Raw genomic sequence first — 72,089 nt, forward strand, 5'->3', positions numbered from 1 at the left:
TGTAAAACTCCCCAGGGAAACCATCAGGCCCTGGGGCCTTATTTTGTTTTAGTTCAAAAACCACTTTCTTGACCTCTTCAACAGTAAAGGGTAGTGTCAACATATGTCTATCTTTTTCAGTCAAAAAAAAAACATATGTCTATCTTCCTCTGTCACCTTTACAACACCATCCATATTCAGGGTTAGAGGATTCTCTTTAGAATGCCCGAACAGATCCTTATAAAAATCAGTAATGTACTTGATCAGGTTGTCCTGACCAACAACATTACCCACATCCTGATGCAGAACATGTATCTGTCCCTTCCTTCTTCTACCATTTGCCTTAGCATGGAAATACTTGGTGTTACAATCTCCCTCTAACGTTTCTAGCACTTTACTCCTCTAAAACCATTTCATTTTTTCTTCCCTGATAGTGAATTTCAATTGGTCCTCTAGTTCTTTTCTGAGATCCATATCAGCTTTATTCATCCCCATACTTTCAGCTTTGATGTCTATTGCATCAATTTTATCAAGAATGATTTTTTTCTCCCTCCTGTATCTCCCCTCCCAGTTTTTATTCCAACCATTGAGTTTTCTTCTCAACAATCTCAGTCTTTGTTCCATCTCTCAATGCTGGTACCAGTGAGAGGAATATCCGAAATACTTTTGACAATTTCTTCCAAGTCCTCTCTAAGAAACCATCCCAACTCAAATCTGAATATGGGAGTATTGATCTTCATGTCCACAGTGTCCAACAATAGAGGATTATGATATGAAATGACTCTCACCAGTCCTTTGACTGTTGTAAGAGGAAATTCAGCTTCCCACTCAGTGTTAATCAGTATTATGTCTAACTTCTCCAAAGTTGGATTTTCCTGACTATTACACCATGTGTATTGTCTTCCTGACATATATGCACCTCTCTAAGGTTGTTTTGTTCAATGATGGCATTAAAAATGAAACTCCATTTGTTATGGCCACCAGCCTTGTTTTTTCACTCTCTTTCCTTAAGATGTTAAAATCCCCTCCTACCACCATAGGCCTAGAATTGTTCTGTTTGTTTAACCAATTCCACAAGGAACTCCTCCTTATTCTCTTGTTGAGCAGCATCATAAACAACCAGTAAATCCTAGGTCAGTTTACTGCTAATAGTAAGCAGTTTTAATCTGACATTATATCTGTCAGTTGAGACCTCTAGGACTTCCAGTACATCATTATCAGTGCCCACCAGAATGCCCCTGACGTACCAGTAGCTGGAATCCAATTCCAACCCATAGATTTATTACCACCAATACTATTTAAAAAGTTGACAGGGAAATCCTGCCTAACAGTTTCAACAATACCAATGAAATCTACCCTGTTTTCTTTAATCATATCCTTTAAGTGACCCATTTTTTCTGGGTTGCCCATGCCTCTCATATTCCAGAAGATCCCTTTCATGTTTTCTTCTTATTATTTTTCCTTTTTCTGTTGTCAATTTTTGGAGTAACCTTGAAAATCTCAAGGTTTCCTCTTTTTTGTCTACTTTTCCTAATCGAAGCTTGAGCATTCTTCATCATAACTTCCAATTCATCCAATTCACCATCATTGTCAGATGAGTAAAGGTCAGCCAAATCAGAAACATTAAGGTCACCCTCCTCAACAACGTGATCCTCAATTTTCATATCAGTATGATCAAGATTTTTATCCTTCAGAAAGATATCTATTCTAGCTTTTTCAAGATCCCTAGTCAGATTAATATTAGAGTCAACATTATCCAAGGCACAACCCAAACTAACACCTAGAATACTAGCCATATTGACTAAAGAGACATTTGATTTATTTATAATAGAGGGAATATTATCCTGACCTTTGTTGATGAAAGCATTTAGAGCCTCTTTCCTCTAAATGGCCATCTTATGTGGCTTCTTGTCTTCTTTGTCTCTTAGCCTTTTACTCCTCCTCTTCTCATCCTCCTGGCTATCATTCTCTTCATCGGCAAAGTAATCCCCAGCTACTTGGCAAAGTTGTCTTTTGATTCTTGAGATTCCAGAAAATCTTCATTGTCACCCAAATTAACCCTCTCCCTATCCTCTCCAGCAAAATCTTGGATGCACTTGGGATGAAAACATCTTGGCTGGACTTAACAACATTCTCTACCTCCAGTGAGGGAACTGGGACCTCCTGTGTAGCATTTCCCAAACAAACTTGATCATCTTTGTCTCCTGCCATCTCTCTTGGCTTCCCAGCTTTTATAATCCCCAGCTCTTCCTCAGCTTGTAGTTGAATAGCCATTTCCCTATCCTTCAAAATCTGAGAGCATCTAATCTTGTCCACTTCTAGCATCATGTCTGGTATCAGAACCTCTGTGTGTTGTATAATCGATTTGTCTGCCCCTTTGCTGCATTCACCGACCCTGATAGCATTCTCTTCATTCATCAGCTGCTTCCCCTCTCTTTGATTCAACTTGTCACTTGAAACTTGATCTCCACTTACTTTAGCAGATTTTTCTTCCATCAAAGAGTCTCTAAACCATCTCAAAAGTATAAAGTATGAATTATATGTCAAAATTAATTAAACATAACATTACTAACTAGTAATTGCTAGTGCATTCTTTGATGACAAGAACTGCTCACGTTGTTAATCACTTAATCAATCGCCTTTTATTCCCCACTGGCAGAGAGGATGATTGAGTGTTCTTTATTCAAAATACACGGCTGACCTTTAGATTTGGACCACAGTATTATCTATTTGGGTCCGTCATTATGATTTACATGGTGTTTTTGGTTTAGTGAATGGATTTAGAATCCAGGATGAGATGGAACCGTTTAACAACAGGGATTAGTTATACAACTTTCGATAATGTTTTTAGAGTAAATTGCATCAACGGTACACGGTCAGATGGATCAGTGGACGCCCTCGGCTGCCGCTCGAACGTCGCCTTCCGCCGTCGGAGCCCACCTCCCGCCGTTCGCTAGTGGGAACCATCTCTCCTCTCTCCTTCGGCCAGCAATGTCCGCCGCTGTGCGCCCTCTTTCCCTCACTTATCCCTCTCCCCTACTTCCGTAGGTGCCGTCGTCGCTCGTCCACCCCTCCCTTCGCTGAACCGGTGCTGCCATCACCGTCGTTGTCATCATCTTCCCCGCGCTAGTCGCCACCATCCCTAGCATATTGTTTAATTTACTTCAATAGTTTTATTGTTTTCAACTACTGGTTTATAACCGCTTTATGCAAAAGAATCCCTAGCATCTCTTGGAAATACTTGCATCATACCTCCTTTTAGTATGACTTGCTGAGTACAGTGGGTAGTACTCAGCCTTGCTCTATCTTTCCCACCCCAGAGTTGGAGTACTTCTCGGATAGAGATTACTCGGAGGAGTAGGCTTCGTCGCTGCTGTCAATGATACATGTGGAGTGGAGTCGCCACGCTGTGAGCATCAAGTTATTAGTTTAGCTCCTTTAATTTTTGCGCTGTATTTGTAAAACTTTTATAATGTTTTCTAAGATGTGGATTTGTATGTCAACTTTGTCGTTTGTGTACCCTAGTCGGTCCTAGACAAGGGTTTAATGCACATTCTGCTTGGGAATTCTTTTTGGTGAATTTTTGGGCATGACAGACAATGTCCCTCAGAGGTAGTGTCGAAACAATATTTCAGCAATATAAAGGGGTAGCGCACGAGACCTAAAAATTTATGGATGCAGAGACAAGGATTTAGACAGGTTCAGACCCTCTCGATGAGAGGTAATACCCTACTCCTGTTTGAGGATTTGAATCCGCTAGGTGTGTTATTGATCTGACGATCAGGTTGTGTGTATGCCCCCTAGAGGGCCTCCTGCCCACCTTATATAGGATTGGGGGCAGGATTACAAGATAGAAACCATAACCAATACGGTATCAGTTTCCTAAATCTACTTTACAATATTATCAAACCAGGGCTTTAGACTGTTCCATAATATACAAGGAAACGTAATACCAAAGTCATGATCCGATACATATTCCATAGATATAAGTTATCCCCTATAACTAGTCGGATAACCATGTCGTGTGGATATGGCGTACCCATAATATCCACAGTAGCCCCTGAGACCTTCACAGTCGAAAAGATAATCTTCTCTCGAACTAGATTACTCTAAAGCCGAGAGCTTCAATCATCTTCACCATGACCTCCCGAGTACTATTACCAAATCTGAAGACTGTGGAAGGCTGAAAAATAATTAAATGTAAACTTAGATGCATTGACTAGATGCACCTAATAGGGACTATGTGGTTAGTTGAACAAACCAAGCATATAGTTTAAATTGAAGATATAATCCTCACGCTTGTGTTGATGAGCCCCTAAGCATGTAGCTTATCCTTCTGTTATAGTCACAATTATCCATTGATGGTAGCTTACGCAGTCGGCATGGAGACAAAGTGACCAACATGAAGATGATATTACCCATCAGAGCTGACAAAGATGTCGGTGGTGGTAAAGATAGTGACACCAATCAAAGGTAATGAAGTCGCATAGCCATGGAGGCAAATAAACCAGTCGGCAACAGACAAGTCAGCCAGCAGTGGAGACGAAGGCGCCCAGCAACAACGACAGAGTTGTGCAGCCATGGCAGCGAAATAATCAGTCGATAGCAGACGAGGCGACCGGTGAAGAAGGCGAAGACGCCCATTACTAGAGGCATAATAAGCCAGCCATGAAAGCGAAGACAACATGGGTGGTGGCGGAGGCAAGTCGGTGGTGATGACGAAGTTGCCCATCAACAGCAGCAGAGTAGGCATAGCCGAAGAGGAATGTTAGGATGTTGATGAAGATGATGATATCGTTGATCCAGTCAATAGCAGTGTAGCAGTCAATGATAACGATGAGGTCTCCTATCAGCAGTTGCGTAGTAGGCCAACCGTGCAGACGAAATAACAAGTCGGGAAGATGTCGAAGCTCGAATAGTTTTCTTGATGTTAGCGTGAGCATAACTGGGATAGATGTAGCGCCTCTTGATTTATGACGATAGCAATAGAACTTGGTCTTATAGCTATTGCAGATGCTTCATTTGGAGGAAAATAAATGATGTTGTCCAACTCGTTGAATCTGAGTTAATTGGTTGATAACTCGAAACTCCCGAACATGTAGATTACATCTTGAACTTGATACTTGAGAATTTTGGAGTAGATTATGACAGCGCTAAGAAGCCAAAATTGCCGGTGAAATAATTGGAGTCGCTGAAGTAAAATGTCGGCTCTGAAACGAAGACGAAGATAATAAGTCCCAGAGTTGACTTGTCGATTGATTGATTGCTTCATCTTGACATAAAACTTGTTGAATTTTGAGTCTTGTATTTATTAGCCCCCGACTCTTTAGTTAGTTGGAAAGCAACTGAACATAGAGTCGAGAACTGTAGCTTCTTGTCGTCGAGTAGCCATCACTTAAGTGAAGATATGTATTAAGGATGTCCGGGTAAAAATCTTGAATATTGGAACACCACTTGTTGTAGTAAAATAACACATCATATTTCGTAACGCATGCCGAGATGTCGAGGCTCTTGTAAACATCGCGGTTGGTAAAGTAGCAAATCTTGCAAAGTAGAGGCAATAGAGTTTGCCAATGCCAAAGATAATGAAGGTGAAGTCGCTCCACCATGGTGACAAAGGTGCATATCCGTGATGACGTGAACACGAGTCGGCGGCAACAGAAGAAAACCGGTGGCGAAGATGTGTAGTTGCGAAGATAAAAACTCCAGTCGGCAGTGGCATAACTAGTCAGCGACGAAAGAAGCAGAATGATGCGGAAAACGAAGACTTCTTTGAGCGGCGGCATAATAGGCCAGCCGTGAAAGCGAAGACACCATGAACGGTGGCGGTAGAGGCAAGCCAACGACGAAGACGTAGATGCCCATCGACGGTGGAGTAACCAACCAACTGTGAAGATGGAGACACCAGTCGGCGGTGATGACGGCAAGCCGGTGGTGAAGACGTGGACGCCCAACAACAGTGGTGTGACCAACCAACCGTGTAGGCGAGGATACCAGTCGGCGACAACGAGGCAGCCGGTAGGTGAAGACGTAGGTGCCCATCAACGGTGGCATAATAGGCCAACCGTGCAGGCGGGGATACCATGGACGACGGTGATGAAGGCAAGCCAACGGTAAACACGTAGAAGCCCATCGACGGTGGAGTAACCAACCAACCGTGAAGGCGGAGACACCAGTCGGCGGCGATGACGGCAAGCCGGTAGTGAACACGTGGACGCCCAACAACGGTGGTGTGACCAACCAACTGTGTAGGCGAGGACACCATTCGGCGGTGGTGAAGGTGAACTAGCGTTGAAGATAATGACGCCCATCAACGGTGGTGTGACCAACCGACCATGTAGGCGAGACACCAATCGGCGACAACGAGGCGGCCGGTCGGTGAAGACGTAGACACCCATCAACGGTGGCATAATAGGCCAGCCGTCGGAGACACCAGTTGGCGGCAGACGAGGTGGCTTGTCGGTGAAGACGTAGACGCCCAACAACGGCGCTGTGACCATCCAACCGTGTAGGAAGAGACACCATTTGGCGGCGGCGAAGGTAAGCTAGCGATGAAGACATAGACGCCCAACAACGATGGTGTGACTAACCAACCGTGTATGCGGAGACACCAGTCGGCGGCAGCGAAGGCAAGCTGGTGGTGAAGGCGGAGACGCCCAACAACGGTGGTGTGACCAACCAACCGTGTAGGCAGAGACACCAGTCGGCGGTGGCGAAGGCAAGCCGACGATGAAGTTCTGACTGATCCATTCCTGAAGCGTAGGAGATAAGCTTAAAGCCATGAATCCCTATTATGCATATCTGGATCTGGATCCTACAGAACAAACATATAGGATGAGTAGTATCTGATGTAAATACAGTACTAGAGGAAAATTCAAATATTTTAAAATGATTAGGAATATATATTTCTCCTCTAGTCAATATTGAATTCCTCGAGCAGATGACTCCTTACGTTTAAACACACTGCCCGACTAGTCATAGCCCCCAAGCACCGGGATTCGGCCAAGGCACTTCCCAATCATGCATATGAGTGGCTTGAGTTCGTCATTATTGGAACGAAGTTTCACGAATCAGAATTTACTCCTTGGGTACTTTTTCAATTGTTAAGAGCAGAAAATAAATTTATCTTATCTATATGCTTTTGATTTATTCCGACTAATACTTAGCACCTTGCGTTACTCGGTCCATCGAACGAGCCCCCGGGTGCTAGGAATCGGCCCAAAGGCAACTATCCATCGACAAACCAAACAGAAAGCATAGGAAGATAGAACTCCATAACTCGATAGGCACTCTATTTTTACTTGAATTATATCGCAACCAATCAAGATAGACATTGTGAAAAATGTTGAAAAAAAATATAATATAACATGATGAGGACACAACTAGCTCGGATATAACCATGACTACCTTATGTATTAATCAACCAAAGGTGCATATGTTCTACATTAGATTTACATGTTATATATTTGAACAAACTTTGCTATACAATGAGTTTCCTGTGTTTTTGTTCGCAGAGGTACTTGCTTGGGCGAAGGAAAAAAGACCGAGCATAACGAATTCATGGATGATCAAAGAAGTTGATTGGGGACCATATCAAGACCTTCTCCAAGTCCACTTCCATCTCATCACGTCACTTTTGGTCCATAGAAGACAGGAGATAAAGTTCTACACGTTTTGGATTCGGATTCGGGCCTCCTGACAGCATCAACATCAAACGGACCTAGCCGCTGATCTAGAAGGAATTTCGGGGCCCATGAGTACTTGTTGGAAAGCTTATGGAGTCTACTTTCAGATGGTTTTGGTCCCACATCAAAATTCCTACCGAGCTGCTGGGAATCTGCAAAACAAGCCACATATCTCATCCAGTCCGAATCTGACTCGGGTTTTGGGCCTTGTAATTGTGTCGTGTGCTTAGCCCAAGGGGGTGTGCACCCTAGGGCAACCCTAGGACGTCCCTAATCATATTAATTCAGTAGCCGTCATCGTTTAGAGTTGGGTTTTGCTTAGATTATTCTGTCAAGAACAGTTTCGTCGCTAGATCGGTTTGTGGAACCCCAAATTCGAGTGTTTAATTATTCATATGCAATTTGGTTGCAATCTATCTTGTTCTTGCTTGTGTTCTTCGATTCGCATACAGGGATTAGCCTTCTTGGCGAGGTCAACCGGGTTTCGGCACCGTTGATAACAAGAGGAGACGTGGTGCTGCGATTGCGGGGCTCAGTAGCGTGTTCGTTCGGAAGCCGGATCGAGTTGTGTCGTGACTCCGCCCAAATCAAATGTTTATCAATAACTATCGGAAGATCGGGACGTAACATCCCTCATCATAACATCTGTAGCCCCCGACTTACTAGTCAACGGCGAACCAGTTAATGTAGTGAGGCAGAGGAAAAGGAAAATATCATATAAAGAATGAAATAAATGATGACTTAGCTTTTTGGTATTCCAATTGGTGACGGCAGAGATGGCCAATGTGAGAACAAGCCCCATTAATAGTAACGAAAACACTAGCCGTGGAAGCAGCCGTGGCAGCCGGCGGTGAATATAAAAATGCCCATCAATGGCAGCGGAGTCCTCCAACCGTATAGGCGGAAACACCAGTTAGTCGGCGATGAAGGCGAGCCGGTGGTGGAGACGTAGATGCCCAATAACGGTGGTGTGATCATCCAACCGTATAGGCATGGACACCCATCGGCGGCAGTGAAGGCAAACCGGTCGGTGAAGATGTAAACGCCCATCTACGGTCGTGGGACCAACTAACCGTGTAGACGAGGACACCAGGCGGCGGCGGCGAAGGCAAGCCGGTGGTGAAGACGTAGACGTCTATCAGCGGCGGCATAATAGACCAGCCGTGCAGACGAAGATACCAGTCGGCAGCGTACATGCAAGACAAACGACAACAAAATAATTGTTGGTTAGCATCAACTAATAAACAGATTAACACTGTAGATGTGATGTGCATGTTTTTATTAATCTCCTGCACTCAGGGACGCCAGACCCATCAATGCATGCATGTGGAGATGGTTAGTGCAGATCATGCCGACATGCGTCCATCCGTGATTAGTATCAAAAATAGTGATAACCAATAGATCAGAAGGATTAAACCAGGGAACGGAGAAACTGCTCGGCACTCCCGTACGATTTGGTTGGTCAGACGAGCTCCCGTAGCAACACAGTGGCAATCAGGAGAAACTCACCGACAGTCGTACATGCAACACAAAAAAATCAGAATAGATAAATATGTGTTATTAATTAATCAAAATACAGAGGTTGCGAGGTAGAATGGCCGAAACCCATCTCCCAGCAGTGAAAGGTTGTTTGATCTCGATTGCTATCCTATGCATGCGAACAACCATCACGTCTGGGGGTGGCCGAACGGATAAGCAGCCGCTTGTGACTCCGATCATAGAAGCCGCCAGCGACATGGACGCAAAATCAGATTAACCCGAGATTAGCAACCAGCAAACAAAAAAATAAGATTAATCTAGATGGAACAAACATGCATATATATATATATGTATATATATATATATATATATGCATGCTGTATCGGTTATATATATGCATCCCCACAATAGATCAATCTCGTGCATGCTTGCCGACGGGCACATCATCTCGCAAAACAAACCATCCCTCAATCTGATAAATTAATATAATGACAAAATAGATTGGAGCGGCAAACCCCGTAACGTCGTTGAGGATTGGAGCTATCAAACTCGTCGAGATTGATCTCCCTGCCCCGTGAGGGAAAACGAATCTGGTAACTCCTAATATTTGTTCCATCACACTTGACGAGGAACTCGACGCTACTCCTACTGGCGCGCTGTCAAAACAATATTTCAGCAATATAAAGGGGGTAGCGCATGAGACCTAAAAATGGACGAATGTGGAGACAAGGATTTAGACAGGTTCAGACCCTCTCGATGAGAGGTAATACCTGCTCCTGTTTGGGGATTTAATCTGCCGGGTGTGTTATTGATCTGACGACAGGTTGTGTGTATGCCCTTTAGAGGGCCTCGTGCCCACTTTATATAGGATGGGGAGCAGGATTACAAGATAGAAACCATAACCAATACGGTATCGGTTTCCTGAATCTACTTTATAATATTTCGAACCAGGACTTTGGGCGGTTCCGTAATATACAAGGAAACGTAATACCCAAGTCATGATCCGTTACATATTCCATAGATATAAGTTATCCCCTATAACTAGCCGGATAACCATGTCGTGTGGGTATGGGGTACCCATAATCTCCACATGTAGGGCTATCAAGAAAAGCTCAAGTCTCGCAAGCTATTCGAACTTGGCTCATTGTAGACTCGACTCGAGGTCGGCTCGAGCTTAAAAAAAAATCGAGCTCAAGCCTGAACTGAAGCTCATGCACCATTTTGAGCCAAGCTCGAATAGCTCTCTAATGGCTCGAGCGTGTTTTTTCTATCGTAGTAACGAACTCCTCACTACCAAAGTTGTTCTCCCATGTCTCTTGAAGCAGCCTTGATATTTGTTGAAGTACTAATTTAAAATGGTGTCAAACACAAGGCTAGCTAGCTGTTATACCAGTACTACCTCCTAGCTACTGCCTGTGAAGTACTAGGAGTGTTATCGTTGACCTGATAACAATCCGGCCTAGGTGGGGTTGGCCAAGACCCAACAAATTAAGGTTGTCCGGACCCCAACAGTTCTTAAAAGACTAGTCCAATAGGGGAAGGGTGGCTCTCCCTTTTAAGGTGGCTTCCTCCTCCCAAGCTAAGCAAGGTGGGATTATTTAGAGGCTCACACGGTCGCAGGCCCGACTTTTGCGTCTTTGTCAGCGGGTAATAGTGGAGGATGTCCTCATCATTGTGTTAACAACCAAATTTGGTAATTTCAGTAATAGAGATGGAGATAAAACTGAGGCGGAATCCAAGATGGAAATTGTTCCAGAAACAGAGCGATGATCGGCTAAAGTCCGAATCGGCTGAGACCGGGATCGGCAGAATCCGAGTTGGACAAGGTTAGCCGATTAAGCCGAGTCCGACAATGTGACGTGGTACACATTGTCGGGTTGAGTTAATGTGCTTCATGAGGATTGCCATGCACGGATTGAGTCATGAGAAGGCAATTGTATCTATTAATTAGGATGTTTCATGTAATTTCCTTAGAGATATGTTTGGGCAAAAGTTTGCCGCAAAGACTTATGGTATCTTAGAGTTTGTTAGAGATAAGAGTCGTATCCGACACGGACATATTTTGTAATCTCGTGTATAAATAGACCCCGAACTCCAGTAATACAACAACACACGTTCAATACCATCTCGGAGCATCGCCACCATTTTACTTTCGTTTTGTTTCGACGAGTTCTTGCTTTCGGGTTGAGCTGCATCGGTTTCGATTTTCAACTAGAGGTAAAACTTGTTATTACGGCCTGCGTTCTCGGGATTAGTGCTTTCATCTTTATGATACTCTAATCTTGTATATGTAATTCGTCGAGTTATCATATATTCTGTATAATCTTCGACAATATTGTTATTTAACCTTCAATCGGCTAACATCTATTATCGGAAGGCAGCCGATTAGGTTAATTATCAACGTTGACTTAAATTATATAGGATATCTACCACTCTATGAAGCAACCAGCGGCTTGATTCTCTAGATATTGCTCTTCTTTTCATACTTATAGCTGCATCAGTTAAGTTTGATCTTATAAGTCGTGATTAGAATCTCAATCTCTAGCCTGCTTTCTGATTGCCGATTAGGGTAGTATCGGGGTTTCAGCCGATCTTACCTGATTTAGCCTTATATTTCATGTGCTTAATTGATATGCTAGATCTACCCTTTATGTTATGATTTTAGTACAACAAAGTATGTTAGGCTTCTGTTTGATATATTTTACTTACTTGAATATCTTAATATAGAGTGGTATCAGAGTATTAGCCCATACATGCTAGATCTATCTGATCGGCTATGCTATGAACATCTATAATCTCGTTGTTAATATATATTTCGATCTAAGTGATTTATACTATCTCGGCATGGCGACCGATCTATTCCAATCATTTGATTTAAGTATATATCGACATAAGGATTATATATTTTTGATATCTACAGCCGATCGAATAGATTTAGTCCTTTCTCTCTTATTTATATCTGCCGATCGATTCAAATATGACATCGGCTCAGAGATAAATGATATGTCATCGGCAATTAGCCGATCGGCTATCATTTATGGATTTAACCGCGGTTTTTTTGTCTTTATTTCTTGTTGATTGCAGGATCAAATCAACTAGCATGCTCACGAACCTAAAGGCTAGATTTTTGGACCTGCACTGAAGTTAAGCAGATCTTCCAGGCCTCGTGTTTTTCGCATCAACACATTCCCACCCACTTAACAAGGGGTCAACTCTGATACCAAATGATAACAATCTGGTCCAGGTGGGGTTGCCCGAGGCCCAACAAATTAAGGTTGCCCGGACACCAACAGTTCTTAGGCACACTCACTCAGGGAAAGGCTCAATCTCCCTAAAAGACTAGTCCAATAGGGGAAGGGTGGCTCTCCCTTTTAAGGTGGCTTCCTTCTCCCAAGCTAAGCAAGGTGGGATTCTTCAAAGGCTCATACAGTCGCCGCCCGACTTTTGCGTCTTTGTCAGCGGGTAATAGTGGAGGATGTCCTCATCAGTACCAATAGAGTGTACTACACTATCTGAGAAAAAACCAATTCTAGCTATGAATCTAGACACATGTGTGTCTAGGTTCATAGTCAGAATTAGTCTTTTTTTTTGGGACAGAGGGGGTATAGGTTGCAGCTTTATGTCATTGTCTTATCTTGGTAGAGTACTAGTAGTAGTAGTACTTCTCTAGGCACAAATGTTCTTTGGTTTTTCCGTTCCCTGAAAGCTCGAGTAGAGCTCGAGGCTCGTTCGAGCCGAGCTTGTAAACTCGAGGCCAGTTTAGACTCGGCTCGAGCTTGACTCGAGTTTATAACGAGCCCGAGCCTGAGCACATAAGATCGCTCGAGCTCTGCTCGTTGACACTTGACAGCCCTCCTCCGAGGGCGTTAGGGTTTTCATTTTCGTTTTTCGTTGAAATTCTAGAATTTTGGCATCACTGAAATTTCCAAAAATTTTGGAATTTTGAAACTTTTTTTTGCCTTATTGGAACATCAACAATGATTGAATTTGAATAATTTTGTTCCAAATTCACAGAAAAAAATTGAAAAAACCTGAAAAATTCAGGAGGGTAGTGAAATTACTGAAATTTCGAACCGAAATTGCATTCCTTGAGGACCGTACGAATTCCCTACTAAATTCTCTTCCTTTTGTTACCTCTTCGAGGGAGGTGGATTCCTGCAAAGGCACGATAGAGTTGAGCTGGCATTCTCGCTCCTACTTGGCGAGTTGAGACCACACATTACATAGGAGCACTGTGTATGGCTTGAAGCAGATCCATTCGGTGGACCAACCTGAGTAGCGACTCGGTCTACTTGCTAGACCTCTCCACCTGATCCCCTTCTCTCTCTCTCTTCTGATCTTGTAACACCACCGCTCTGATCCTCAAATGCCTCGCAGCTATCGCCTCTCCAATATATCGGTTCGATTGATACACATGTTGGCGGCAATTAAATGCCGATTCTATACCGCCAACATCTGCATAAAGTCCAGATAATAAAACATCCAACATAGTGATAGGTGTTAAACCTCACATATTCTACAAATGTTGGTGTATATTTATATGCAGGTGTTAAACCCCAAAGTTGGTAGGAAATCTAGACTAAAGTGAGGAGAAACATGCATCCATACAAGGATGGGTTGTGAACTTCATCAAAATACCACAGAATCATCCCAAAATTGCGAGAAATAGATAGATGAGGACCAGGAGAGGAGATGAGCCAAAAGCCAGGCCATGGGGGCCCAGCCCAGGTTCGGCTCTCCACCGTTGGATGTGGGGTTTGGCGTGGACGCTCCAGATCACTCCCTAATGACAGTTAAGGGGCACTTCGGACAATTCCCCTTCCCATAACCGTCATATCTGTCCTATAAATAGACCTCACTTCACTCACTTCAACACACACTTACAAGCTTGAGCTGAATTATAAGAGGCTCTATTGTACTATATTGTGTACTAGAAAAGGAAGAGAGTAAAGTAGAAGAAGTCGACTATGTCTCCAAGTGGGTTGAGGCTATGCCGTGCAGCGCCACGGATGCGAAGCATGCCAAGAAGATGTTCACACTTCTTCGACAAAACCTTCTGAGACCTCCTACGAGACATGGGAGCCAAACACAACGTGGCCACACCTTACTATCCACAGACCAGCGGTCAAGCAGAAACGTCAAACAAAAAAAATCAAGAATATTCTGCAAAAGACGGTTAACAAAATGGGAATAGGATGGAAGGAGAAATTGCCATACCGTACTGTGGGCATACCGGACAGCATACAAGACACCCATTGGAATGTTCCCCTATCAGATAGTGTACGGGAAGTCATGCCGACTCCCTGTAGAGCTCGAGCACAGAGCATACTAGGCCATCAGAAATTGGAATATGGATTTATTTGAAGGAGCAGGAGAATAGAGGAAAATGCAAATTGCTGAGCTTGAAGAATGGAGAGAGAAGGCATATCACAACACTAAGATATACAAAGAGAGGACGAAGCGCTGGCATGATAAGAGGATAAAAATCAAGAAATTCAAGCCAGGAGACAAAGTGCTGATGTTCAGCTCCAGGGTTAAACTTTTCGGCCATGTAAAATTGCGTAGTAAATGGGAATGACCGTTCAACGTCATCGACACCTCTTCGCATGGGGCAATCACACTCCGCGATGACTCAGGTAACATCTTTAAGGTAAACGGTCAATGCTTAAAGATTTTCCTTGAGCCGAATAAAACTTTAGATGAAGAAGTGGATATTATTGAATTAATCGATTATGAACCGTAATGATCTCATCTAAAGCATGCTTAAAATCCTGTAAAGTTGTCATTTTTGTGCTTAGTTTAGGATTTAGTGGGCCTAGGAAAAAAATTGGTGGCCAACCGGACCCACTAGGTTTCGACCGAACCTCTAGTTGGGCCGAACTAGGGTGATGCCCGATCGGCCCCATTTTTGAATAATGGACTCCCCCGCTCGTTTATAGTTCGTTGTGATGCGCATTCAGAGGTAGTTCGATCGGATCAGAATCAGAACCCCTGTTCTTCCTGCTCTCTTCCACCTTTGCAACCTCCCTCTCCATCTCATCTCAATTCCTTTGTTCCATCACCTTTAACCCACAAATGGCTGGCAAATCATTGATCCCATACATTGGCTCTTCCTCCAATTCCACCTGCTGCAACCTTGACGGAGAGCCAACACTGGCGAATCAATTGATTCCGGTGGAGAATTATACGATGGAAGGGGTGAACGCACTGTGGGCTCAACCTCGCGCGACAGTGCCAGCCTCCCCTGTGAATTTGGAGCCCGTCGGCGAGCTCCCTGGTTCGGCCGAACACCTCTCGGCCCCGTTAGGCCCCCTGTTCAGCAGTGTGATCCCTCTTCCCTCGCCATGTCACCAAGACCAAAATCCGGGGAGATTCGCCTATGGATGGCCGACAATGGGCAAGCTCGGTCTTTTGAAGGCGAGGCGCCTTTTCCAAGACAATGAGAAGGCCGCTCTGCCTCCCGCCGAGCGGTATGTTGGCACCCTATACACCAAGGCAGGGGATGAGGTGCTCCACAAATACATCACACCCACCGCTACTCCATCTACTCCCAAGGAGGACCAATTTTGCATTCGGGGAGTGCGAACTCCCGGCGGTGGGTATGGTAAAGGATTGCTCCGGCCTTTGACGGCTTCGGAGAAGGAGGGGGCAGCGTAATCCCGTAGCCCTCCACCTATGAAGGTGAAGCATCATTTGACGCCCCCTCCAATTGTAAGGGCACCCGGCCAGTTCCAACAAGATGAAGTTAAATCTTCGGAGCCCTCGGTTCATAAGATAGCATCGCAAGTAAAGAAACTCCAAAAGGAGAACATTGAGCTTAGGGGCCGAAATGCGGAACTAGGGGTAGAGCTTGCTGAGCTTAGGAATAATTTTGATACCCTTAGTCGTGGTTTGTGCGCTAAGATCAAGAGTGCATTCATAGAGATGGGGAAGGAGAATAAGTATTATGCTAATTAGATGTCTCCTTTATCATGAATAAAGTAGTAGGTGCTTGGTCTTTTATTTTCCAATCATGTAAGCACTTGCTATACATATTGTGGCTCATTGGTTTTAACCCCAATGTTTGCCAAGATTGTTTTTTGTTTTATGTTTATTAAAGTTCAGGTTTTGAATAAGTGTGGGGGAGATATCTCAGCCTCTGACGTGCACATACTCTAAAATTTGTTGAATATCTGAACATCCGAGGTACACTAAATTCTGCAGGAAATTGCAGAGGAATTGGGCACCAAGGTGGTTCGGCCGAACCCATGCTGGCCCCAATCCCTCTCAATTTCCACAGGTAAGCTGGTGGGCACGTCTATTATCTATATATCTCCACCATGGTATAGTACTAGAGCTGAAAATTCCGGAAACATTTGGTTCAAGCATAATTAAAAAGATAAAATTTCCAACTAATGAAATTCTTCCTATGATTAATCTTGTATATTCATTATTCTCAGATGAACTTGTATTTGTGAACAACCATCCATGTTTAGGGAACCTTATGCATCTAAGTAATTGCTATATGTGAGATAATTAAAGATGAAGGAAATTCTTGTGACAATTGTCATGACTTATGGGAATTTTTTTTTCAAAATAAAAATTTTGTTTTAAAGAGCTCATTCCTTCGATTTGTGTTTATTTTATATCGATCGGTTGAACTGCCGAGAACGCCTACCACGCCTGTTGCCGTTGCCAGTCTGACCGCCGTACTCCCGCCGGTCTGACCGCCGCTCTCCCGCCGGTCTGACCGCCGCTCTCCCGCCGGTCTGACCGCCGCTTGCCGCCGGTCTGACCGCCGGTTGATCGCCGGTCTGACCGCCGAAACCGGTAAACACAAATCGAATAACTCTTAAAGTGGACCTGCCGCGCCTGTTGCAGCTGCCGGTCTGACCGCCGTACTCCCGTCGGTCTGACCGCCGCTTGCCGCCGGTCTGACCGCCGGTTGATCGCCGGTTAGACCGCCGAAACCGGTAAACACAAATCAAAGAACTCTTAAAGTGGATGACGACTTTATTTATTCTCTCTGTGTTTACAAAGTGCACCAACAGCACTCCTTACAAAAATTTCGACTAAACTCGAAACCCTAACTCAAAACTCAACTCAATTGCTCTCTAAAGCAATACCGGGAAGCCTCACGCTCCCCCTCTATTTATGTCACGCCCGGAAATTCACTAGTAATTTCCGAACTTATTTGTGCATAAAATCCTCGTCCAGGAATCAGCCGAGGTACACAAACTGACAATTTAATATACAAATCCATCATAATAATAACGTTACATACTTACAAAAGAAAAGAAAATAGCAGCGGAATAACGGTCTAGCGATGGCTTCAGCTCCACTCCCATAGGCAGCTCAACTGGGGTATAAGCCAAACGTCTTCTCCTTCTGGATCCTTTTTCTTCAACTGAGGTTGATTGATTATTGCAAGAATGAGCATATGACATACTCAACAAGCCACACAGCAAATATGCAAGTGCACAAGGATACCAAAGGATGGCATAATATAGTCTCATTTGCGAAAGCAGCATTTAGTAAAGATTTAAGAGTAGTGAAACAGTAGAGTAATTAATCAGAAATTTTAATCAACACTGAACAGCACACCCATGCTGCTCAGGCCCAACCATCCTGAACAACCATACCCGGCTGTATAGACCTAACTCCAAACCAAGAGCTACACAAATTATTACCAGTTATAGCATCAATAATTATTGTGAGAGGTATGAGACTAATCACGAAAAACATTGCTCAACCCGCCCATGACCGCAGGCACGGCTATTCGAATAGTTTTACTCTGGCCAGAGGTGTACCACTGTACCCACAAGACACGATTCCACACATGTTGCCATGCCCCGAAGTACCACCATGGCACTACAAAGGGGGAAATCGTGACAATACCCTTCGCACAACACATCTCACAACAGTGCACCATTCCTGGATCATAATCACCCCCTCTATAAATATAACCAGAGGCATGGACTCCCCAGCGACCCCCACGGAGTTCTCGCCGCTTCTCAGTCTGGTGCCCCGTAATGAATCATGCTATACAAAAGGTAAAGCCGTTGCCCACGCTGGCTTATGGTTGGCACGGTTAATGTCTCACAACAGTAGCTCGCGAACCGGTCCTTAATTGCCATGAGAACGACCTTCAAAACCAAGTGCTCACAACCCACCATTAATCATATTTTAATTACCAATTAATTATCATAACACGATTAACCATCGTGAGCTACCATTAAATATAACCATAAATAATAATGTAGTATATATGATTCATCCCATTAGTGAGCTAATGTTTCTAAGCATGGCTAAGCAATTATATATATAACATTTAGCTGAACCAAACCAATACATAAGGTTCAAGCTAATCAATTTATTACCCAAGGTATCAAGGAATAGGGCATTCAATGCAAATTGTCCATAACAAAGGAATAGGTTCACACTACCCGGTGACATTCGAAAATAAATGCACAATTGAAATAAATAGAGAATTCAAATATAGGATCAACATGCTCAAAGGATTGTGTTTAGGATCTGTGTGACTTGCCTTGCAATAATCGGTCTTCCGACGCACTCACGAACCTTCGCAACGACGGAAACGACAAGCTAACACGTAAAACGAAGAAAAAGACTAATAAAAACCAAATAAACAGTACATATAAAGTAAACAAACATGTAGATTATGATTTTAGATGAATCTAGCAACTTGAACCACTCAAATCCGAGTTACGATGATTTAGATATGAATTTCCGAAGTTTAATCGATTTTCATCTAATAGAGAAAACTAAGAAAAAGGGATTAATGACGTCATCGCTGACATCATCGCCGGCCATGGCACGACTCCACGCGACCACCGGCAAAAGAGGGCTCGGTTGGGCTATCTAAGGGCACCTACGCGTAGAGGACGACGACGCGAACTCACCGGTGCAAAGAACAACGACGAACGACGACAAACGAAGGCCGGCGACGAGGTCCGACGGCAGCTCGGCTCGGGTCAACAACGACGACGGCGCTCCGGCGGTATTCGGCGGCTGCGAAGGGGCGGCCGGGGTTCCTCTCCTCCGTGCGCACCCGACGGCGGCGACGGACGGCAACAGCGACGGCTACCGCGGCGGCGCGACGTGGCTGGACGGTCGCCGGCAACGGCGGCGGCTAGGGCAACGTGGCGGCGGCGCTACGGGCGACGAGGGGGCTTGGGACTTGGGGCAAACGGAAGAGGACGACTAGGGGATGCTTTATATAGGCATGGATGAGATCGATCGGACTCCAAACGAGAGGAATCGAGCCGGGAACATCTTCGGGTTAGTTTGGAGAGATAAACTCAAAACGAATTTGATGCGGATAAAATACAAAGAATTAGGTTCCGATTCTTGGGGGAAACGAAAGAGGGAGATAAGGGAAATATTTCCCCTCAACTAATTTTGGGAAAACATGAGACAAAAGGCCGGATTTGGAAGGAGGAGGCGGCAGTAGTAGGACACGGCACGGCTGGCGCCTGAGCTGGAGATGAACAGTAACGAGGTAGGACAATTAGACTTTCGGATGGGCTGAGAACAGAACAAGGAAAGGAAAGAGAAGGAGAAGGGGCAGCTCGGCTTGGGCCAGCTTGGGCTGCACAGCCGCGCGCGAGGGAAGAGAGTTGGGCTGGAAACAGCCCAGCGGCTTAGGAGAGGATTTTAAAAACTTTTCCAATTAAATTAATCACCGAAATGATCTTTGAATTGTTAAAAATACTTCCGATGCTCAAATAATTTCAAGAAAAGTCCTGAAAATACTTGGACACTCAAAGTACTTAACAAAATTATAATCAGACCATTTAATGATTAATTTAATATATCGATAATTACTGAAATGTTCTTTGTATGATTAAAATTAAGAGTTGAGCTCCGAAAAATCCGAGAAAATTCCAGAGAGTATAATTAACCATGGAGAATTTAATAAAAATTAAATCCATCCATGATTTATATTTAGGAAATTTTATTTCCCACATTTAACTTCACTTGTAAATTAATGAACATTTAATATAAATTCTAATAATAATTTATTAAATAATTTATAAATCCTGAAACGAAAATCAGGATGTGACAATTTATACATGAGGTAGGCAAGCTAAAGCCACGAACCAAACTCATACTAAGAGTCCTAAACACCTTAGAAAACCCTCTAGTACAAGAAAGAAACTTTACATAACCAATCCTATCAAATTAGGACTCCTTCCAAATTCGACTCCGCATCCCATATGCACACAATACCTCCATCAACCATGTGCACATCAACTCTAGCCTAAGTATCCCGCATGATCTCTGACCACCACGAGCGTTGTCTTATCACCAAGCCGACTCCCGGTCATCACCGCAAACCAATAATCTCCGATGCCAATTGTTTATCACAGAATAATAATCAAAAACACCTTTGATTTTACATGATATCCTTCATATTCTCTTGTTCAAGGGGTCATTTCCACTTTCATTTCCACATATTTATTAAGCTAAGCTTCTACATTGGAAGTTGGCTTCCCACAAAAATTCCATTCGAATAAACTCCTACTTTAGACTATGCTTTCTTCTCCTAGAAAATCCTTGGAAAAAAGAAAGAAAATGAGAAAAGGAGGGAAAGGCATGGCTATGAAAAGAGAGAGAGAGAGAGAAATAAAGCTTGCTCTCAAAACATTGAGCATGATGAGAAAAAAACGCATATAGCCATGCCCCTTCCATATTCATGCAAGGAAAAAAAATGGAGAAGGTACATGAGAAAAGGAGAACCATTTATTTATTACATCGTTCCACAAAATATTTTAATTTTCCATTTTCCACCACAAATAAAAACCCTTGATCTAGGAGTATGACTGATGATCTTCTTGAGTCTATCTTTTTGGCTTTGCAATATATGATGCGGCTATGTCGCAATTTATCCCTACCGAGCTCCACATATCAGCCTTAGAATAGGGGTAAGTTCTGGCACAATTTGCCATGGTAAGGATCCACGAGAAAATCCTTGATAGATAAAAGAGAAAGTCAATATGAGGAAAAGAGCTAGATTGCAAAAATTCATGAAATCCCATGAGTGTGACAGGAGAAGCAAGAAGGACTGGAATCGAGATCGTTCCATTTATCAATTATCCAAGATGATAAGTAGCCACTGTTAAAGTTCACAGGTGCAGGTATGGTTTTGAATGATTTATATGCCCGATTTATATCTTAGAGAAATTCATTCTACACTAACCTTTACTCAGGGATGAATAAAGAGCTAAGTGTGGGGGGTTTTGTTGGCGGCTATTAAATGCCGATTCTATAACGCCAACATGTGCATAAAGTCCAAATAATAAAATATCCAACATAGTGATAGGTGTTAAACCTCACATATTCCACAAGTGTTGGTGTATATTTGTATGCATGTGTTAAACCCCAAAGTTGGGAGGAAATCTAGACTAAAATGAGGAGAAACATGTATCCATACAAGGATGGGTTGTGAACTTGATCAAAGTACCAGAGAATCATCCTAAAATTCTGAGAAATAGATAAAGGAGGACCAGGAGAGTTGATGGGCCAAAAGCCAGGCCTTGGGGGCCCAGCCCATGTTCGGCTCTCCACCGTTGGATGTGGGGTTTGGTGTGGACGCTCCAGATCACTTCCTGATGGCGGTTAAGGAGCACTTCGGACAATTCCCCTTCCCATAACCGTCATACCTGTCCTATAAATAGACCTCACTTCACTCACTTCAACACACACTTCCAAGCTTGAGCTGAATTTTAAGAGGCTCTATTGTACTACATTGTATACTATAATACAAATATAGTAGAGTAGAAGAAGTCGGAAGAATTCCGGGGTTGTCGGTAATCTTCTCTCATTTCTTTTATTCTATTTATTACTCTGATTTCAATATAATATTCTTCCTGAGTAATTTAGATTTATCTTGTGAGAATTATCTCTTGGTTAGTTCCTTAATAGCAGACGGGATTATTGTTCACTATAATCAACTAAAATATAGTGATTGATTTGGTGAGTTATAAACACTAAAGTAGATATTAATTGCTTAGACATGGTGTTTAGGTAATTGTTATCCAGTAATTATTGCGTATCCCACAGTACGTTTGAGGTAGGTGTAGAGGTGGTGACAGCCCTCGAGATCACTTAAGTCCTCCCTGTCCGGGTACGTAGTAGAGCGACATCTGGGAACAGCGGGTTGCCACTGCCTGAAGTATTGCGTTTGGATTAAACTTAAGCTTTCCCTAGATACTGTTTCTCACAAGTAAATCCTCTGTATCCTAGCCTATCCTTTGCTTGGTGTCCTTGGATGAACCGGAGAAAGATCTGACTACACACGCTCCCTTGGATTCGATACCCTTGGAATACTCCGTAGGGGAAGTGCTACATCGGTATATCTGTGCATTTGTGGATTTCTATCTGTGACCGTAAGAATTACCAACAACATATTTGATCACTACTTTGTACGTGCTGCTTACCAGAATTAACGTGTCGAGTTCCCTCAAGTTCGGCCTCTCTTTAATCTCCATTGCTCTCAGTAGCTGCTCTGGGTGGCAATAGGAGCTCGGGCCAGCGTATCTTGGTATGAAGGCGAGGGTTGTGAGGGGCGGCCATTGCACGCTGATGACTTGCTAGACCGAGAAATGGCGGCGCTAAGATCCAGAAGGCTCCAAAATACCCCGGCTGGTGGTCTCCTCTATTTCCCTAACGCTGTCTTATACCTTCCCATGGTTAGTGTCACTACCTCTTCCGCGGGCAACAAAGGGGCAGGAGGTGGAGGCAGGGAGGTGTAGCAGGAGAGAATAGGGTTGTGATGGAGAGGAGGTGCTGATGGAGAGGAGCGGGTGGCAATTAGTGAGTCGTTGTCGAAGATGATAAAGGTAGGTTCAATGGACAGTGCCAATGTAGCCGTTTGTAGTGTTGTTTCTTTTTTTTTCATTCTACTAGAAAAATATCCATGTGTTGCATTGGGTAATGACGAGAGGGATGGAGTTTGGTCTCAACGTTTGAAGCACCCACGCATGATCATAAGCACTTGCAACATGTACCGTTATACAAAGGCATAGTTGTGCTTGAAAAATTAGTCTGACCTACACGGGTAGGATGTGGATGATGCTCCTGATGCATGGGCCTGATGATTGTAGCATGGAGGAATGGACTACCAAACGATGCTCCTGTGCGAAGGAGGGCGATGGTGCAAATTTAAGAGGTCATTAACAGTGGTGGAGCCAGGATAAAATTATAGCGGGAGCTAAACCAAAATGACCAAGAGAATCTAAGAGAGATTTAGGGTTGGGTTAGGATTTTTTTGAGCCTTCTTAGCCTTTTGGGCCTTCTAACAACCTCAAACAAAATCTATATTAGCCCCTCATCTATAAATATATGGATTAGAATTTTACGGGGTATTATGGGGGCTCTAAATGTTTATTAGGGGGTAGGGGGTCTAAAGACCTGTGGACCCCCGTTTTTATAACAGGAATAAATCGTGTAAACAGTACCATTTCCCTGGATCAAGTAGTCTGGTACACACGAACTCATAGCTGAAATATCAAGTGCACATACACGAGAGTCTAGTACGAATTATTACATCATAAGCCCGCAGGCACAGTCTTAAATCATCGGACCCTCCTGGTAATAGGCATAGGGATCCTCCGAAGCTTCATCTCCGGCCTCTAATTAAGTTTGAATATTGCAAGGGTGAGTACCAACCGTACTCAGCAAGCCACCACAGCAATAATGCACATGACAGAGGAATTCAAAGGATGGCTATGGTTCTTTTGTGCAAAGCAAGTTTTGTAATTCTTTTCACAAGCCTAAGACCTAGCATAGACTGATCAAGTTTTAATACCAGTGTTCCCATTAAACAACGACGGTTCTGTCCACCATCCATTGTGATCCCAAGGATAGCTTCCCGCCATTGAGTCGTCATGGTTTTCTGAGGACATCCACATTCCAGCCTCTCAGGAAGTGGCTCCATCAGCATAAAAATCATCATGTAATATCCCATCCCACACAAGTTAAAGAATTTAGAGTCTAGCCAAGTGTAATACATGTCCCGGTGCTCAATAACCGCGAGCACGGCTATTCGAATAGATTTGGTTTACTCACACTGCAGTGGATGTACACATTACCCGTACTCCGCGACTGCCCAACACATGAGCCTCGTCCCAACACATGAGACGCGTCACGGCAAAGCTTTTCGATAACCTCGCATTGGCAGTACCCGCTCCATGAACTTAAATCCTCATGCACTCTAGGCGTCCATGTTTCTAGCAGTGAGAGGAGTTCTGGCGCTCCCGGGAAAGAGAAGTCTCACACACATATTAAATTATGGTTCAAGTTAAGTTCTCTCTCTCACACACTCATGGCAGTCCTACCAATGGCAACACCGATGTAGAGCATGCCTCTCGGCCTTACCTCAACGGCTGCCCCACCGTAGCGCGCCTGCCTCACTCAAGGGTGAACCATCTATGCAGGGATACTGCCTCCGCTCGGCTTATCTAATCCGCTAGGTCTATACCCATTCGAGAAGTACGGTTGTACGGGGGTCGTTTTATGCTTAACTTCATGGCTCGGTCCTTAATTGACCGGGGACGGTACTAGCCTTTTCCAGATACCACCCAAATCCTCTGTCCGCCCCAGTCGAAAACAGTTGTTTTCATTTTATTTTCCTTTCCCAAATCATGTCATCAATTTCATGGCAATGTGGTGCTCATGTCTCCACATGCCACATCTCAATCACCTTCCCAAAGGTAATTGCCCAAGCATTTAGCATTTGATAAATATGAGTATGCATGATTCTAGAATAGCATTTCTAAGCAATTGTCATAATTGACTAGGGACTCATACGTAAACATGGTTATGAAGGAATAAGGGGTAAACAATAATCAACGCATGGTATAAACACAAGTAGGATGTTCATCATTGCATGCAATTTTATTTATAAACGAAATAATTTCGCAATTGGGATCAACATGTTCAAGGGATAGTGATGACTTGCCTTGCTCAAAGTATTGCGGTTCTTGGTCCTCGCTTGGATCCGCAACTCCCTCGGGCTTTAAAATTACGTGCGAAGAAACGATTTGAATTCGGTTAAAATTCAAATAAAGATCCAAATAAATCCAAATGGAAGTCGAATGCGAAAGTTGATTCTTTTATATTAACTTTACTATTCGCGAACTAGGGCAAATCCAATTTCGATTTATACATCCTAAACTATTTTGAGGGTATAAATATTTTGTTAGCATAAGTTTTTAATTTAATCTACCCGAGCATTATATCCATATAATAGGTTAGAAATTTTCTATCGCGAGCTAAATATCGGACGGAATCCAAAAATTATCTTATAATATTATACGATTTAATTTAGCCTATGACTAACCGATTAAATATAATATACGTCTAAAATTCCTAGTGATTAAATCCGAACTTCTACCGTGAATCGATTACTTATAGAGATTATCCAAAACTAATCTGTAATAGTCTATAAAAATTCATCTAATTGTTTAGTCGTTAATTACATCTAAACTACTACCGCGAATTGATTTCTTTTAGAAATTACCAAGAATAATCTATAATTTATATTAAATTTTGCAATTCTATGACCATAATTAATCTATAATTAAATTCTAATTATTTAGATTTTCTTAAACTATTAACCTCCTTAATTTCTTCCTAATTTTCTATTTATTTTTCCTTTTCTTTTTCTCCATTCTCTCTTCTCTTTTTCTTTCTTTTTCTTTCTTTTCTCTCTCTCTTTTTCTTTCTTTTCTCTCTTTCTCTCTTTTTCTCTCTGCCGGCCTCTCTTTTCCTCTCCCTCTCTCTCTCGGCTCTCTCCCACCCGAGCGGCGGCGGCGGTGGACGCGAGGGGGAAGGAGGGCGGCTCACCGGCGGCGGCAGCGGCGACGACGGCGGTGGCGACGGTGGCGCACGGCGGCGCGGGAGCGGCGGCACGGCGGCACGGGAACGGCGGCGCGGGAACGGCGGCGCGGCGGCACGGGAACGGCGGCGCGGCGGCACGGGACCGGCGGCACGGCGGCACGGGAACGGCAGCGCGGCGGCACGGGAGCGGCGGCACGGCGGCACGGGAACGGCGGCGCGGTGGCACGGGAACGGCGACGCGGCGGCACGAGAGCGGCGGCGCAGCGGCACGGGAACGGCAGCGCGGTGGCACGAGAGCGGCGGCGCCGTGGAGAGGGAAGAGGGGAGGAAGGGTGAGATGGGGTGGGGGAAAATGGAGAGAGGGGGGGTATTTGTAGAGAGTGAAGAGGGGAGGAAGGGTGAGATGGGGTGGGGGAAAATGGAGAGAGGGGGGGTATTTGTAGAGAGGGGAGAAGGAGAGGGGGAGGGGCAGCGGCGTAATGGCGACGCGACGGCGGCGCTCGGGGTGGGACGACGGCGACGCGCGGGCGGCGACGCGATGGCGGCGTGGGGCTCGGAGCGGCGATGCGACGGGCAGCGGTGCGAGGCTCGAGACGGGCGACGCGACGGGTGGCGTGGGGCTCGATGCGGCGATGGTGACGGCGCGCGGCGATGGGACGACGACGCGGCGGGTGGCGAGCGAGCGGCGTGACAGGCGGGGCGACGCGACGCGCGCGGCGGCACGGGGCTCGGCGCGATGGAACGGGCGGCGCGGCAGCGGCGCAGGGCGACGGCGAGGGGACGGCCGCGCGGCGGGGCGCAGGCGCGAGGGGACGGGCGCGCGGCGGCTCAAGGCGCGAGGCCGACGGCGACGCGACGGTGACGGCGCGGCAGCGGCGGCGGCGCGCGCGACGGGCGGGCGACGCGGCGCACGCGGCAGGGGAGGGGGCGGGGCTAGGGGGACCACGATCGAACACCTATGCCGCAATGAACAGTAACTTTTCCTATTTATCCCGATTTTAGCCCATTTTCTATTTAAATATAGCCCTATAAATTCTAATTTTTGCATAAATAAAGTTTACTCCATATTTGTGTTATCCTAACTAAAAATTCACCCTAATTTAATATCACTCATATTTTGTTTATATAATTTATTTGAATTTTTAATTAGGGTTAATTCTCATTCCATTGTAGTAAAATTTAATTATTGCTAATATGGTCGCGATAATATTTTATTTATTTCCAATCCCACCTAATCTTTATTTTAATTTATATTTTAATTATTTATTTAGCCAACTTGATTTTTAGGGTTTATTCCTAGTTAGTTATTCATTGTTCGCGATTAATAAATTCCGAGATCAAAATCCAATGAAATAGGCGAATAAAATCGGCATGATGCAATTTATTACTTAAAAAGTTTTTGAAAATCCATATTTTTGGTGTTTTGATTTCGTTGGTCGAATTTTCAGGGTGTTACAAGACCCCCCTCCCCCCCACTCTATTCTGTCTCCGCCCCTGGTCATTAATTATTTTAAATGACAATTTTTTGTGAAACTTTTATAACCTTGTTTCACAATCATGATTTTTATGCCCGTGCAATGATTGTTTTCTTAGATAACTCCTTTGTGCATGAGGCGATGGTGCAAATTTAAGAGGTCATTAATTATTTTAAAGTACATTTTTTTTGAAAGGGGAACTAGGTTATCTTATCTAGCATAGAAATCTAACCTATCTTTTTGGTATTTTCTATTTTGTAAATTTTTATATTGTTTTCAATTTTATAAATGCATTGCAGAAAAGAAACATACAATGTGAAAGGGAAATATGCAATATGATACAAGTTACCTCAGTGGGGGAGAGGCAAATCCCCCCAAGCTTGCTTTTCGCTCAGGGCCCCTGGTAGGGGTTTAATCCCTGGAAGCGAAAATATGCCTGTAGGTCAGCTTGCTGTTGCTGCATCAGCTTGTTGATGTTGGCGAATTGAGCATCAGCATTTCGCCGCCATTCTTGCGTCGGGGCCATGTATCCTTCGAGGTTCTGCTGGATCTCTTCCGCTTGCAGCTCCAGTGTGTCCATTCTCCTAGTGAGCTCTCCCAAGTCCCCTCGAGAGGAACTGGAGCTCCACATCTTGGAGATTGGCGGCATGCCACTGGTGTTGGAGGAATGGGAATTCTCATGTGATGTGTCTTGAGGCACTTGCCACTGGTGTTCACCGGCACTCTGCCAGGTTGAACCTCCAGCGCTGTAGTGTGGCACTTGGGTCCATCCAGGGGCATCCCCAGTTGGTTCCCAGTCAGCCTCGTACATATGCGCTGGTGGTTAGGACGTTGATCCTTCATGCTCATCTCTTACCATGTTACGGGGCTCCCTATGCATTGTACCTGCACGAAATTCCTCTATCGTCTACAGGGGAATGGTTAGCTCAAGACAGTTGTACAAATGATACCCCAGATTAGGTAACGGGATTTCATTAGTACAACCTGGAAAGAAGAATATGAGAGAGCCGTGTACTCCATGCTTAAGTATGTGACCTTGCACTAAGTATGATTCATCAACATAGGTACGAGGGGTTAAAATGTAAGCTATCTGATCATGAGAAAGAACTCCTAACCCCTTCGCTATAAGAGTAATCAAAGAAGTGCATTCAATTGGAGTAGTGAACTTCACATTTTCTAACCATTGCCTAATCATGCATTACACAGGAGCAACCTTAATCTTTCTAACCATGGCATAAAGAATAATCAACTCATCCTCCCTAATAGGTCTAACATCTCCTCTAGGGAACAAAGTCATGGCAATCCATTTATGCATGAGCCTAAGTGTGGGATTATAAATGTCATTAGTTTTGGGTTTCTTGCAAATTGGTGCATCAGAAATGTCTTCTCAAAATCTGTCTTTCTCAAAACCGGAAGTTGCCTTCTGAAAATTAGATCTATAGATATCGTGAAAACCGAGAAGTGTACTTAAGCCTCTCCATGTAAGCTCAAGTTCATTACGGAAAAGACGAAAAGAAATTCCATCTTCTACTTCCCGCAAAGTGCAAAGAAATTGCAAAGTAAGCAAACGAGAGCCTAGCTCATCTACTTCAGCAAATTTCTGCCAACCAACAGCTTTCCACACAGTTCTAAAATCAGCATCCATACCTATCTTTAGCAGAAGTTGCGGATCATATGCTCGGGTGTGAGCAAATGTCCAGTCCTTGAGCATCCTATAGGCTTCCATCTCCCGGTCACCAATGCGGTCGTGGTCGGAGTCACTCAACAATCTTGGAGCAGCGTTTGCATCCTCCATTGCGATGTCCACGGTCGAGTGAGCACTCGACTCGTCTTGGTGATGGCTCGATTGAGAGCCTGATCCCTTCTTGAACAGATGGGAAAGCCGACTCTTGATTTCTGCACAAATAAGCAAAGCAGAAGAACGGACTCGGACGGGGGTTAAAGCTAGCAAGACTTCTACCCGCCGAATTTTCTCACCAAGAAAACTTGTATATGCAAGAGGGAAATCTAAATGCTAGAACTAAAATTTGAGACAAGCTCAAAATGAATTTGGGAGCAAAAAAGAGTTTGAGAGGAAGTGAAAATGAGTTGAATTGGTGATGAACTCCCTCTCCTAGACTAGCCACTTATATAGTGCACCCATAACGGCTATAAATGTGAATTGGGCCCCACTAGCTGTTGGCACACAAAAGGGGATAGGTAGCCGTTGCTTGGCCGGTTCGACCGAACTCCTATTGGGCCCAGCTGGCCCCACATTTGGCCGTTGGACTCCAATGGTCACATGTGTGGGGGCCACGCTGATGATGGCTGAAAACTTTATTTTATTTTGCTCAGAAATTTCATTTTGCCAATTTACCTCAAATTTTAAACCCTTACATAAAATTCCTTTGGAAATTCAAACATGATTTGGTGCAAAAAGCAAATTGATGGAAATAAATATGGGATATATACCAATTTACCTATCGGCAAGGGCGACGTCGTTTTGAGTCCAACGAGCAAGACCGTACCTCCATCAAATTAGATCGTTGATTTTCCACCTGTCTCCGAAGGTGGTGGAGCGGATGTCGTTTTTTTGATCTGCCACATCTTCTTGGTCTTGGGTGTGGGCGGCAGCTTCTTGCGAGTCGGATTCACAGGCTGCTTGGCCTGCGCACCAGTTTTAAGTGGTGCCTTCTTTGGACGGGGTCTACTCATTGACGCTTCCTTCTCTAATAAGTTCTTCATGAAGGCAATGAGGCTGTCCGTCTTTGGAAGCTTCACTTCGACCTCTCTGATGTTCTGCGGATTTGGTCCATACTTGATCTTGACCATCGAGCATTGCTCCATCCTCGGACTGAAGTCGAATTTCTCCTCCTTCCCATTGATCCGTCTGCATCAATGCTGGCCTCGACGGTGCTCAGGAATGGATGTCCAAGAATGATGCTGGCCTCGACGGTGCTCAGGAATGGACATCCAAGAATGAAAGGTGTTTCCTTGTCCGATTGCATGTCAAGCACCACAAAATCCACCGGGATGAAGAAATTTCAGATTTTTACTGGCACATCTTCGCCATTCCCGCTGGGTAGCGGACCGATGAGTCAGCCAGCTACAGCCGCATTGGTGTTGGTACTAACACTATGTAGTTCAGCTTGTCAAGGACGTCCTTAGGCATGATGTTGACACTGGCTCCAAGGTCGTAGAGGACCTGGTCGAAGTGTTGTGTCCCAATCGAGCATGTGATTGTGGGACATCCCAGATCTTTCTTCTTCTCCGGGAGTCGATGGAGTATAGCATTACTACACTCCTCCATGAGTTTTACCATCTCCGTGATAGGCAATGGCCTCTTGTTATTCAGGATGTCCTTCAAATAGCGAGCGTGCGTGGGTACTTGCATCACATCCATCAGTGGAATGTTGATATGGATCTTTTAGATGCCATCGATGAAACGAGCAAATTGCTCTTCCACGGAGGGCTTCCTCTGTCATTGAGGGAACGGCAGCAGCGTGGTGTCACAATATTCTAGTGGCGTAGACTTCTCGGTCTGTGCCTCCTCTTCTTCAATTTTAGAAGGACGTGCTTCCTTGCTAGCTTGCTTAACTCCTGCATTGTTAGGATATGGCAGATCCCAAGTGGATTTTTCCTCCCCTCGTGGTAATCGCCTTAACATTCTCAAAGGAATGTTCAGGTTGTCCCAGAATCCTTCCCTACTCCTTAGCAGGTATTAAGGCAACTAGTTGCGCCAGCTGGGTTTCTAGCATTTTGTTGAAGCTCAACTGGTTTTGGAATGCAGAAGCAAAGCCTTCTAGCTTAACACTAATATTTTCTAGGATCTTGTGATTGGTGGCTAGCTTCTTGCTAAGAGCATTAGTGGTATTAGCTTGCACAAAAACAAGATCCTTCAAGGAAGGTTGCTACTGAAGTTACCATTGTTGCTATTGTGGCCTCCTTGATAGAACGGGCGGAGTTGGTTCTATCCTTGACCTCCTTGTGAACAAAACCGGTTTTTATTCCCCATGAACATCGCGTCATCATAGAGTCTTGGGGCAATCATTCCCCAAGTGGCCTGTGCTGCCGTAGACCTCGCACATGATATGCGAGTCCAAGGCCTTGACGGCGCCTTGAGGTTTCTTCTCCTAGTCGTCCAGACGTTTCATGAGGAGATCTAGTTTTGCAGCGAGCATTTCCTATCCCTGACGGTGTACATGCCTCGCTGACGAGTCCGGAGTCTTTCTTCGCTCCAGCCCATGTTGGAGACCATCTTCTCAATCAGCTCGACTACTCCTCTGACCGTATTGGAGAAAAAGGCCCCTCCAGCAGCATTGTCCAAATGGTCGCGGGACGCAGGTGTGAGCCCATTGTAAAAGCTCTGTAGAATTTGCTAGTCATCCATCACAGGGTGCAGTCCCAATGGGCACGTTGTCAGCTGAGGGGACAAAGAACTCGATTAGTATCTTCTCGACCATACTCTTGAAGCTCGGTGCCGCGAGGATGGCTGGTTTCTTGGTCGGAAGAGTTTTCTGCGGAGCAACAACTCACGGCTTAACGCTCCGGAAGAAAGACTCTGGATTGTCTTTAAAGTTTTCCAGCAAGTTGAAACCAGACATACACTACCCTATTTTCACACGAAAAGTGAAAAAAACCAAGGTTAGCCTGCAAAGGACAATGATCTATACAGAGGTGGTGCGTATAAATTATTAGCTTATAGTAATTTCTTTATTAATCTTCCCCATCAACGGCACCATAAATGCTTGTTAGTATTTCTTAACGAAATTACTAGAAATATAAATTCCCAGCAATGGCTCTAGAAATAGTCTTGGTATATATATGGTTTATAGAAAGAATCCACAAGCGCACGGATATACCATTGTAGCATTTCACCCGGGAGTATTCCAAGGTATCGTATTGATTTAATCCCAAGGAAAGATTGTAAGAGAGAACTATGCTAATAATGTATACGTGCCACTTGTATAATCAAAGTCTAAGCAGGGGTTAAGATATTTATATGGGTAGAGTGACACGAAGAAAAGCACACATATATTTCATTTAATCATTCCTAAACTAAGTGGAAGAAGAAATAGAAGAACAATCAATTCCTATAATTCTAGTATACACTCAACTTTAGTTTACACTTGCTAGTATACAACCATATAGCTAATACCCCCTAACAGCGCCCTCCTGCTGCTTCGCGAGACCACCCCGGGTTGCCGAGTTTCTTACGACATCTATCATGGCCGTTCAACCGGGCTAAATACGAAGGAGTTCCCTCCCCAGGAAAGTTTCTTAGGAATATATACCATCATGGAGGAATACCCGTACTGAGCTGTCACCATCAGTGGCCCACCTCGACTGACCCGTAGCATATATGCCCAGATAATGATACTTAATAGTCTAGACATCACGTCTACATTATTAAATACTACTCTACATCCCTCGAGATGACATAGAGTAACCGAGTAATCAGGCGTTAAATCCACATCACTGCACCTCTTTGGTAGGCTAACTATACGACTGTATCGATACAGATATAAAGTAAAGGCAATACTTAGATAAACTAAAGTATCAAGAGCATATAGAGAATAGTATTTGATTAATTTCGAAAGTCTTACAAAAGAAAGAAGGAAAACTACTAAAGTCATACCGAAATTCCTCCGCGTGTAAGGCCAGCCTAAGCCGGCGCTGCCAGGGTTCGGCCGAGCCTGGGCCGGCCCAACAGGCCTCCAAACTCTCCTGGGTCACTGTCAGGTGGGTGCCTATGATGGTTGTGAGAGTTATGACGGTTTCCGGGACGGTTACACCTGACATGTGGGCCCATCTTATCCATAAGCTTGGTTAGGAGTGAGGTTTTCTCATTTTATCTTTATTTTATTTGCTCAATTCCTGCACTCAAATAAAGTCCAAGTACAAGTGGAAATAGATTATTCTAAAATAAATATGCATTGTAAGTGTTGACGGCTGTTAAGTACAAAATTCTCGCCGTCAATACTTGCATAAAACCATAAATGTAAAACATCCAACATAGTGGTAGGGTTTATTTCTAACAATTTCCACGGGTGTTGGTGTATATTTGTATGCAGGTGACAAGCTACCAAAGTTGAGGGAAAATATACATGAAGGATGAGAATATAACTTCCATCTCCATGCCCATGGAGTCTTGAGCCCACAAACCTAATAAGATACAATCATTTGAGCCAAACTTCAGAAGAATATACAATGGGGCCCACATATCATACTCTAGGAGAAAGGGTTGGGCTGGATGGGCTAGCCAGGGCGAACCAGCAGCTGGCCCAATCCAGCCCAACTTCAGTATGACAGTTGTGCTCCTCATCGTATGACGGTTACGAGCGTTAATACCGGTAGAAACCGTCATCAGAAGAGACACATGGCAAGAGGAGGATGAAGATGCTCTTTGGATTCTATGGAGAATATTCCTTAGCATCTCCACTCTCTCAAGTCACCTCCACACTATAAATACCCCTCTCCTCTCCCTCATTCACACACACTTGAAGCATGAGCTGAATTATAATAGGCTCTAGTCTACTTTATTGTATATTAGAATAGGAAGAGAGTAGAGTAGAAGAAGTCAAAGGAATTCCGAAGTTGTCGGTAATGCACTTCCTATTTCATTCTTCTCTGTTTATTACTCTAATTACTCTGATTATAATCGAAATATCTTTTGAGTAATTTAGTTTTGCTTGGTGAGAATTATCTCTTAGTTAGTTCCTATTCAGAGTATGGGATCATCGTTCACTATAATCAACTAAAATATAGTGATTGCTTTAGTGAGTTATAAACAATAGAGTAGTTATTAATTTCTTAGACGCGGTGTCTAGGTAGTTGATTTCCGGTGTTTGCTTCACATCCCACAGTAGGTGTGAGGTGGGTGTAGAGGTGGTGACAGCCCTCAAGACACTAAAGTCCTACCTGTCCGGGTGCTCAGTAGAGCGATATCTGGGAGTAGCGAGCTGGCCAATGCCTGAAGTACCTCATTAGGATTAAAATTAAGCTTTCCGTAGACATTGTTCTTCACCGGTGAAACCTCTCTATCCCTTGCCTATCTATAGCATCGTGTCCTTGGTTGAATCTGAACCGGAGTTGGCACACACGTTCCCTATGGAAATCGATACCTGAGCATACTCCCAGGTGAAGTGCTACATCAGTATATTCCGCGCACTTGCGGATTTATCTGTGGTCGTAAGAAATACCAACAGTAAGCATAGCTAGCTCTCATTTATCTTAGTTATATTGACGGTCGAAATTGGTCTATAACGACCGTCAGGATCCATGATCAGATTACTATCTCAGCTAGATGGAACACTGCTATTTGCCCTGGTATTCTTAAAATGTTGAATGCATATATCAGTGAGTCAGCCTTTTGCCATGCCATATGCAATGGTCCATCTAGCTATGAAGTTAAGCACCATGACAATAGGTTCACAGTGCAACTAGACAAAAGGGAGTGTTCTTGTAGATGTTGGCAGTTGTCATGACTCCCATGCCCTCATGCAATCTCATGTATCTTCTTCAAGACAAACTCACTAGATGGATACATTAGTAATTGGTACTCTGTGAATGAATTCAAGAAAACTTATAGCCACTGCCTGGAACCATTAGAGAGCATGAACAACTGGCCACATGATGATAGACAACCTCTGAATGCACCTGGGTATATCAAGATGCAGGTAGGCCAAGGACTGAGAGGAGAAGAGAACCCACTTAAGCCCCAAAGGCAACCAGAATGTCCAAGATGGGCACGAAAATCAGATGTAGGCGATGCAAACAGTTTGGCCATAATAATTCTACTTGTCACAAACATAGTAAAGGGGGGCCTATCACAGCTGCTTCTCACCCTACAGGCGGCCCAGAAGAGGGTTTAGTACTGTCAAACTGCACACAAGGTAGGAAAAGGAAGTCAATCACAAGTACCAGCACTAGTTTTGCAAATCAGTCAGGGAGAACTGCTCCTTCTAAGAGAAAGGTAGCGACACTACTACAAAATTAAACATGAAATAGGTGTCAGCACTATAGGTGCCGGTTGTGCTAAAACAGGCACCTATAGGCCTTCCCCATCGCCGTGGGTTAAAATCATAAAAAACAGGCACATTTAATATGTTATATGTGTCAGTTAATTAAAAACCGACATAGGTGTCGGTTTTTTAAAAAACCGACACCCCTTAATTTGAGCCGAGCCGAACCAGCCTCCACAGACCACATCTTATCCTCTCCTCCCATCCTATCCTTATCCATTCCCTTCCCCCTTTCTCTCTCTCAGCTCTCTCTCCCTCTCTCTTTCACTTGGCTCTCTCTCTCTCTCTCTCACGTGCGGTGACGGTGGTGTGGCAGTGGGAGGGGAAGCGGCGAGGTGGCGGGAGGGGAAGCGGCGTGGCAGCGGTGCCCTCCCCTCTGCCAGATCTGGCGGGAGGGGAGGTAGAGGCAACGGCCCGGCGGCAGCTCGGTAGCGGTGGTCTGACGGCCCGGGAGGTGGTGCCGTCCTCTCCATCTAATGATGGCGGCGGCGGTGGAGACGTCAGTGGCGGCAATGGCGCCCTCCTCCTTCATCTGATTCTTGTTCTGTTATTGATGAAGTGTTCTTGAATGTGTTCTTGATGATTGTGATGTTGATGTGTTGTTTTTTGAGGATTATTGACTAGTTTGTGTTCATGGATTTGAGGAAATTTTTGGGATATTTGGGTATTAGAGGGATCGGCTTGATGGATCAATGCATCAGCTCGATGCATCGAGCCGATTTTTTTTTTGGCTCATGGACGCCTCAAAGGTGCCGGTCTTGGAACCGGCACCTTTGACCCTGGGTAATCAGTGTCGTTTCCTGGGTACCGCCTTTGACCCTGGGTAATCAGTGTCGCTTCCTGGGTACCGGTTGGGAAAACCGGCACCGAAGAGGTTTCCCAACCGGCACCCTTAAGGGTTTCTGTAGTAGTGCAACATATTTTATAATGCATTCATTCAATCAAACTCACTTGCTGCTAACACTATTTTTATTAATGCAGGTACCAATGCAGTCAATCCAGATGGTAAAGTTGACTACCACAGCAAAAGTTTTCACAAATGAAGGTGGTTCAGCAACTGTAGACTTGCATGCAAATTGTGCCATACTCACAGGCTTCTTCCAGTGCTGGTTAAATTCTGGCAAAGCAGTTGTCAATGTTTCAGCTCAAGAACCAGGGAGGATGAAGCCAAAGAAAGCCACACCTGGGCCACTACTCCTTTCACCATGGGAGTTTGCAAAGCTTTGAATTTGTGATATCTAAATTTATCTAATATTAGAACACTGTTAATGTGTTGTAATGACTTTTATGTCTGAGAGCTATGATATCTGATGGTTTTGTAATGGACCAATCCCTGTGTGTAGGCCTATATTGCCACACACTCGGGCCATTTGCGGCAGTGTGTGAACCATTCCTGTGTGTGATGTCTGATGTGGACTATTTGTTATGTGTAGGTCTATATTGCTACACACTAAGGCCATTCATGTGAACTTATGTGACTTATTGAGCTATCTGAATGCAATATCATGTGAACTATTATGTGTGCTATGCCAACTTATATTTATGTCCTGTGTACTGGAGCAGTTTATGTGTGCTACGTTAGCAATTATGTGATCTATTTTGTGTGCTCAAATGACCCAATTATAGTTCATGGATTAATTCATGTTAATGTTTGACATTAATCCTTCACAGCATTGCCATATGACATTAAACCTTCATGTTAATGTCAGATAATATTATGTGATCTATTTTGTGTGCTCAAATTACCCAATTATAGTTCATGGGTTAATTCATGTTAATGTCAAATGTATCCAACGTTGGAAAATAAGCCATTTGTGCAACTAGCTACAGACTAAATTAGCCATGAAAAATAAGATGAGAAATAAGGAGATATAGGAACTAATGCACAATTTTAATGACAAAGCTTTGACTACCAAAATCATCTATAATAAAGCAAAGGCATCAGTGGATCTTAGCAAATCTAACCCAATATCTCTAGTCACTAGATCGGAAAGCCAATAACCCAATCTATAGCCACTACGGTGGGGAGCACGGATCTGAAGCCATGGAAGGATAACAAGAATGTGGAGAAAAAAAGCTTATCTTTCAAGATGAGGATGAGGCAGTGGACATCAAGGAGGGGGAAGGAGGCGTCGCGCGCTCTCCTCGGCCCTCGCAGACGGATCTGGCGCCGCCGGTGCCAGGGGCTGCCAGATCTGAAGTGTCCGAGCTGTGCCACATACTCGGTAGGTTCACGCCCGCCCTCCCGAACAGACGTAAGACGAAGGGAGAGGGGATCCGGCCAAAGCCGGACGATGAGGGGCGCGGGGGATGGTGCTCATCACCTGACAAGGGCAAGAGAGGTGGCGGTGCTTCTTCGTTACGTCGGGGCGAGGAGGCGTAGGGAGGTGGCCGACGCTGCTCCCCGGCGTTAGGGCGAGGAGGCGCGGCGGAGGTGGATGATCCCTTGAGTCAGCGAGCGGAGGCCGTCGTGGGCGAGATCCAGTGAGGGGGCGGAGGATGGGAGAGTGGCGGCGGTGGCGAAGAAAATGCCGAAGTCTTCTGGGGATGGGCGAATTTTAGGGTTACCTCTCTCTTATCCTTAGTCTCATTTACCTGTAGGGCCGCACCGCCAGAAAAATGAATTATTTTGTAGGTCTAAGTAGAACCATCACAAAAATACATATTCCTGTGAGTTGGTTGCGGAACCCACAGAAAATATATTAGCCCACAGGATAGCTCTCAAGTGTGGTAGTGAACACAGAAAATATGTATCCACCACTACCATGCAAAGATTTTAACATGAATATTTCTTTCATTAAGACAAGCTGCATTACATTACACCACAACACACATCTTGCTGGAAATACTTCACCCCACATTTCTCCTTGTCAACACCAGTGCAAACATGAGAAATACACAAGCCATAACAACAACTAACAAATAACATCTCTCCTTCTCTAGCCTACTAGTTCAGTCCTTCAGCACAACAATTCTTTCTGTATTGTCACATGACAGCTTTCCTGCTGCCTCCAACTCTTTCCGAGCAGCATCAACCTCTGTTCTCTTCTCCTCAACCTCTCTTCTTGGATAGCCAAAACAAGTTCTTCCTTCTCCCTCCTCACTGACCAAACTGCATCTCGCAAATCATTCAACACTTCTCTCAAAAAGGTGGTCGTCGGCCCATCATACCAAGCAAAAAAAACCACATCTACCATCCTACAATCCCTAGCCATAAATTTCAATCCCCAATCCAAAATCAACCCACCCTACCCAACCAAACAAAAATACTTACCCGGGCATTGCGACATTTCAAGTACCAACGGCTGGGGTGTCCGCACTCCACGAGATCCACCGTGCAGCCTTAACGCGGCAGTTGCACATCACGGCCAACTGGTAATCAAGAGGACCAACCCTAGATGGGATGGGAGTGCTCGATGAATGCTGGGAATAGGTCGATACGACCCGTCGCTCTGCAAACTAGCCATCGTCACGCCACCTTTGTTCGCGAATCCACTCCTACCTTCACCGTCTCCGTGGATTGTGCCCTCGCCATCGCCGCTGTTTATGGAGCTAGCGTTCCGTTGGGTAGTTGGGGATTTGGCTCGCCTGAACACACGAGTATTTATCTCCAACCACCACGCTAAGTTAGCTCGTCAACTAGGTCAACAATGCCACGTCGGACGAAACCGCCAGCCAAACCACCGAAGGTGGTCATTTGCTCTATTTTATAGAGATGAAGGATATGTTATACCCAGTTTTCGGGTTGAGGGATGTTATTCACGCGAGCACAAGAGATGAGGGAGGAAGAATAGACTTATTCCAAAAACAAAAAAAAGGCCCAAACGCCCAATCGTGGCACAGTCCAATTCATCACTTCAGTTCATGGCCCATCTCCTCCTCCATCTCCCTGACTCAATCACGCTAGCCACCAAACCTAGAGCGGCGCGACCGGCAGCGGCGTTGCGGTGGTGTTTGCGGCAGCGTGGTGCGGCGGTAACGGCGAGCAGACGAGCAGAAATGCGCAAGGCCGCAAGTGGCGGCGCGGTGTGGCGTGGGCCGGCGGCGACGCGCCGCGCGCGCAGGTAGCTGCTAGCAGATCGAGCAGCATCAACTAGCAGCGTAAGCGGCAAGTGCGAAGCAGTGAGTCCTCACTTCATGTTCCATTCTTTTTTTATTTCAGCAACAGTTAGCTAGATGATGGGATTTACAAGAATTGAGCTCATTTTTTGTAGTTTTGATTTACTCATAGATTAGCGATATGAAGAAGAGACAACATTGTTAAATTATCTTGCAAGTGATTTAAGTAACACCCTTCCAACTGATGAGAGCGTAAATCAACCAAAAGAATGATATATTTTCTTGATCTGCACAAAGAATACAAATAAATAGTTCTCAAATCATAGATGAAGGAGGGCATATTTGTTGAAGGCTCCAAATAGAGCGCTACTAGCTTGGCTATTCCAAAGACATTAGATGGCAAGGTCTGGTTGATACAAATATGCAATCACTTACTTTTTATTGGCAAGGTACTTCTTCTTTATGGTTTATTTTTTTAATCATGTACTGTATATGTTGAATAACTAGTTCAAAGATAGTTTTTATTAACTTATTAGTACTTTGAGGTTAAGCCTATCCTCTATTTCTATCCTGAATTTTACCACTGTCATCAGGTATGGGTAGCTTCCATTAAATTTCTCATGCATCCTAGTGATAGAGATCAACAAGTCGTTGGACAAGTGTTGCCAGGTATATATATATATATGCAAGCGCGACTGCCTTCTAGATACACGGCCACAGATATCTCTTTATACACTCTCCAGCTCATCCTCTTCAGGAAGGAGCTGAAAACGATTAATTTAATTTGCATCAAAACGACAAAAGATGGAAACTGCAGGCGGCCACTGCACCGGCCTCTGAAGTCTGAACTTGTACGTTTGTATGCATGCATGTGATATAAAGCCCAACACGTCCGCTGCGTCCATATGCATATCCGTCTTTCCCACACGCATATATAAATTGTGCAGGTTGCGAAGGATGCTTTCCTTCCTTCCCTCCCTGATGAGCGATACTTCGATATCGCTAGGAGATTTAAACACATCATGTATTACTCCGTACGTACGTGTGAAGATGGATAGCGACGATGCATTGGCTCGTGCATCAATTAGGCTCCATCGAGTTTGATCGTTAAGTAAGTTCAATTTATTGTTTCATTTGCACGGCACATGCTTGTTTGTTAGATGTGTGATACGTCTGATCATATATATTTCATATGTTTCTTAATTTTTTTACGACGTTGATGAGTTATGAATTATAACAATAGATCATATAGAAAGTATGTATGTGTGTGCACTTTTATATGAACCACGTGTAGTTAATTATATATAGCTTTGTTTTGGGGTGCGAAAAATCGAGATATACTGCGGATTTAGCAGCCAGCTAGGAGCTAGGGGAGAAATTGTCGTGATGAAGTATTTGTTTTTCACCTGGGGTATGTTTTATTTGCTCTTAATTTGTCAGGAAATCTAAATTACTTGTCATTTACGCCGGTGTGAAGGGTTCTAATTTGCATGTTTGTCAAGCTGGTGGAAATTTAAACTTAGTAGTAGTATAATTTATGCCGCTATATACCATGGAAGGTTCTTGTGATGTACATGCTTGTCAAGCTGTCAATGATACTGCCATTTTTTTTTCCTGATTTGCATGTTGTATTGTTTTGATGTTCTTCTTTTCCTTGATTTTCAGCGCGGCACGGCGCCTTGTATATATGTATGTGCTAAGTGTTAACACTCGATCTGATTTTTTTTTTTGCAGGATAAATGTCATATTAACCAGCTGTATGCACTTCACAGTGCAGAGAAAGCGACATGCATGCAAGATCTTCTCATTGTCTCAAAGCATATTCGATCGTACACTACTTCTTCACTTACTTTTTAATATATAGTAACAAATTAACTAACAATCGACTATCCTCTTTATTTTTTTCAGACATGTATCCGCACGCATTATTAACGTGGGATGTGGTTCAAAACCGGATGCCGCCGCTACACAAGACGGTCGACCATATATATCATCTTTAGGCCAAACATATATTATATGTGTCCTAGCAAAAACACATTTTTCTTTTTTGCAAATTACAAGCTAGCATGCATATGTAACAAATTCGTTTTCTTAATAGATAAAATTCATTCGCATTTGTTTTTCCCATGTCATCGTCATTAAGATTACAAAACATTTTAGTGAATAAAAAAAGGAACCGCTCCTGCCTGCATGTATCGTGTATTCGTGTTGTTAATTTGTAGTACTGTACTATATAATGCTCTGAAGATCTCTTGGCTAATATTCGTACAGACCAGGTTCAGAAAGAAAGAAAGAAAGAAAGAAACCATCGGCAGCAAATAATACACCCCGCGCGCCAGGGAAGACGACGATGATGTGAGTGCTGCTTGCATTGCGTGCAAGTGGCCTCGATCGGCGCCGCAGGCGGCCGCTTGCTACATCAAATCAAATACTATCCCTTGTCTATTTCAGGTCGTACGTGACACACGTCGAAGCGCATGCGTGCCCTGTACGTGCCGTCTGTCTGTGTCGCAGCTGTCTCCACCACACACACATGTACTCCACACATCGATGGCCTGATCTGACACGCATCGTCGTCGTTGCCGTACCTGTCAACTCCTAGCGTGGACGCGCGCTCTCTCTCTCTCTCTATCTGTGGCAGCGCATATATCTGCAAAATCATCATTGTCAAGAGCAAACGCGTTCCTATCTGCAAATTGCTACTAGTACAGTTTAATTAACTCCCAACGTAATTAGGTCCCGTTTGATTTAGCTTAGGATTATTATAATCTAGATTATTAGCAGTAAGTTAAAACAAACAAGTAGATTATTATGCTAGATTATTATAATCTATAAGCTAGATTAGTATAATCCAATAATTTTCTCTGGATGAGCTTTTTTTAAATTATTGAGTGGTTAAAGATCCACCACCCTTAGATGCCTCTTATAATCCAAGAAACAAACAACTCGCAGCTTATTATATATCAGCTTATTATAATTTAGATTATAGTAATCTGATTTAATAATCTAGATTATAATAATATTAAGCTGAAGCAAACCTGAACTAAATATCGGTGCTATGCAGAGATCGATCACGTATGCCTTCTATACATATGTCTTCCTCTTTTTTCTGATAACTCCGTCTCCGTCTATACATTTATATCGGCGCAAAATATTTGACGTGCGTGGACAAGTTTACAGGTGCACGCAAAATGGGCAAATCTATTAATCTACTACTCATATACCTAAAGCTAGCACTCATATACGGCGCAATGCAAACAATTATATATATAATAATATATACAGGGCCGATGTGTGGATCTGATCATATTGCAGTAGTACAATTAATCTAATATCGAAGCAAATCGCCCGGTGATAGTTATATATCCCAAATCAGCACTGAATTATTCCTTTTTGCTGGTTGCACGGATCATAATTTTGGAAAATCATTTTTTTGCTGTGGAAAGGAAATTAAGATAGTATATAATAATTAACTATAAACTTAATTTGTTTTTTCTGATTAATGGATATTAACAGGTGCATGCACTTCGCCCTTAATTTGCCATGCATGCAGTTGATGAGTTGAATGACTTGAATCAAATAGTGCGCTAGCAAGCTAGCTGCAGTTTCATATATATGTGATGCAAACGATCGTTTTTTGTTAGCAAAATGCTTATGTTCCGATGCTCGAGGTTACTCACACTACTGCTCCATGATACGATGATGAACATATTCAACATTTTTTTTGTTGTTGATATATATATTTTCGTCAAAATTATTTCAAGGCAAAACCATTGAAATTCCCTCGGTACGCTATGAGGATCTTGCAGCTGGAAACAACACTGAAATTACAATATGGAGTAGCACGAATGAAGAAAAGTTTCTCTAAAGGAAAAGTTGAGCATGCATATTCTTCTCAGATCGAGATCGAGACGAGAGAGAGAGAGAGAGTAGCAGTAGTACGTTCTACGTACGTGAATCCTAAACGAGAAATCTTAAAAACCCAAAACTATTAGCCATAAGATGATAAACCCTGCACCGATCACTTCGATCGGATAACATTGATATTGATATTTATGAAAAGATGATACGTAGTAGTTATTTATCATCATTAAGAAATATATGGTTGCCTATATATATAAGAGCAATATGTACAGCCAAACTTCCATATTTTGCTTTTAGCAAATGCGTCACACCTTTTGTACTGCTAATGCATATTATATAGATTTGCCATTGTGAAAGTAACATAATTATATTAGTCATGCGAATTAGCTTAATTTATTAATCGTTTAAATTAATTTCATTATTATACAACATTTTTAAGTCCTTATATTGATTGCATGTAGAGATTTAAATCAAGCATTTAATCCTAGTTATGTAGTAGTCTCTAGTTAGATCGATCAGGGAGATCGCTGGGACCTACATAGAATATTTTTTGAGTAGAAGACCTAGACGGAGACAAATAACTGCAGACTTACATAGTACTAGCAGTCAACTACATGTGCAGACTTGCAGATCCTAGCTAAGTGGTACATAAAAGGAACTTACTGCAGATACTCTAATTTAAGTACTAGTATATGCTCGAAGCTATATAGGAAAAACATAATCTGAAAAATCGCCCGAGCTACGTAATAAGCACAAGTATCATTTTGAGAACCAGAGCAATGTAAAACAAGATTATACATAGTATATTTCCCATTTTCATTTTTAAGAAAAAAGACTACAATACTACTGCGCCCCAGACCGGCCCAAATATATACCAACAAACATATCCAGGCCTGGCCCACAACTGGGTTGGCAACTTGGCATATACTAGGATATATTTCCTCCATATATCATATGTGTATAGTACGTATATAAGAGCATGAAAAAAAAACTGATCAGAAAAAAAAACATACTTTTGTAGTCTTATTCAATGGAATTGATCGATCGATGGATCGATCACAGCTTGAAGATCCCCTGACTAGCCTCACAATTAATGGAAGTACGTCTCGATTTGAAAGGGGTATTTGCCGACGAGAGAAAGCTCCATCAAAACCAACATGCATGCGTACGTAGAGAAAATCTTCCAGAGATCGATATGTGGTAATTTTTGATGAGTTTATTCATGATCAGGAAATATATTCCAATATGTGCATATGCAACCTAGCTATAACTATAACTTCTGTGCATGATGTAAACTGAAGGACAATTAATTGTATCCAATATAGATTAGTATGAAAATATATGGCAGAGGTCGATTGAAACCGACAATAGTTAGCTAACTATGCACACACCCTAAGAAATGATATATATAGCTAGCAAATCATCATCTGTCAACTTAATTTACCTTGGTGCCTGCTGCCTTGCTTGCGTCGTTGCCATACTTGATCTCTCTACCTAAGCTAGTGTCCATAATTAATCTTTCTATCTATAGCTCGATCGTCGGAAGCTTGAATTGTCACCGATCGATAGATCGTATATTCGTATACTCTCCAATTGGAAATACTCGGTCTCCAAACTGCAGCGGGTTGGAATCTGCATGCGATATATGTATTCAGAAGCTATAGGAAGCAGCGACAAAATTCTTATGCACAGATAAAAAACTGACGATATCTAGAGATCGAGATGACCTGTGATTTACTGATTAGATATGGTGTGTGCACATGAGCTATATTAATTATACCTTCGTTGATTCCTTGCCAGGAGAAACATAAAGCAAATCATGCATGCTTGCATGCTCATATCACTCATGCGAAAAGCTATAGCTATAGAGAGGGTGCATCGAACGCACACAGCGTGGCACGACCAATCTCTCTCTTCGTCCGTGTGTAGTATATGCATGTACCCCACACTCATACAGATCGACACAGAGAGAGCTCGCACAGGTTGTGCCACGGCGTGTGCGTCCGACATCACCCCTCTCTGATGAACCAATCCGCCATGAAAGGAAGGAAGCAAGCATGCATGATCGATCTGAGCCTGTGGAATTAAACAACACAAAATATCCAAAGAAGAGACAGAGATCATGAGCCCCTACATACATAACCTTAGTAGCTAATAATAAGGTTTAATTAGCTATACCTACGTGCGTGCTTTGTAGAGAGCAACAGATCTAGCTAAGCTCGCACGCAGCGATGCCGCTGCCATGGACGGAGAAGGTACGGTCCCATTAAATAGCAGAAACCCTAGAAGTGCAAATTTACCTTCCTGTCCCTCTCTTCTGTGGGTCTGAAAAGCCGGCTATTTGGAGACCAACAAAAAGAAGATGAGATAGAGATGCGTGGTGGGCTCGGTAGCCAGCTGCGCCCATTGGGCCCGACCGCTTCTCCAGTCACTGACACCTTCTGGACCGGGATACCAACGTCAATGTGCCGCCCACGTGACTTGCTGTACGCACTGTTTTGCAAAAAAAAAAAAAAAAGCACCGTGCAAAACCTTTTTCGCTTACATCATCATGCTTTAAAAGAAGACCAATATGTAAAAAGATTTTTGAGGTGCACACAGTAAATCTTTCTTCTCTCCTCTCTTAAAAAACCTCTTCCTCACGCCCATCTTCCACCAGCTGATGATAGGAGTGGCCGTGGTGATGGCGGTGACTTGAACGCCCGCGATGACCAGAGGGGCAGCGATGGGAACGGCTGCTCAGGCTTAAGCCGACGTTGCGGGCATCGCTGCGGGTGGATCCGGCGCTGCTGTTGACGGTCGATAAATACGAAATTTAACTATCAACTCCTGCATATATATAAGAACTAAAATATTATATCAAAACTTAGCGGTACAGGTTTACTACTAATCATTTCCACTAGCTTTGGTAGAAATATGTATGCAGGTCATTTAAGGAGAAAATGCACCTGCCATGTGACAAAATGAATCTCTAACCAATCAAGTGCGACTACAAAATTGGAGGGCCCACTTGACAGTCAAAACTGACCTAAACTGGGGCCAAACCATCCTCAACCGCCATAGGGGCCCACCTGTCAGAGACCGAAGAAAGTCGGTGGCCAGAGGCGGTGGAGGTTGTTTGGCCGAACCACTCCTGGCGCCTCTAACCACCATCTTCCATGTAGCAGCTCCCAATTTGTTCTCAATGACGGTTAAAGGGTATTACCTACAATTCCAACTGCTACAATTGTCAATACTGTTGGTATTTGTTGCACACACAGATAAATCCGCAAGCGCACGGATACCGCTGTAGCACTTTTCTTTAGAGTATTCCAAGGGCATCGAACACAAGGAACGTGTGTGTATATCTAGGAACAGGATTCAACCAAGGACAACAACTAAATGGTAGGCTTAGGATAGATAGGATTGCTATGGATTCAACTAGCAAATTTAAGTTAAAGGTAAAACTCTATCGAATGCTTCGGGCACCGACCCTTCCTTGGTCTGCCAGGCTAAGTCCGTCTTTGAGCTCTATGATGTACCCGAACGTGAAGGGACCCAAAGGATGGACAGGGTTGTCACCACCGGTCTCCAACCTCACTTTCTGTGGAACACACAACAAACAAACGTAACCCCTAACCTGGACACCACGTATATGTTATCGATTACTACTCTAGCCTCGGCCAAGAACTTCATTATTTATCCACAGTCTTTGATGTGTGGATGAGGGTGCCCGATCTTTCGATGAGAGGATAAGTCTATTGGATGGATCAACATTGGTGATCCGACTACAACTATCCAGGGATGTTGCGCCTTAGCAATCGTTACACCAACTCCAGAAACGGTCGTCAATCTCGACGGATGCACGATCAGCCCAACCACGAGGGTATTTGTTCCTGCAAGCAATTGAGAACTAGCAAGAACAAGATGAACAAGCAACTCAATTTGCAAATCAAAGATGATGGATTGAATCAACAAAAGTATCACAAGTGGGGTTCCATAACAAGCAAACCGGCGATCAAACCGATCACGGGATTACTCGGCAAAGTAGCGATGCTTGACTTTGATCTAAACAAAACCCCATTGTTCTTGGCGGCGGATGAAGGTATAAGAAGAGGGGGAGAATGACCACAGGGGTGCTAGCGTCGTGCTGTTACTATAGGACACGCCCCTAATGGGCCCAACTTGATACACAACCCATTGGGCCCAAATGAGGTGACACGGCACAATGGACAAAAGTACTTGGTAGTAAAACCATGATTGTGGCCATTCCAAAACAGATATGGACATGGGGCTGGATCCATTTGAAAGTAGACTTGATAAAATTTCCATGAAGTACTTGCACGCCCAAATCAGACTTCGCATGAAATCGTGGCGGTCGTCAGAAGTTGGCACAGTCCTGCAGTCCGAATCCACCCCGCGCAAATCCTCTCCCCATTGGATCCTCTCCATCGTTCCGGAGTAAAACAAGAGTGCACGCGTCTCCGGGGTATAAACAAGCGGAATATGAACTCAAGAATGAACTCACTTGATAATTGAGTTGACGTGCACGAGCGTGAGTAATAGGACCATGAAATTGTACTTGTCGAGACGTGGATGTATCGATGGTGTTGATGTCCTCATTAGTCTTAGTACCAGAGCACTCAGTATAAATACTAAGCAACGAACCCGCACCGATGAAAATATATCTCACTTAAGTAAACTAATTAAATAACATAAAAAAAAATCTCGAATACTTACTTTATATAAAAAGCATCCACCGAGGTACAAGATCGGATATAGTGCCGACACTCCAGCACTCCTCCGGGACTCCAATGGAGGGAGTGCCACCAACTCCGGCACTCCTCCAGGACATCCTCGAAGAGAACTCCGAACTTTGGGGCACTCCTTTCGGAGCTTCCCCTCACTCTCTTCCCATTTCTAACTCTACTAGAGAGTTGCCTAAATATCAAAGTGAGTCGTACTCCACTTGAGTTGTGTGTTTTGAAAGTGAAGTGAGCTCCTCCTTTTATAGCCATCGTATGGCGGTTGTGACAGTTATCTAGGCCAGGAATCACGCATAGCTGCCAATGGGAGTTCATGAGGAGCATACACGTGTCAACAGATGGCGAGGGGCGCCAGAGTCGGTTTGGCCAAACTCCCAGTTCAACCGAACTTCTGTGCCAGCTCCCGACCACTACTTTGGCTGGGAGGCTGCCTGGTGGGTCCCCAACATGTTGTACTTTGGTTGAGCTCAATTCTAGATGGTTTTGATTAACGTGTGGGGCCTCCAATCCGTATAAACGTGTCTAATGTCCGGAGGTGTATTTTATCGTATGGTAGGTGATTTTCGTCCATAATTCACCTGCATACAACTATTCACCACAACCTCTAAGTTTGGTATTCCATTTTATATTCTTTCATTTGCTTTTATGCAGGAATTGACGTTCGGATTTGGTACATAAGTAACGTCAACAATTACCACACTATAAAAGGAGGAGGCCTTCACACTTGCAACACACACAACTTGAGCTCAAGTAGAGTATTCCTTCACATTCAAGTACATCGTAGAGCTACAAGCGAGACTCAACTTGGCAGACCAGGGGGAGAGCCAATGTCCGAAGCAATTGATAGAGTTTTACCTTAACTTAAAGAAAAGATTATTAACCCATATGAATCATCTCTATCCTAAGCCTACCATTTAGTTGTTGTCCTCGGATGAATCATGTTATTAGATTATACACACGTTTCTTGTGATTTGTTACCCTTGGAATACACTGAGGTGAAGTGTTGCATCAGTATTCGTGCACTTGCGAGGTTATCTTGGTGCGTAACAAATGCCAACGAGTATTTCACCTAGTTCACAACATTATTACATGCATCATCCAAAGAAAAGCAGAACAAACCTCCGTTGTCATAACTTTTACCAACAAATGTTCCATATTTGGATACGACATACTTATTGGACTTAAACACAAGTTTAAAACCATCTATACAAAATAGAGAGCCGCTAACAAGATTCTTTTTTATTGAGGGGACATGCTGCTCGTTTTTCAGCTGCACAGTCTTTTTTCCGAAATAAACTTCAGATCGACCGTACCAACACTATGAACAACTGCATGCGAATCATTCTCTATCAGCAAGGAGAAACCTCTTCTAACCTGATAAGAAGAAAACAGGGAAATATCAACACACACATGAATATTAGAATATGTATCAACCACTACTCATGTGAATGAAAAACAAAAAGAATTGTAGGTAAAAATTTACCATACCTCGATGTTCCTCCTCCATCGCTAATAACCATGTTTGCAGACTTTTTATCCTTGTAATTAGGGTATTCTTTGGCCCAATGACTAGGCTCGCTGCACACAAAGTAGTTGTCATTTGTCTTTCCCTTGCCTTTTTTTTTCCTTGATTTCTAGTAACCTTGGGTTTGACATCAGGTTTGACCTTCTTCTTGTTGTGGGAGACTTGAGGGTTCTTCTTCTACACCAGATTGGTGCTAGAACCTCCCTCAATCTTTTTGCTACGGTTGACCTTTGCCCTCGCCTTCTCTGCAACACCCAAAGAGTCACTAAGATTAGTAACATTGAACTCTTTCATGTTGTGTTTTAGAGAAGTGGTAAAGTCTAACCAAGAATGATGCGGACATCACTCCTTCGGATACACACAACAATCCTCCACTGGTCATTCAAGGACTGATAACAAGAGCTCGCGCGCGACAATTGAATTTAGATGTGAGCTCGTTCTTATGTTCTTCTTTGTACGAATTTGAGAATAGATTGCTACCTAATGATTATATTGTGATTAGGAACAATGGAGAGGACAAGGAGACACTTGGAGAAGGAATTAGAGTCATCAAGGATCATCGAGGACGTCCAAGTTAAGGTGGAGGCCCAAACCAACTCAACTTCGAGCGCAATTCGGAGTCCAGTACCAGTCTGCACTAAAATGGGCGCCCAGGTCGCATACGTGCTCGGATTGGGGAGTTCTTTATATGGATGGAAAGCTAAGAAGATAACATTTCCAATGGTTTGGTCCCACGTCCAAATTCTTTCCGCGTCAATGGGAATCAACCGAACAAGTTGACGTCCAGAATCTGTTTTAGTGCTGCGTCACCGTATTTGGGCCTTTAGGCCGTGTATTGTGTTGGAACCCATTAGGGTTGCGTCAAGGGTTGGTTGCACTACCCTAAACTCTATATATCAGTACCCGCCGTCACCTTTAGGGTTTGGGTTTTGCTTAGATTATTCTGTCAAGAACAGTTTCGCCACTAGATCGGTTTGTAAAACCCCAACTTGTGAGCTTAATCATTCATCTGCAATTTTGGTTGTATCCCTCTTTGTTCTTGTTTGTGTTCATCGATTCGCAAACAGGGATTAGTCTTCTCGGCGAGGTCATCCGCGTTCCAACACGGGTGATAACTAAAGAGACGTGGTTCTGCGATTGCGGGGCTCAAGAGCATGTTTATTCAAGAAGCCGGATCGATTTGTGTCGCGACTCCGCCTAAATCGTTGATTATCAGAACCTTTCGGAAGATCGGGAACCCTAGTCCACATCAAAGAAGGTGGCAATTTGAAAATAATGCCACCCACCACAAACTGGCCCGGTAACTTGCAGCTTTGTTCTCAAGTTCCTTTGCTAGTGCCTAAATCTCATGAGCTTGCTCTACTACCGAACGGTCATCGACCATCTTATAGTCATAGAACTGTTCCATGACATACAACTCATTGGCAGCATCGGAAACTCTGAACTTGGCTTCAAGTGCATCCCACATATCCTTACCTGAAGGCATGTGCGTGCACACGTCCAATATGTTTTCATCCAATACACTTATAAATGCTCCATGGAACAAGCAATCTGCATACTCGAACTTAGCCTCCTCCTCAGGAGAGAGAAGTCATTCAGTTGGCGTGCCCCTGAAACAATGAAACATTGTGTTCATATTTCTTACGATCACAGATACATCCGTAAGCGCACGAATACCGGTGTAGCATTTCACCCATGAGTATTCCCAAGGGTATCATATTTATATTTCCGCAAGGAAGGCGATGATTGTTGATGGTTGTTAGCGATCAGTTTCGCCCGTCAATACTACCAAAATAAAGAAGAACTAGTTATGCTTGCAATGCATATTTGTGTTCAAATAATAAATATTACACTAGCACTAGAATTACTAACCTCTTGCAGAGAATAAACACAAAATGAAGGAGAATCGACATCAAAACAAGCAATCAATCAATCGAACGATGTCGAGAATCAGACTTATCAATGAATGGGCCAAGAATGCAGAAATGACACGACCAATTGGGCCAAAATTCACAAGTCTGCATATGAGAGCAAAAGAGGAGGCCACCTGCTGAAATTTTGCCAGGCCGGCTATTGACGGTCGTTAGCGATCAGTTTCGACCATCAATATTACCAAAATAAAGGAGAACTAGTTATGCTTGCAATGCATATTCATGTTAGAATAATAATATTCCACTAGTGTTTGGTTCACTAATCTTTTGCAGAGAATAACCATAAAGTGGAGGAGAATCGACATCAAATCAAACAATAAATCAATCGGACGATGTCGAGAATCAGACTTATGTATGAATGGGCCAAGAACTCAGAATTGACACGATAAATTGGGCCAAAATTCACAGGTCTGCGAAGAGAAGCAACACAGGATGCCGCCAGCCAAAACCTGGGCTGGTTGGGCCGACCCCTGGTTCGGCCGAACCCCCCCCCCCCCCCCCCGGCATCGTTGGATGTAGGGTTTCTTCTGGACGGCGTGGATCACTCCCTAATGACGGTTGGGGTTGGAGGGCAATTCCAACCATTCCAACTGCTACAACCGTCATTTAAGGAGCTCCTCTTCTCACTTCACTCACACACTCCAAGCAAAGCACTCTCATATTCTCTCAAATTTAGTTTCATGTTCTTAAGCTAGTGGAGTAGGAATAGAAAAGAAATCGGAGTCCGAAAGCCTTCGGAAGAGTTCGGGTATGGCTCTACTAGCTTTCCTTTCGTCTTTTATAAACTTTGTACTTTTATTAGAATACTCTTCTTTATACATTTATGGTATTGAAATACTTTCTGAGTATATGAATGCCAACTTTACATTATGTTCATATTATACTGATTATACTGCTAGCTTATCTGGGAGATGCATAGGTACAGGTATAATGTTTGCTTATGCAATTACTCTATCTCATGATGATGATATTAGAGTAGTATCTGGTAGTTTAGGCGTGGTGTCTAGATTACGGGATATCATTATTTGAGGTTATATGCTGCGGATGAGAGGTGGGCCGCTGATGGTGACAGATCAGTTCGGGTATTCCTCCGCGCGTGTATATAGTCCTAAGTTAATTTTCTGGGGAGGGTACTCCTCCGTATTTAGCCTCGGTTGTATAATCATGACGGGCTGTTGTAAGGAACTCGGCAGTCAGGGGTGGCTTCTTGAAGTACCAGGAGGGCATCGGAAAGAGAGTATTAGTTAGTTAATAGTATAACTAGAATGTATGTATACTATGTATATTAGAAGTATAGGAATAGATTCTCTTTCTATTTTCTTTCCACTTAGCTTAGATATTTTAGTATGAGAATGAGTAGCTTCCAACTTGTGTGTCAATCTACCTTTTGATTTATCTTAACCCCTGCTTAGACTATGATTATTACAAGTAACATATAAATTATTAGTCCGGTTCTCTCTACTATGATCTTCCCACGGGATTAAATAAATATGATACCCTTGGAATACTCTCGGGTGAAATGCTACAATGGTACATCCATGCGCTTGCGGATGAACTCTGTAACCATAATATACCAGGAGTATTTCTGGCGCCATTGCTAGTAATTATATTTCTAGTAATCTCGTTAAGAAATACCAACAAACATTTCTGGCGCCGTTGCCGGGGAATATTTATAATAGAGATTACCAAAACTAATACTTTATATTTACCTCTGTATAATCACTGTCCTCTGTAGGCTAACCTTGGTCGTTTTCACTTTTGTGTGGAAATAGGGTAGTGCACGACTGGTTTCAACTTGCCGGAAAACATTAAAGAAAATCCAGAAGCTTTCGTTCGGAGCGTCAAGCCGCGAGTCGTCGCTCCGCAGAAAACTCTACCGACAAAGAAACCAGCCATACCAGCGCCACCGAGTTTCAAGACTATGGCTAACAAGACCGTCCGTGAATTCGTTGCTCTCTCCGCTGACAATGTGGCCATTGGGCCGCAGATCAACATGGGAGACGTGGATTTCGATCCGAAGTCCAGCCTCATCATGATGGCGCAGGCTAGCCCGTTCTGCAGCAAGCCTAATGAGGATGCCAATGCTTATCTGCAACAGTTCCTGGAGATCTGCAACACGTACACCATGAAGGGAGTCAGTCCATATGCCGTCAGGCTGCGGCTGTTTCCGTTTTCTCTCCTTGGGGAAGCGAAACTGTGGTTCTATGCCAACCGTCCTACAATCAACACCTGGGACAAGTGTTCTACGGCATTCCTATCGAAGTTTTTCCTGATGGGCAAAACCAACGCCCTTCGCGGAAGGATTTCGAGTTTCCAGCATACAAGGGATGAGTCCATTCCTGAGGCGTGGGAACAACTTCAGGAATATGTGGCCGCCTGTCCTCATCATGGGATGGACGACTGGCTTATCTTGCAGAACTTCTACAATGGACTCACTCCCATGTCTCGTGACCACCTGGACGCGGCAGCTGGAGGAGCCTTCTTCTCAAAGACGGTTCGAGGAACCGTTGATTTCATAGAGAAGATGGTCTCCAATATGAGTTGGAGCGAGGAATGACTCCAAACTCGTCAGCGAGGTATACACACCGTCAAGGAAACGGAAATACTTGTTGCCAAGCTGGACCTCTTCATGAAGCGGTTGGACGACCACGAAAAAAGGCCACAAGGTACCATCAAAGCCTTGGACTCACACATCACGTGTGAAGACTGCGGCAGCATGGGTCACTCTGGGAATGATTGTCCGGAAACCCGTGAAGAGGTGATGTATATGGGCAACAACAATAACAACGAGTATCGTCCACAAGGAGGTCAGGGGTGGAACCAGCCACTCCCATACTATCAAGGAGGTAACAACAACGGTAACTTCTCTAACCATCCCTCCTTGAAAGATCTCGTCTTTGTGCAAGCTAAAACCACATATGCTCTTAGCAAAAGACTAGCTGCTGATGACAAGATCTAAGAAAACATAAATATCAAGTTAGATGGCTTCGCTTCTGCATTTCAAAACCAGCTGAGCTTTAATAAGATGATTGAAACACAGCTGGCTCAATTAGCTACATTAGTACCTACAAATGAATCTGGGAGGATCCCAGGGCAGCCCGAATCCTCCGTTGAAAATGTAAAGGTAATCACAATGAGGGGACGTAAGTCCACTCGGGATCCGCCATATCCTAACCCTGCAGGGACTAGCAGTATCACCAAGGAAGCGCCATATAGTAATTCGGCTGATGAAAAGGTTCAGCCAGAGAAGACTATGCCGCAGGAGTACCGCGACACCCGTTTGCTGCCGTTTCCTCAAAGGAACAAGAAACCGTCAGTGGACGAGCAGTTTGCTCGTTTTGTTGAAGTAATCCAGAAAATCCACATCAACGTGCCATTGTTGGACGCTATGCAAGTGCCAACATACGCACGTTATCTCAATGATATCCTCAACAACAAGAGACCGTTCCCGACAACGGAGGTGGTCAAGCTGACGGAGCATTGCAGCAACGTCATACTTCACAAGTTCCTAGAAAAGAAGAAGGATCCGGGGTGTCCTACGATCACCTGCTCGATCGGGACACAGCAATTCGACCAAGCCCTTTGTGATCTTGGAGCGAGTGTCAGCGTCATGCCAAAGGACGTCTTTGACAAGCTCAACTTCACGGTGTTGGCAGCAACACCGATGCGCCTGCAACTAGCCGACTCGTCAGTCCGTTACCCAGCCGGGATAGCGGAGGATGTGCCGGTCAAGATTCGGGATTTCTTCTTCCTGGTCGATTTCGTAGTGCTGGACATGGACACGGAGAAGGAAACACCGCTCATCTTGGGGCGTCCGTTCCTTAGCACTGCAGAAGACAACAATGACATGGGAATGGGGAGTATCCGTTTCCGTATCAACGGGAAGCAAGAGAAGTTTGAGTTTCAGCCAAGGACCAAACAATGCTCGATGGTCAGGATCAACTACGGGCCAAACCAACAGAATATTCAAATGGTCGAAGTGGAGCCACCCAAGACGGACAGCCTGGTGAAGTTCATGCGGAATTTCCTGGAAAAGGAAACAACGTTTCCCAGGAACCGTTATTGGAAGACGCCAGTAAAATCTAGTACACCGGCCAAGAAGCTAGAGCAGCTGGCTCAGAGGAAGCCATCTCCCTCACCGAAACCAAAGAGGGTGTGGAAGGAAAAACCAAAGACGCCCACTCCATCACCTCCGGAGACAGGTGGAAAATCTGCAAACTGAACTGGAAGGAAGTACGGTCTTGCATGTCGGACCCAAAATGACGCGACCTTCGCCAACAGGTAAATTGGTATGTATCCACATATTTATTTTCATCAATTTCAATTTTTGCATCAACACACGTTTGAATTTCAAAATTTGCATTTAGGATTTTGAATTTTGAGGAAATTCTTTCAAATGAATTTTTCAGAGCAAACTAAAATAAAATTGTTAATATAAATTTATTGTACCACGACCACACTGGCCGTTGGAACCCAACGGCCAAAAGTGGGGCCAGTTGGGCCTACCAGGGGTTCAGCCGAGCCAGGCCAACGATCAGGCCTCTTTCTTTGAGGCAAAAGCTAGTGGGCCCCACAGGTCAGTTTTGACCGTTGTGGGTGCACTATATAAGCCAACCGGCCGAGAGAGGGACATCCACCCCATTTTAACACATTTTCATTCCCTCTCTAAACTTTGCCCTCAAATTCATTCAAGCTTTGATAGTCTCCAAACTTTGGTGAAGCTAACTGGCGGGTGAAACTCTTGTTATTCTAACCCCCGCCGAGTTAGTCCGTTATTGCTCATTTGTTCAGAACGAAGAGACGTCTGTCCCATTTGTTCAAGAAGGGACCCGGCTCTCCATCAAGTCGTCATGACGAGTCTAGCACTCGTTCATCCGCTGACGTCCTAATGGAGGATGCTAACATTCCGCAACGTCTCTAGAACGACGCCGACCTCGACTTTGTCGGTGATCGGGAAAGGCAAGCCTACTTAATGCTGAAAGACCGGGTATTTGCTCACACACGGGCATACGATCTGGAGCTGCTGAAAAAGATAGGTATGGACACTGACTTTCGTGCTATTTGGAAAGCTGTTGGATGGCATTGATTTGTTGTAGTGGATAAGCCTGGTTCTCATTTGCTTACTTTGCAATTCCTGTGCACTTTGAAAGAAATACAAGATGGAATTTCCTTTCGCTTTTTTCATAATGAATACACACTTACATGGAAAGGATTAAGTACACTTCTTGGTTTTCACGATTCCTATAAAATCAATCTTCGAAATGGAATTTCCTGGTTTGAGAAAAAACATATTTTGGGAAGATATTTACATCCATAATCCTACATTTAGGCTTATGCACAAATGGATTGCTATGAATCTTTTTCCTAGAGGTGATCTTAGACCTATAAGAGAGGATGAATTGATTATCATGTTTGCCACGGTTAGTAAGATTAAAGTTTCTCCTGTGAAATGCATGATAAGGCAATGGTTAGAGAGTATAAGATTTACTGCTCCTGTTGAGTGCACTTCTCTGATTACTTGCATAGCAAGAGGACTAGGGGTTATTACTAATGATCAAATTGCTTATATTTCAACCCCTCGTCCCTGTGTTGATGAGAATTATCTAGCAAGGGCATATTCTTAAACATGGAGTAGATGGATCTTTGATATACTTTTTCCCGGTTGTACAAATGAAATTCCGTTACTAACGCGGGATATAATTTGTACAACTGTCATGAGCTAACCATTCCCCTGTAGACCATAGAAGAATCTCGTGTAGGTGGAACATACAGGGAGGCATGCAACATGGCAAGAAATGAACGCGACGGTTCAACATCCTCAACACCCGTGCAGAAGTATGAGGCCGGTTGAGAGCCAACTGGGGATGCGCCCGGATGTACCCAAGCTCCACGCCATAGCATTGGAGGTTCGGGCTGGGAATGTGCCAGTGAGAGCCGATGGCGAGCGCCTCATGACATACAATGGGGAGGCTTGAACAATCAGTCCCCCAGATCAAGCGGTATGCCTCCATCTCCCGGTGAATGGCACTCAAGTTCCTCTCGTTGGGACTTGGGTGAAATCACCAAGAGAATGGATACCCTTGATATGCAGACGGGAGAGATCCAATACAACCTCGAGGAACACATAGCACAGACGCAAGAATGACAACAAAATGCTGATGCTCAGTTCACCAACATCAACAATTTGATGCAGCAACAGCACGATGACCTTCAAGCGTACTTCTGCTTCTAGGGATTCAATCCTTATCAAGGATCTTGAGTGAAAGCCTAGCTTGGGGGGAGACGTCTCTCCCCCCCCACCCCCCACACTAACGTAACTTGTATCATTGCATATTTCCCTTTTCAAATGCATGTTTGTTTTTCCAATTGCATTTCATAAACCTAAAAACAACATAAAGATTTACAAAATAGAAAATACCAAAAAGATAGGTTAGATTTTATTATGCTAGATAAGACAACTTAGTTCTCTTTGGTGAAATGATGAATAGTTGCTCTGTTTTATATCTCTCATTCATGGTTAAGTGCTCTCTCAAAAATTGAATATGAGTAGCCAACAATTATCCGGGAACCTAAGGTAAATAAACTGCATTTGCTAATCTGAGTCTAAGTTGTTGCGAGATATGTGATAGTAAATAAGAGTTGCTATAATCCTAGTCTAAGTTTGACTTGAATTCCGGATGTTTTATTTATGACAAACTTATGAAGTTCCTCATTTGATATAAATTCCTACCAAAGCCAAAAATGTCCATATTGATTAAGCCATATATATTTTGGTTACTTGCAGTTCCATTGAACTTTGTCAAATCTTTGTGACTTGTATAGATACTTTTCATGCTCTATGATCAAGATCATATACCCACATATATGCACATGCTAAACTCCTACACTGGAAGCTAGCATATATCCATTCTATTTCCATACCACCATCAAAATAAATTCTCCATGCTTTTATGGGCTTCCTTCTCCTAAAAACAAAATCCTTTCTGAAAAAAAAAAGAGAGAAAAAAAATCCTTTCTGAAAAAAAAGAGAGAAAAGAGGGAGGGAAATGATGGTAATGAAAGTAATAAAGTTATGCTCTCTCAATCTTGAGCATGATGTTGAAATAATAATAAAAAATATATATATAATATGTATAGCCATGCCCTCTCCTTATTTATAAAAGAAGGATTTTGGAGAAGGAAGTAAACACAAAGGAGAAGCATTTTCTTTATTTTTCCACATTTCATTTCCACCATATACCACACACACACTTTGCACGATCTTGATCTTGAGTATGTTTAGTCATCTATTTTAGTCTAAGTTTTTGACTTAGTAATAAATGTGAATGCAAGTATGCCATGTTTGATCCCTACCAAGCTCCACATATCAAACCTTAGAGTAGGAATCAAAAGGGCAAAATGGTGAGGAATTCTTTTTGATACACTTGGAGAGATCAAGTGAATAATTTGAGGAACTTGGATTTCTTTTGCAAAATCATTTGAAAACTTCCAGAGTAAAAGTTGAATAAAGAGTGGGTGATTAGTGCTCTAATTACTGTTCAGTCTCTCAACCGCTCAAGACAAGGAAAGGCAGTGTCTCATGGGAATCAGGGGTAAGGGTAAGCCACTGTGCCAAAGGTTATTTGATTTGAGAGAGAGTACACATACCTTGCACCTGTACATTTGAGATATACAGCATAGTAGCAACTCCTGGTCAACAACCAAGTCTTTGTTTCCTTTCGTCCTTTACTCGGGACAAGCAAAGGTTCAAGCTTGGGGGGTTTTGTTGTCGGTCGTTAGCGATCAGTTTCGCCCGTCAATACTACCAAAATAAAGGAGAACTAGTTATGCTTGCAATGCATATTTGTGTTCAAATAATAAATATTCCACTAGCACTAGGATTACTAACCTCTTGCAGAGAATAAACACAAAATGGAGAAGAATCGACATCAAAACAAATGATCAATCAATCGAACGATGTTGAGAATTAGACTTATCAACGAATGGGCCAAGAATGCAAAAATGACACGACCAATTGGGCCAAAGTTCACAAGTCTGCATATGGGAGTAAAAGAGGAAGCCACCTGCCGAAATTGGTCTAGGCCGGCCCTGCCCATGGTTCGGCCGAACCCACTGCGGCTCCGTTCAATGCAGGGTTCTGATGGACAGCTGGGATTGATCCCCAATGACGGTTGGAGGGTATTACCAACCTTTCCAACCGTCATAACCGTCATACTCAAGCTATAAAAGGCTCTCACTCTCTCCATTTCAAGACGCACCTCAAGCAAGAAGTTCATTTCATCTCTCAAGTTTAGTATAGTCTCTAGAGTATAGTGGAATAGAAAAAGAATAGAATCTTCAGTTCTCGGAGTCTTCGGAAGAATTCGGGTATGGCTCTAGTAGCTTTTCCTTCTTTTGTGAGACTTGTACTTTTATTAGAATATTCTTCTTTATACTACTTTGGTATTGTATTACTTTCCGAGTATATGAATACCAACTTTATTATATGTCCAGGTTACATTTATTATAATGCTAGCTTATCAGGGAGATGCAATGGTGTGGGTATAATGATCGTGTATACGATGACTCTATGTCATGATGATGATGTTAGAGTAGTATTTGGTAATTAAGCGTGGTGTTTAGATTATGGGATAACATTATTTGGGGTTATATGCTGCGGAAGCGAGGTGGGCCGTTGATGGTGATAGCTCAGTACGGGTATTCCTCCGCGCGTGTATATAGTCCTAAGTTAATTTCCTAGGGAGGGTACTCCTCCGTATTTAGCCCCGATTAAATGGTCATGACAGATTGTCGTAAGGAACTCGTCAATCTGGGGTGGCTTCTCGAAGCACCAGGAAGGCATCGGAAAGAGGGTATTAGCTAAGTAATGATATAACTAGGATGCATGTATAATATGTACGTATACTAGAGGTATAGGAATAGATCTTTCTATATTCTTTCCACTTAGCTTAGATAATTATGAATGAGAGTACAAATGCTTCTGCTTAGTGTCACTCTACCCTTGCATTATATTAACCCCTGCTTAGACTTTGGTTATTACAAGTAATATATAAATTATTAGTACGGTTCTCTTTATTATAATCTTTCCACGGGATTAAATAAATACAATACCCTTAGAATACTCTCGGGTGAAATGCTACAATGGTATATCCATGTGCTTGCGGATGAACTCTGTAACCATAATATACTAGAAGTATTTCTGCGCCATTGCTGGGAATTATATTTCTAGTAATGTCGTTAAGAAATACCACCAATGATATAAGAGATATTCTTTCTTTTATATCTCTTAATCAATCTATAATTAATTCACCATAGTCTAAACAGGGGTTAGGAGAATAATTAATTCACCATAGTCTCAACCGCCGTTAAATGCCATTTTTATGCCGCCAATACTTGCATAAATCAGAAATTACAAAACATCCAACGTACTGGTAGGGCTTAATTATAATGATTTCCACACGTGTTGGTGTATATTTAGATGCAGGTAATAAACCACCAAAGTTGATGATGTTTTCCCGCAGGTGGAACATAAAGTTGCACGCGAGAGGAACATTCAAGGATTGATGGTGCATTATGGTCTCGTCCGTTACCGGAGCAACGTCACCATTGATTCCCATCGGTTACGCTTTTGCTCATAAAAACAAATCGGCCCGAAAACAAGCACCCAGCCCGACCCCGTCGCCATGGCCTGATCCGGTTAGCTCAATGCGTGTGCATTGGGCACTCCCACCACCGGCTTCTCACGAACACTTTCTGATGCATAACGACAAGATGTTAGGGTTTGGGTTAGGGTTAAGGGGTGGAAGGGGGGAGGGCCAGAGGGGGTAGCTGGGGAGGTGGTAGTGGCATATTGGGCTTAGAGTGATGGCCTGCGAGGTGGCGGACAAGGGCGGGAAGCAACGCAGCGGTGCTGCTGCCGGAGCCTCGGGGTCGATTGCTAGCGGGGGTAAAGGTCAGCGAAGGAGATGGGACGGATGCCAGCTAGGCGAGGCCCGGCTAACACGTTGACTCCTTTTTTATGCTGGCACAGTTTGGTGGTGGCGGTGGAGAAGGTGGGAAATTGAATCTAACCTGTGTTTGGATTTTGCGGGAGGAGGAGCAGGGGGAGTTCGCCGGAGAGGCTGGTCATTGCTCCCATCACCAGCATGTCAAACTCCCCCTCCCATCGCCCGGCCACCGATGTGGGCACATAAAACGAGGTGTGGAGAAGAGGATAAGGTTAGTAGGAGTAGGGGGCTCACCCGTTGGAACCACCCAGCGATTTGGGTTCGAAACCCATCAATTGCAACTTTTTATTACCTTTCTATTTTTATTCACCCTAGAAAAAAATTGTTCCTATTTTTTTATTCGACCTCACCCAAAAAAAATTATTTGCCCCAAAAAAAATGGCTAAGGGAAAAAATCGTGCCTTTCTAATTTTTTATTCGCTACGACATGAAAAGGAAAAAAAATTAAATGATGAAAGGGGGAGGGAGTGGAAAACAGAATCACCAAGTCTCAAGGGAAGTCAATTTACCACTAGGCCACGCAATACTTATGGAAAAGAAGAGCTCTGAACATTTTTAAAGAGCATATAACTCAGCGCCATGCGCATTGGTGATGAGGGTGGGAGTCAGCGCCAAGGCGATGTTGGGCCTCAGCATCAGAGCCCATGGCGTTGAGGTTTTGGTTCATTTTTATAATAAGTTTTTGGCGTGGTCTATTCTTTAAATAAGTTTTTTCAAAAGGCTCAAATTATCAAAATTTTGGTAGTTTTTGGGCAAAGATATTTTTGAAAAGAAAAACATCTCCAATCAGCTTGAATACACACCAAAATTCACATTCAAAAAATTTTCCCAACAAAGCCCGATTCATCGGCCCTAGATGCCATCATCGGGAAGGGGAAGGAAAACTAACCCATCGTTGATGAAGGGGGAATGGGCCACGTGCAGCACCGACCTCCATGTCTGATGATGGGGACTGGTCCGGCCTCCCTAGCTCCACCACCAAAGTTGAGGCCGATGAAAACGTGCTTCGATATTATTGCTGCATTAAGGCTCTCCCTGCTGCACCATTGCCGTTGCCGAATCCAAGGCCGTGGACATCCTTGGCTTGCCTAGATCCACATGTCGGCACGTGGACGACCTCCGTTCTGCACATCAGTGCCGCGGATGACCTTGCCTCACTTCGCCTAGATCTGCCCGTTGCCGTTGTGGTCGTTGAGCGCCTTGTCACCAACCTTGTACACAACCTACAACAGCCAGATCCGGTGCTCCCGAGCCGTGAATCTTCCAGATTTGGTGCTCCCGCAAGGCCCGACCATCGTCACCGTGCCACAGCACTGGGGAGGGAGGGTTGAAGGCAGTGGCAGGCAGGGGGCAAGGAGTTAGGGCAGCTACGATAGGAGAGGGATCGGAGGGGGGCGCTTGGTGAGGGAGAGCCAGAAGAGTGGAGACTATGGAGTAGTGCTTGCTGCTTCTCTCTACTGATTTTTTTTATCATACCAAAGGCAGTCACCACTAGGAGAACTCTGTGTAAAACATGGGTATTTTTATAGACTGGTCTTCACAGGTATTTACTAGTAAAAATCATTGTATTCACCGACGGACCCATAAGAAGACCGTCTATGAAAAAACCTGTATTTTTATTGACGGGCCTTATAAGGTCAGGCCTTAAATGGGGAATTATGTACTGGAAGACCTTATTTTAGGCCGCTTATAAAAAAGAAGGGACCACGGGTGTATGCGAAAATGGTATAGTAGTAGTGTAATATTGTTTAATGTAATAGTTGTTAATATATTACACCATCTGTCCCAAAATAATTCATTTGTGGGTTTCTGTCTCCAACGTTTGCCCGTTTGCCTTATTTGAAAATTTTATGAAAAAAATAAGTCATGTGTAAAATGCTATTCATGTTTTGTTATATAATAAGTAATAACGACAAAAATACTAATTATAAAAAAAATTCAAACAAGAAGTACAGTCTAATGTTAGACACAAACCTAAACTTATTTTGGGATGGAGGGTGTACATGGTATCTGCTCGATTGGTTCCATTGAGGACCATAATACAGAGCGATTTAAATTTTTAAAAGTTTTTTGTTTCGACTAATTTTCGATAGACTTGTTTAGTTGCTGCTTAAAAAAACGTGAAAATAGGGCTGGATAACAAAAGGAACCCTAACAGCGTAACAATCGTAAAATCCTCGCTCCACTTCTTATTATATATACACCTAACACCTGAACTCTTTACGTTTTTTGTTTTTGAAAATTACTCATTTCATTATATAGCAAAGATAGAGATTAGGGAAATAATCCCCAGTACAGATCGGTCATACAATACATAACCATCATTTCAAGAGATAAGACCAACTGAAGTAAGAACAACAAATTTAAGATGTAGCTATACAACAGTAATAGATGAGATCAACAAGGACTCGCGGAGTAGCGGCGATGCCGTGACAAAAACATCCATGGACCTTCATTGACGTGCACTCCGCTTGATAACCCTGTAATAGCATAAGATGAAGGTTTGTTGTTGACTCATAGATTTTAATTTTGGTGTGAGCTTCACCTGACTCAACAATTGATTTTTATGGAGCTCGTTATCAAATCTAAGAAGCTCGTTATCAAATCTAAGAAGCAGTGACTGCAATCCTGTTTCACAGGATTGCACGGACAGTCTACGCTAAACCTGAAAGATAAACCCAGTATGGTTACCGTTGCATAAAAACATAAAAAAGAGGTCCCAAACGCCAGCCAACTTTAATCCAGAGAAGGCTAAGATAGCATCGATAGATCTTCTGTCTTTCTAAGGGGGATGAGGACAAATTAACCTGGTGATCAGCTGCAATTCCTTGATCAGCAACCGTACGTCATCTCCGGCCCATCTGCCAGCAGATCATGCAAGCACCAATCCGGCCGGTACCAACGCATCGTCCAGAAACACAGGCATTTGTCATGACAGTTCCTTTTTTTTTTTGACTAGAAAAAAAAATACCCGTACGTTGGAACAGGTGAAGGCTATTTAATCTTATTATTATTATATGATTTAGTTAAGGTAAAATTCAATATGAGAATTCGCTTGGATATATTTTTTTTAAAAAAAAACCATGAGCTTCATGATCGTCTCAAATTAGCATGCATGTTTTTTTTTATAAAGAGATTTCTTATATGACTTCTTCTGGATTTCCAAAAACGAATAACTTAAAAACCGACTCAAATACGGGTAGGTATTTCCAAAAGCAAACGAAATTAAAAACCGACTCAAACACGGATGACGTACCAAAATACCGACAAAAACATCTTCAATTTTTATAATAGTAGAGATAAATGCAATCTGAGCGCATAAATGTGTCTTTCTCTTGTGGTGGAACTTGCCCACCCAATTTCAAGTCCTAAACTTAATACAGTTGGTCGTATTTATGGCTAGTTATTTTTAAGTGATATTGATAATAATAAGATGATTGTGGTGACTTCATCTATCTCAAAACATGTCAACTCAGTCTTCTAAGGTGCTTATATATAGCGGTAGGATTTGCGTGTGGATAAGGGGAGTTTAAGCGTGTATGTGAGCACTTGTATCTGTACTGTGTTTTCAAAGAAAAAATTTGTCATGCTACCTATTAAGTAGTGCATGCGGATCTGGATCAAACACACCTCAAACCTTAGAATTCTTGTATCACTACACTCAACCAGTTCGATGTTTTTCCACCTAAGCTTGTAGTATTAACCACAGAAGAGAGCAATAACAGACGTCGAATGAAATAATTATTTAGCAGACATATATATTATTCTTTAAATTTAATATCTTCTTTTTTAAGGGTACAATTAAGGACACGCACAAACAGACACCACACTCACACCACAACACATGTACACACACGTGTCCACGTCCCTAACATATACCACTCAACGCGCATGTGTGTCCTTTATACATGGGAAAGAGAGGTAAAAAAACCCTGGGTGAGCATGAGAGTTCGATGCTCGCAGGCAGTGTGCCCACCGCGACGCTAACCACCCGAGTAAAATATCGGTCCCCTTTAAATTTAACTAGAAAGAAACAAGCGCTACGCTGCGCGCTACGCTGCGTGCGATGATGATTGTAATAACCATACGCCAATGCATGATAAGTATTCTGTTACGCTTTTATGTGCAAAGATGCACAGAGCAGTGCATAGTCAAAATATTTCACTGCGAATGTAGCAAATGCATATATGTTGACCAAATGACCTAGAAGATGCTACTGCAATCTAAGAACATTGATCTAAAATGACCGCCTTATATAAAAACTAAATAAATTTAAACTTGCATCTTTCATGTACATACAATTATTACAATTCAGACATGCTGCAGATTTCTCTCGCTTTGCTGAAGAACAGAGATATCACTGTAATATCTGGACTGAATATGTCGACCAAATCATGACAAAGCAGAAAGGTAAAAATAAATCTATTTGTTTGGATTGGTTCAATTCAAGATGTGTCAAAATCGACTTGAGAGTCAGTATGACATCAACACTGGTCATATGTAACTTGAGATTTGAGGTATGTTTGACATGGGATTTTTTCTTCATAAAAAAACATTCATAGCCATGGTTAGGAAATACTGTAGAATCAGACTGCAAGTGGTAGAGATGAACCATCTGCTCATTTTGAACACCACCTACAACAAAAAGAAGCAATCCATGACACAACTAAGACAATGTCCACAATAGAAGGTCAAAAGGACCACATAAAACATTATAATAAAGATTGGATAGTACGTGTGTTAGTATAAATCAAAATGAGTAAACTAAAGTTCTCATGTAAACCACAAAGAATGAGCTGAAAAGAAGTGTACTAATTATTCTAGTATCAACTTAAGGGGCAGCAAAATACAACATTCTGCTCATCAAATATTACCAAACTATTGATGATCCAATACTGAAAATGGAACTACTCCTCAGCTAATTGGTCATGCAACCAAGAAAAACCTAATCCAATAACTCTTAAATTAATGTTTTAAGTTTTACTAATGATGAATAGATATATTGCTGAACTTTAACATATTCTCACAAACATGGTAAATTTATCTCCTAGAGTTGGATGTAAAGATTAAATTTAGACTTTCTATGCATTAAGATGTACTATACAGTTCATGAACTAAACAATACGACAATCCCGTTATAGTTTCAGAATAACAATTTCCTAATGGTTTGGAAAGTTACGTAAAAGTATTTATAGAAAGCATGACTTAGGAGGCCATGGCCCTAGAGGTCTAGAGAACTTCTGGATTATTCAAAATAGTCCTGCCATGTTATATTATCAAAGAACAATTTTAGTAACTTCCTCTCGAAAAAGTAAAAACTGAATAATTGCTGTTACAGTTGGATATAAAATTTGTATGTTTAGAGATTAGGTTATTCTGGTGACATAATCTGTGTGCCATACAATGAGAATATGGGGAGTCGATGGGAACGGTTCAACTTAGTACTGCAAGCATTCATGTGTAAACAGGTAAAACTGACCTATATAGACTACCGAGCAAAGAACAAAGAGGCACATCTAGACTTTCCCCATAAAATTAAGAAGAAAAACTGAACACAACTTGCTTCATACTTGTAATTTGGACATGTAAAAACAATTGGTTTGCTCTAACGTGGAAGGATGCTCTAACATGGAGCGAATCTTCTAGCACCAAGAATTGTCTTGCAAAAACAAAGGAAGCTCTAACTTGGAGAAAATTTTATAGCAGCAAGAACAATTGGTTTGTGGAGCTAATTCAGGTAAGGATTGCTCTCAAGAACAGGTAGGACCTAGGTACCTAAGGTATGCTCATCTCTTACAGCATGGCTGCAGAGGCAAATTAGTAGAAAAGAATTCACATTAGACTCAGTAAACAATAACATGAGAACTTGATGGGTTTTACATTGTATCAAAGGTGTAGGCAAGGGACCTTCAATATATTAGAAGCTAAACTCTTAATAATTATGCGAAGTCAAATAAGATACAGTGAGATAATCATATGGCTAGTTATAATGAGAAGTACTCTGTACCATGGGCTGCTGGAATCCCTGGCCGCGCCAAGCTGCCATCGCAAGGATGGCCTAGCAAAGTAACTTAGCGGAGCTCGTTGTGGCACTCCATCGCAGGCTGCATTTGCACAGCCACACATGCGTATGGGCTGCCAAGCAGCTTGTTCTTCTCCGTCTGAAAACTCCTCCATATCAAAACATCAAGAGGGCATTCTAACAAACAAAATGTTGATGGATGTATAAGTCCATGAAATAGAAATAGAGAATCTGAATTGTATGCAGTCAACTGCAGACTTTGATTTGGGGGAAAACTTGGGGGTTGCAAGAAGTTTCTTGAGCAGATTAAGACATACATGCTAACTCCAACTATTTGATTACTATAATGAATGCACGAACGATTAGGACATCAATCGGATGAACATGGGCAGTACTTCAAGAGGGCATTCTAACAAACAAAATGTTGATGGATGTATAAGTCGATGAAATAGAAATAGAGAATCTAAATTGTATGCAGTCAACTGCAGACTTCGATTTGGGGGAAAACTTGGGGGTTGCAAGAAGTTTCTTGAGCAGATTAAGACATACATGCTAACTCCAACTGTTTGATTACTATAATGAATGCACGAACGATTAGGACAGCAATCGGATGAACATGGGCAGTACGCCTGAACTAACAAAAGCAGAAACACACGCACTTATTACCTGCATCTTGTAGAAATAAAATCGAAGCAACCTATGTAGTGGAGTACCGACAAATATATTGCCATTAAATAGTTGAGCTTGCTTCGAACCAGTATTGCTGCAACAAAAATAGGGGGATCGATCCAAAAAAATAAAATCCAGCAAGATGAGAGAAAATTAGATGGGGAAAGTTACCTGTTGTAAATGTGATGAGATTTTCCATGCATACATTGCCATAGAAAAAGAAAATTACTGATGCGAGGGGGAGGGAGCGCACCGCTATAGAGAAAAAAAGTTGGAGGACGCTGTGGGGGACTCACGCGCCGGCGCGTTGCCGCCATCCTCACCAAGATGCGACCATCCTCACTGGCAGATGAAGGGAAGAAGGTGGTGGTAGCTCGTGTTCCTCTTCTCCAGGCGCCTGGATCTTTGCTAGCAGATGCGGCGACGAAAATTGAGGGCTGTGGCGGAAGCGCTTCGTTGAGGGTTGGAGGAGTGTGAGATTGCGACGGCGGCATGCGTGAGGGAAGAGGCGGTGAGGCGGTGGTGAGGCGGAGATAAAACTATGAAAGAGAAGAAGAGGCGGCGGTGACTCGCTTCTCTCTCCTTCGAGTCGGCAGATCCGTCGGGGAGGAGGCTAGGGCCGCCGCCGGCAGATGCGACGGCGGCGGCGGCGGCGCCGACACGCGCGAGGGGAGGTGAGGAGGGGGAGGGTCGCGGAGGAGGGGCTGGGTGAGGCGGCTAGGGTTTGGTGCGGGCTAGTGAAATCTACACCGTCCGTTACGGATCCAACGATGCCACGGGTGCGGAAGGGCCGACAGCGCGGGACACGTGGACGGTCAGATCGAGCCTATCGTGAGATCGGACGGAGTACGTTAGCAGGAACCGCCCCGTAATTAACCGAAAGAGCAGGGATTTTTTTGCAAAAATCGATGACGTGGCGCGCTAAATCCTCATCCATTCCCACGACGTTTAAGTATTCCCACGGCGTTTAAGTAAACTAATAATATATATCAGTAGCTTAGGGCTGTGTCTCAAACAGGCCCATATCTCGACAAGTCTAGGCCTGGCCCATGGTTGGGTTAGGAAAATTTCTCCATATGTGTAGCCACTGGCAAAATTATATATGATTGTTATACAAGAAAACACTAGTACGGGATGGGTTTTTCCGTACGGTCAACAAAATTTTCACGTGCGGATGAATGCACTCAACACTTCGTCTGCGAAAATCATGATTTTTACGTGCGGGTGGCGCCTTCGCACGCGAAAATCAGATTTTTCCATGCGGTTGCTTATGTCGCCCGCACGGAAAAATAATAATCAAAAAAAAAATAATATTCACAAAGTACCGAACCCTAACCCTAGATCTGCCGCTCCCCGCCGCCACCACTACTGCCGGATCCGGGCGGGGGACTGCGCAGCCGCCAGATCTGAGCGGAGGGCAGCCGCCACCGCTGGATCCTGGCGTGGGGAGCGAGGCGCCGCTCCCGGCCGCTAGATCCTGACCATCTTGTCCTCGTTGTCGGCGTCAGCCACATGAGGTGGGGAGGATGGCGCCGCTCCCAGCCGCTTCCTCTTCCTCGTCGTCGGCGGCCGCATGAGGAGGGGAGGGTGGTGCCGCTCCCGGGAGCCTCCTCCTCCCCGTCGTTGGTGGCAGCGCCGCTCCCGGCTGCCGCCTCCTCCTCCTCGACGTCGGCGGCAGCCGCCGCGCCACCTCCGCCTGCAACCGCGATGGGCGCCTCCTCGTCGGCGCGCGGCAGCGGCGCCGCTCCTAGCCGCAGCTTCCTCCTCCTCGTCGTCGGCGGCGGCGGCCGCCACCGCGATGCCTCCGAACGCAGCCGCACCAGCCTCCCGTGCCTCGGCCGCCAGCAGCTCGGCCACCGCCTCATCGGCAGCGGCGGCGGCGAGCCGATCGCCTCCCGCCTGCGCGCTCAGAGAAAGGAGTAGAGAGGAGGGTTGAAAGGCAGAGAGAGAAGTTTCACTGAGAGAGAGAGGGTGAGGAGTGAATATTAAAAGGAAAAAGGTAGAGAGAGTAGGTGAAAATTTTGAAGTGTGTGGGAGGGAATGGCCTTTTTGTGCGTGGTTCAGTTAAGACGTACGTCTGTGGAAATAAACTTATTTTTACGTGCAGTTCACTTAAGAGGACCGTACGGAAAAATCAATTTTTCCGTGCGATCCTCTTAAATGGACCGCACGGGAAAATGAACCCATTTTTCCGTGCGGAACAAGTTACCGTCCGCACGCAACTCTGTCCAGGAAAATCATTTACGTAGTAGTGAAAGTAAAAGATCAAACTTCTGTTGCTTCTTCCAATACTAGTACTAGATATCTTAAAGCGCATGGGTTTGCCGCTACCAGAGCGATTTGGCTCCTGATGACTAATCCGCTTGAAACACCTCGCTAATATGGATTGATTATGGTTGTGTTTTAGATGCCTTTCCTGTGGACCGTTCGATCCTGCACATGGGCCACATCTATCCATCCGTTTTTCCCTATCGCCCGTGCTTACCGCGTCGTGGGATCGCTTGGCGCCGAGCCCTCCACGTCGCCCGCTCGTCTCTTCCCCTTCCTCATCCTCACGCCGCTCGCTCCCCCCGACTCCCCCTCTCCCCGACCGCTTGCTTCCTTCCCCTTTCTCCCGCCCCTCTCCACCAAACCCTCAGGCCGTCTCCCTCCCTCCGCCTCCCCACTCACCATCTCCCCGTGGTGTCCTCCGCGGCTCCTTCGGGCGCGGTGGCGTCGGCGACGGAGCGCCCTCGCTTCCTAGAGCGGTGCGGCCTCAACGCCGACGAGTTCGACGACGATGCCGAGGCGGAACCCATGGTTGGCTTGTTCGGTAGATCGATTAGGGGTCTCGCGGAGGTTAATTTCACTGCGGTTTCTGGTGGTTTGAGTGTATTTTTGTTTGTTTGTTTTCAAGAAGAGAGGAGGAGGGGAAGGCCATCGTCATTGCTGGATCTGGTCTCTCCTTGCTCAGCGGTAGCGGCAACGTCCTCCCCTTTGTCCTGGCCTCCCCATCCTCCTCCCAAAAAATCCCCCACTGCTGGCTTCATCGGTGACGGCGATGACGCACAGTAGCTCCCGCGTCGCCCACTCCGCTAGATATGGAGGCACCTCGTCCTCTTCTTCGTCTCAGCGCCAGGCAGTCCCCTCGTCCTCGGCACCATCGTCGACACCAAAGGTCAGCGTCCCCCCTTGTCACTCCTTACTCAACTCCTCTATCCCTCGCCCTTATCCTCCTCCCGCCGTCCTCTGTCTCTCACTGATCTCGCCGCCGACGATTGTCTACAGGAACAATGACGAGGCCTCTGGGTGGAGACGAGGATCTCGGTGGCGATGCGGCCGGAGGCAATACAACGTTCCCACTGTTAGCATGACATTGAAGTGTGGTTGATTAGGCGAAGGAAGATATATTTTGGTTGGAGGATTGCAGGGATGTAAGCGGTTTGAATAACATTTGGGGCTAATCTGAGAAAGAGGTTCCAGTGTTTCCTCTGCGAAAGTTGTTGCGAAAAGCAGCTGGACAAGACAATTATGAGGTATCATACACAACATTTATCCGCTAAATTTGGTTCTGTCAAATTTGCTTGATTTATACGATACATGTTTATATATGTATGGACTATTACAGTGCGATGCGAAAGAAAGTAAATTTCAATAGTTGACTATGGATGACATGGTGAAGGATTATTGCGACTAGCGACGAAATTATGTGGATGTTGTATGGGTTTCCTATAAATTTTGTACTTCAACCACAGTTTACTCTGTGTAGTATCCAGATTTGAGTATTTTCTACCAATAAAAGTAGGTTTTAGGGGATCAAGT

At 43.8% G+C, this 72,089-nt stretch overlaps 1 protein-coding gene, 3 long non-coding RNA genes, 1 other non-coding gene and 2 pseudogenes across 18 annotated transcripts in view; 4 read left to right on the forward strand and 3 right to left on the reverse strand.

Moving 5' to 3' along the window:
• Positions 1-30,340: 30,340 nt before the first annotated feature.
• Positions 30,341-35,441, forward strand: LOC136351536 (uncharacterized; annotated as a pseudogene).
• A 4,991-nt stretch (positions 35,442-40,432) lies between these two features.
• Positions 40,433-41,716, forward strand: LOC9267056 (uncharacterized). The gene is made up of 2 exons (XR_010734653.1): positions 40,433-40,636; positions 41,260-41,716. It is a non-coding gene; the product is annotated as an uncharacterized lncRNA (long non-coding RNA).
• Positions 41,717-47,351: 5,635 nt separating this feature from the next.
• LOC107281924 (uncharacterized) lies at positions 47,352-49,654 on the reverse strand (annotated as a pseudogene).
• Positions 49,655-53,877: 4,223 nt separating this feature from the next.
• Positions 53,878-53,984, reverse strand: LOC112936258 (small nucleolar RNA R71). Its single transcript, XR_003238385.1, has one exon. It is a non-coding gene; the product is annotated as a small nucleolar RNA R71 (small nucleolar RNA).
• Positions 53,985-54,843: 859 nt separating this feature from the next.
• On the forward strand, positions 54,844-55,812 carry LOC136351537 (uncharacterized). The gene has a single exon (XM_066303716.1). The coding sequence runs from the start codon at positions 54,844-54,846 to the stop codon at positions 55,810-55,812; it is 969 nt and encodes a 322-aa protein (XP_066159813.1).
• A 10,017-nt stretch (positions 55,813-65,829) lies between these two features.
• LOC4345175 (uncharacterized) lies at positions 65,830-68,982 on the reverse strand. 2 transcript variants are annotated; one of them, XR_010734538.1, is made up of 4 exons: positions 68,542-68,982; positions 68,286-68,382; positions 67,605-67,796; positions 65,830-66,232 (listed from the first exon to the last, which is right to left on the reverse strand). It is a non-coding gene; the product is annotated as an uncharacterized lncRNA (long non-coding RNA). The 2 variants fall into 2 exon arrangements; XR_010734539.1 differs by having other exon boundaries at positions 68,460-68,982.
• Positions 68,983-70,860: 1,878 nt separating this feature from the next.
• Positions 70,861-72,089, forward strand: part of LOC9272579 (uncharacterized) — a 5,067-nt gene continuing 3,838 nt past the window's right edge. For 12 of the 13 annotated variants that reach the window (XR_010734480.1, XR_010734476.1, XR_010734471.1 and 9 more), the window contains exons 1-3: positions 70,861-71,087; positions 71,185-71,445; positions 71,556-71,803. This is a non-coding gene — a long non-coding RNA (uncharacterized lncRNA). The remainder of the gene's footprint in view (positions 71,088-71,184; positions 71,446-71,555; positions 71,804-72,089) is intronic. The other variant, XR_010734470.1, reaches the window with a different exon arrangement.

Source organism: Oryza sativa, chromosome 8, assembly GCF_034140825.1.
Source record: "Oryza sativa Japonica Group chromosome 8, ASM3414082v1".
Classification (NCBI taxonomy): domain Eukaryota; kingdom Viridiplantae; phylum Streptophyta; class Magnoliopsida; order Poales; family Poaceae; genus Oryza; species Oryza sativa.

What these genes read in the sequence shown, in the direction of transcription:
- LOC136351537 (XM_066303716.1), top strand. Translation starts at nt 54,844, where the DNA reads ATGCCGCAGGAGTACCGCGACACCCGTTTGCTGCCGTTTCCTCAAAGG.